The sequence below is a fragment of the Gopherus flavomarginatus genome, chromosome 11, assembly GCF_025201925.1.
Source record: "Gopherus flavomarginatus isolate rGopFla2 chromosome 11, rGopFla2.mat.asm, whole genome shotgun sequence".
Lineage (NCBI taxonomy): Eukaryota > Metazoa > Chordata > Testudines > Testudinidae > Gopherus > Gopherus flavomarginatus.
Genome location: NC_066627.1, coordinates 37,201,063 through 37,253,229, shown reverse-complemented (window position 1 = coordinate 37,253,229; position 52,167 = coordinate 37,201,063). Strand labels below are relative to the sequence as shown.

At 40.4% G+C, this 52,167-nt stretch overlaps 2 protein-coding genes across 4 annotated transcripts; one reads left to right on the top strand and one right to left on the bottom strand.

Moving 5' to 3' along the window:
- Positions 1-21,405: 21,405 nt before the first annotated feature.
- On the bottom strand, positions 21,406-25,399 carry MOCS3 (molybdenum cofactor synthesis 3). Its single transcript, XM_050918141.1, has one exon. It carries the CDS (start codon positions 25,346-25,348, stop codon positions 23,972-23,974), a length of 1,377 nt encoding a protein of 458 aa, XP_050774098.1. The 5' UTR covers positions 25,349-25,399; the 3' UTR covers positions 21,406-23,971.
- Positions 25,400-25,464: 65 nt separating this feature from the next.
- DPM1 (dolichyl-phosphate mannosyltransferase subunit 1, catalytic) lies at positions 25,465-42,747 on the top strand. 3 transcript variants are annotated; one of them, XM_050918152.1, is made up of 9 exons: positions 25,466-25,703; positions 26,755-26,854; positions 29,160-29,193; positions 31,496-31,572; positions 31,684-31,709; positions 33,314-33,409; positions 35,783-35,851; positions 36,116-36,230; positions 41,106-42,110. In XM_050918152.1, the coding sequence occupies exons 1-9, from the start codon at positions 25,585-25,587 to the stop codon at positions 41,121-41,123; spliced, it is 654 nt and encodes a 217-aa protein (XP_050774109.1). In that variant the 5' UTR covers positions 25,466-25,584; the 3' UTR covers positions 41,124-42,110. The 3 variants fall into 3 exon arrangements, with proteins under 3 accessions (XP_050774108.1, XP_050774109.1, XP_050774107.1); XM_050918150.1 differs by lacking the exon at positions 41,106-42,110 and adding an exon at positions 42,119-42,747 and having other exon boundaries at positions 25,467-25,703; XM_050918151.1 differs by lacking the exons at positions 35,783-35,851; positions 41,106-42,110 and adding an exon at positions 42,119-42,747 and having other exon boundaries at positions 25,465-25,703.
- Positions 42,748-52,167: the final 9,420 nt, after the last annotated feature.

Genomic DNA, 52,167 nt, shown 5'->3' with positions numbered 1-52,167 from the left:
AATGTGTGTTACATGTATACAAGCTACCACAACTGCATTGTTACCCTGTGGTCCTGCTGATAGGCTTTGTACACCCATACGACTCTCTGAAACTAGTTCTGGCACTAATCGTAGCATCTTAAGGCCAAATTTTCAGCTTCTCCTTACCGAAGCTTCCTTTTCTGTTAATAATTTTGTTCCTACTTTTATTTTTTGAATCCAAAAAACAGTTGGAAAATTTGGTCATTAGCATGCATCAAATCCAAAGCTCAAGTGGCTAACCTGGAATACACAGTATTATTCCATACTATCATCTGGGGATCTGAGTTAAAAGCCAAGGTTGCTTGCTTCCCAGGCTACGGAGTTATCAATTTTTGAAACTTCTGTAAAGTAAAGTACAGCATGTCAGCAAATATTTCCATATTTAGATGTATATCCCCTTCTGCTCCACAGATCAGTATATGTTTCTGCTATAAGCACTTCAGTAAGTATATGGACATGCATGTATTTCCTGTACATTTAATTATATTGGGATGGTAGCTGGATATTGTGTTTTGACATTAAGGTATACAGTTGCGAAGCTATGAATCTAAGTAGTACATACATATTTTCATTAGCAAAATACTTAATAAAAGAGTGTGATGTATTTCATCCTACAGCTTTTACATTGAAATCTATCAGGTCATCCAAGGGAAAGACGATTCATTGCAAGAGTCACCGATTGCCATAGACTTTGGAGTGTAAAAGCAGCATTAACCCAAAGCAAAACAGGCCAAATGCTGTGCTAATATAAAGGTATCTTAAGAAATTGGGCAGGTACACTTTAGAGGAGCATTGGAGTGAGGAAGCTTAAGGCAGTGAGGCATTGTGTGGCAAAGTAAATGGGTCATAAATTATTTTACTTATGGGGTGCAGTGGAAATAGGGAGAATAAACTCAAAAATGGATGTGACATGGTATAAGCATAGAAAGAGCATGGTATAAGCATGGAAAGAGCACCTAAAAAAAAATAGAAGTATAAATTAAGGTTAGTACTTTGCCCCACCACAGGGCCTTGTCTGTACACAAAAGTTGCACTGTTATCCCTTTTCTGCGAGTGGGAACTACTGTGAGTCCATACACATATTTTCTCCCATTACTGGTTCCCTGGCCTTCCATTTATAGACGTCACTCTAGTTTAAAACCAAGGCAACTCATAAACACTCAAGGCCATGCTGCTCACACAGGCTTAGTGGATGCCACTGATATTCAAGGCCAATGGGCAATTTTCCACTGTATGCTGAAACTCTAGTAAGTGTTTGTAAACTTTGTAAAGGTTTGTACTGCTCATTTTAGAAAGCTCCAGCCTCAAAAGATCCATGATAAACCACAGGAGCAGCTGTGTTCAGTTCTGCCTAAAGCTAGAGGATCTGTGATTTCTAAGATATACACTGCAAGAGTGCTTCAGTATGAGAGATATATATAGATAATGATTTTTACCAGTGGAGAGTTAAGAATGAGTCTAATTCAGGATTCAGATTTATGCATCCTACATTGCCATCTACAGACCATTCATGGTATTTCACTCCAGAGGTTTGTAACCTAGTGATAAGCAGGGATCCTAGTTTACAGTGATTAATCAGAGGATTTAAACAAACAAACAAACAAAAAACTACATGTTTTTCCGCTATTAAAATGAAACACTGAACTTTAGTTTCCCTGGCTATATAAGTATCAGTTGAATACAATGTTTTATTGATATATTTAAAGTTTTTAAGCAAGTTTGAAGCCTACCATCAATAAGAAATTTGTCCTTGCCAAACTCAGTGACACGGTCTTTTGAGATGATCTTTAAAGTTTTCTGCATCTTTTCATAACTTTAATTACTTACATATGGTGGCTGAAGTGAAATTTTAGATGCATTTAGCCACAAACCCCTATATACCGTTAAGTAATCTCTGTATGCCAGAAGAGTTTATTGGAGTATGTTTAGCTATGTAAATTTAAAGCGCATTCAGAAAACAACCCAAGAGGGATAGGTTGCACTCACTGAATAAGTGATAGTGGTACTTTCCATAAAATTTAGTTACTTATTAGTATGTGTTTTCATTTTTTCACAAAATGTAAAAACTAAAAGATGCTCTGTAAAAACACAGAGCTCACTGGAGTGGCAGACTTGGGGATTTCTGAGCAAGGAAACTGCCTGATGCTGTTTGTTTCTATTGTGTTCAGAGAACAAGGACTTTATATACACTTTTGTAAATAAAACAAGATTGCACTGAGGATATATCTGACTCTTATCATTTCTCATCCAAATGGAAACATCCCTGCCAGGTTCTGAATTCTGGTGAACTGCTTTGACCAAAGGGGCAACACCTGTTTAGCTGCTTCCCATCACTCCTGAGCATACAAAAGAAAATAATAATAATAAATAAATAAATAAATAAAATCTGTTTCCACAACACTGTAAATTAATAAATGTTTTAATCTAAGTAGTTAGGCTCAGATCCTAAAAACACTTATTACACATGTGCTTAAGTTTAACCATGTAAGTAGTTCCATGGCACAAAAGTTAATCACGTGCACAAGTGCTTTGTAGCATCAGGATCTCACTGCTGTAAATGAACTGAGAAACTGAAAAATTCCACCATACCAACAAAACTATATCCTGTGCACTAATTGCTTATTCTTTTGGGAAGTATGTTTGGAAATGAAGTCACCATAAACTGAAATATAGACATAAAAGATTCTAAACTGAGCTAACTGGAAAAGACCACAAATGCAGCCTCTATGGCTAGACACCTCAAAAATCTATTGCAAAACTGATTACTAATATCACCAAAAGCCAGGGTAGAGCATTGAAATAAGTGAAGAAGGAAGCAAAAATGGCACTGTCATAAGTATAGGATCCCAAAAGCCAATTTAAATGGTAAGTGGTACACATATATTGGCAGAGAACTGTCACACAGCTACAGAACAGTCTGAGCCAGACCCAAAATAAACTAAAACACTGTAAGAGGAAAAATGAAAACAGGTCTTTTCACCCTGATTAGACAAGCTTTGTATAAAGCAGACTTAGGTCAAGCACTTTGTTCATCCTGAAGGTGCACCTGTGAAGTGGCAGATTTCAAAGCGGGAGGTGGGAGGGGTCCTGCTGATGCCTCCTGAGCTGAGAGCCCTTTCAGCAACAGCATTCCATAAATCTCAAAGTGCAGCCGGGGAAAAGGCCTGGGCTTTGAGGAAGGAATTCACAAATTTGTAACCCAGCTTTTTGTGTATGAGGCCCCTTCTCTTTGTGAGGAACACATGAATCTCAATCACTTGTGGAGCTGATCCAATGACAGGCTTCAACAATCTCTTTACCTTTCCAAACAGACAAAGTATCCAAAACTTCCCTATCATAAACCTCAGTAAATTACCTTCTTGCAAGCAAGGCACCCCCTACTGGGCTAATCCATAAATCAGCAGTTTAGAGGAAACCTTTACTGTGTTCTCTTTAGGGTGACCAGATGTCCTAATCTTATAGGGACAGTCCCGATATTTGGGGCTTTGTCTTATATAGGCGCCTATTACCCCTCTACCCCCTGTCCTGATTTTTCACACTTGCTGTCTGGTCACCCTAGTTCTCTTCAGTGAAAAGCAAAGCACTGAGGCTTGGCTGCTTTGTCAGGGAAGAAGATTGGAAAACAAACGTACAAGAAGTCATGCTGAAAATAACATTCTGGCCTCAATTTTCTGAAAAGTTTAGCACACAAGAGCACACACGAAATACGCACCCAATTGATTGAGTCGATTGTGGTAATCGCATAAGCAAATTTGTTGTGTAATTGTGAAAACTTGGGCCAACGGGGCACATTTTCAATGGATCCCCACCCAAACACCCACAATATTTGTGGATATGTCTAGCTGCACACAAAAATCCTACATTTGCATGCCCTAGTGCTTTAGGTAGTGTGTGCCATGCACACACAGTGATATCTCCATTCTGCAGGAGTATTTTTGTATGCCTATTGAAAATGTGACCCTCTGAATCGTTAGGAAGAGTACAGAAGTTCATAGTTTAGAGAGGCATCCTGGATGAGATTTTCAAAAGGGCTGGGCTCAGTGTGCCCTTAGCTTTGTTCCCTTTGTCAATAGGCAAACCCACCTTGACCTCAGTGGGAGCAGAGTTAGGGACAATAAGGAGCAATGTGTAAAATCTCACCCTCTTTTTTTATTTGTGCCTAAGATTTGCAAGGCTTTGGGAAATTGTTCAAGTTTATTTATGATTTAAGTTACCTCATTGTTTTGGTGTTGTACAAGCATGGATTAAAAACAGTCTCTGCACCCCAAAGAGCTTATAATAACAAGACACAACAGATAAATGGGACAAACAAACAGGTGGGACTGGGGTAAAAAGAAAAAGGTAACAATTAATACGAGCATTTTTCCTGTAGACTGGCTGTACACACAGTGCAGCTTTGCCACCTGCCTAATCGATAGGTACTGCCCTGTAAGCTTCTGATGTAACCATCGCATCAGAAATGAGATCTGAAGGAGGAGAAGGGAGCAGATTAATGAATTTTGGGGGTGGAGTGGAAGTTTGTGGGTGATGTGAGCAGCACTTGCACACATAGGCGGCGAGTTATATGGGCCAGTGGGGCCCGAGCTCCACCAATATTTAGGAATGTGGGCCCGGCTCCATCAATGTTTGGGCTTACCGCACTTTGGGGGTACCCGTGCTTCAGGGGGAGGCAGAATCCAGGGTGGCCTGGGGGTTAGCGAGCGACCCGGCCCCAGCCCGCCCCACTCTGCCCCACCGGCTCCCAGCATCACTCAGGGAAGACTGTGGAAGCTGGAAAGAGGCGGGGCAGTGCCTTGGGGTGGAATGGGGGCATGGAGGGGACAGAGCAGGGGCGGGCTGGGTTGCTCTCTGCTTTCAGTGCCAGGCCCTCCACTAGCCTCCTTGGCCACCCTGGACCCCACGTCCTCAAAGCACAGGGCCTGGGGCGGTTGCCCTGGTCTGTCATATGGACAGGATGGCTCTGGGTCCAGGGGGGCCTGGCGCTCACAGCAGCGAGCAATCCGGCCCCAGCCCACCCCTGCTCTGCCCCATCCCTGGCCCCTTTCCACCTCTTCCCCCAAGCCTTCACCCCACCTCTTTCTGGTTTCTACCCCCTCCCCAAGGGATATGGGGACCCGGCAGGGTGGAGCAGGGCAGGCTGGGGCCTGGTCACTCACTGCTGCTAACGCCAGGCCCCCCACTAACCTCCCAGGCCGCCCTGGACCCCACATTCCCCTGAAGCACAGGGCCTAGGGCAGTTGCCCCGATCTGTCCTATGGATGGGATGGCTCTGCTTGGATCTGTTCTGGGCACCACCAAAAATTATACAAACCTGGTGCCCATGCTTGCACAAGGCCATTACAACACCAGTACAGATACAGAAGGCATGTTGTCAGCCTCTTCCTATTACTGACGCCTTCCGAGGGGAAAAAAGGAAAATAAAAAACTGTCTCAGAAACAAAAATTCCTGGACCTGTAGAACAACACATCCAGTGAAACAGCAATAGCTTCTCCAGAACAGCTATGTCTAAATACAAAGGTATGAGATACTTGTGAACAAAAAGCATCTTCCTCTGATGCTGTATCAAGTCCACCACTCCTGTAGAACTGCCCTGTATCAATGAAACCATTACTATGGTCAGAGTGAATCTTGTGATTCTAGAACTAGGAGGCACAACTTTTGGGTTCTATTCCCACTATCAACCCTCCTGTGTTGTGAGACACAGGACAAGTCACAAGATAACCTCTCCCCTTTGCTCAAGTTCAGCCATCTATAAAATGGGTACATGACGGGGACTGGTCCACTCATCATGTCTAGTGACTCATCTGGGGAATAAGCTCTGCTGCCTGGTCTGACACCGCTTCCTGTGACTACTCAGGTTTCAGAGTAGCAGCCGTGTTAGTCTGTATCCGCAAAAAGAACAGGAGTACTTGTGGCACCTTAGAGACTAACAATTTCAGCATAAGCTTTTGTGGGCTTATGCATCCGAAGAAGTGAGCTGTAGCCCACGAAAGCTTATGCTGAAATAAATTTGTTAGTCTCTAAGGTGCCACAAGTACTCCTGTTCTTTTTGTGACTACTCAGTCTGTAATTCTCCTCAGTTACTCCATGGCCTCTGATGTACCGGAGGCAGCAGCACTGTCCTTTTCATAGCTTAGCTCTCTGGCTAAGTCATATTAAAATTCTCCCCCCTTCCAGGGTATCACAAGCTGTTTGAGGCAAACTGTTGCAGGCAGTCCACTTCCTACTTCTTGGTCTGTGCCACTCCCCCAGTGACCAGTAGGGAGGTTCCAGTCCAAGAACCCCTCAACCCAGAAGCACGGGGCTTTTACTCTCCCTGTCCCTTCCCTGGCAGCTTCCTGCTCTCCCCCCTTGTATCAGGGAGCATAACTGCAGGTTTTCCTCCCTCATTGCAGTCTACCAACTTCCTCTCTTTATAAACCCTGCCCAGCTCCTCCCCCAGCTGGACTTCATCTGCAATTCAGCCCTAGCACTCCCTAGGTGCAGCCTAAGGTTAATTAACCTAATTTACCCATTCAGGTCTTGTGTGAGGTGGACACCCCCTTGCAGATAATATTTTACTTCCCAGGGATGTTGTGATGCTGCTTCAGTCAATGTTTACATTCAGAGATCCTGGAGTGAAAAGTGCAAAGTGTTATTCCCACCTGTTGCAAAAGATTCCCACGAATAGCGTAAATGCAAAACTAATTTCTTCAACTTATTGTTGCCTTGATAAATTCACACTCAAACACAATACACTTATAAAAATATATACTCCCTTCCCCCTACCCCCCGAAACTAATCAAACTATTTTCCCTACAGGCTAGGAAGGAAGGAAGGGAGAGTTGTTACTGACGATCTATAACTGCATGGGAGGTGCTCAGATATTGCGGTGATAGAGGCCATGTAGGTACTTTTAGAGATAGATCCCTTCCTTCCTTATTTCACCGCGTCCCTGAGGTGTGCATCTGCCACAGATTTTGCTGACAAAATCATTCATAATGGATCACCGAAGGAAGAAACTGACAATTGAACATTCTTGCAGCTCTCCCTGCCCCTGGCATGAAGCCCTTCTGTGCAAATCACTGTTGTTTTATTCACAAGGTGTTCCTGCCGTTGCTAGGGGACTGACTCTCTGCTTGGGAAGAAAGATTATTTCCAAATTTAAAATGGCTCATCTCCCATCTTTAACTAGGAAATTAATTCTCCTACACAAAGGGGAATTCACCTGCCCAGGAATACTGAACAGAAGACCAGCTCTTATGATAAAAGTCTTTGCCCCCACCAGCTAAGGAATGGTTAGTTCTCTGTAAGGCAGATAAGGGTTTTAACTTTTTAAAGGACAATAAGGGATTTCATTTTTTTCTCATACAAACACAAACATACTTAAGGTAACATATGATGGCATCACGGGTAGTTTTTCAGGTGTAAGATGAATGTACAGGAAGCACTCCCAAAAGATGTACGCTGTGTATTATAGGTCTCAAATATATTTTTGGAACCATCCGATCTAGACTACAATTCTGTTACTGAGCCTGTGGGTGACCAAAGATGTAATAATAATCAGGCCCAATTCAAGCACATATGCGGGCCTCTCTGCCCTGTCTCTCCCATCACTGACTCTTAGAACTGAGCTCCTCACCTTCTCTTTTCCTTCCTTCCTAGCCTGTAGGGAAAATAGTTTGATTAGTTTCGGGGGGTGTGGGGAAGGGAGTATATATTTTTATAAGTATATTGTGTTTGAGTGTGAATTTATCAAGGCAACAATAAGTTGAAGAAATTAGTTTTGCATTTTGTTCTGAAGGGATAAATCAAAGGACGTACTTGTCTCTTGCAGGATTGAGAGACATAGACGAGGTCCAATTGGCAAATTCTGTCCCCTGAACTCATGATGAGCCTCCCCTATACTACTTAACAGTTTCATTGTTCCAGAGGGAGGCAGCCACCATGGGAGTCATGGTTATGCAGGGAGAAACGATCTCTCCAGTACTACAGCGGATCCCACAAAAGGCTCTGCATCACACATGTTGGTTTGGAGACTTTGAGCAGGACTCCTTACTTAGGGTGAGTGTACGGGATCTGAGACTGGGAAGGCCAAAACCAAACTCATAAATTTAAAAAATAAACAAATGCAAGCCCCTTTAAGAAGGCCTCCAAACCAACCCCAGCTGCAGAGTTCCCTGCACCATTATTGCTTTAGGAGACAGGCAGACTTTCTCCCTTTCCCATAGGCAGCAGGTCAGTGAAGAAGCAGCTTAATGAAGTTCATAAAGCTCTGAACTCACAGCCTTGAACCAGAGCAATCAAACGTAGGGCTTGTCTACACGGTGCACTATTCTGTGCATTTGTGCATTCACTGGCCTGCATAGACCCTGCTGGCGCACACTAAAAGTTACCTAATGCACATTAATGAAGTAGTCTCATGCAGCATGCTACATAACTAGTATGTTACATTACAGTACTACCTTAAAACACACTAGGGAATTTTTAGTGTGCACCAGCATGTCCACATGTATCTGTTACTACACACACACTAGTGTGCACTAAAATATACTCCCCTGTACTGCAGACTACACACTATGTAGACAAGCCCTTAAAGTCAGAAAACAAAAGTCTATAGGTCCTAGGCCAGTGTCCCAGTGCTTGAACGGGCCTGCAACCTGTAGCCATCAACATGACTTCTGGTCCACCCCACACCCATTGCACACATACATGGTTTCCTTGCTCAACTTCCTTTTCCTGTTTATATAGCCCTGGCCCAAGGACAGGGCAGGGTGTTCTGGATTGTGCCCAGACTGTCTTGCCTGTAATCTCTAGATTGATTCTTAAAGGGGCGGAACACCCCACCACAGGAAGGCAGTTTAGCGATCAGAACACTAGGGTGAATACCAAATGTTACAGATGAGAATGGAAGAGCTACTGCAGAGAAAACTCCTAGGACAACCTGCACTACTGAAAGCAAGCACCACAGATGGAATAAATTTTGTTTAGAAAGAAAATAATTTCCTTCTATGCTTTAGGGAAAACATATGTGCTTTCTCTCTTTGCTGACAGAGATAAAGAATTAAAGGGGTAGATCTAGTGTATTAATTGAACATATGCACATACAAGAGGAAAGTGCAACTGAATGGATAATTTGCACATGTTGTTACAGCGTCACAGTTGCTTTTACTGCAATTATTCACTCAGCTTTAAGGCTGACCATATCCATAACAGCCAAGAGGTACAATACCAGGGGTCATTTATACAAATTCATTTTCTGACCACAAACCTATTTAAGAATATGGGAACTCCAGAGATAATTCTGCAAAGTCTCATAGGTAGATTAGACAGACTGTGCATCCTAACTAATTTAAGCAATTATGATGCACCAACCATCGCAGTATCTTGAATCCACAGGCTGCCCAAGGAACCTACCTCATGAATTAAAGGTGAGATTTTCAAAAGCATTCCGTGCTGGCCAGGGCCGGCTCTAGCCATTTCGCCGCCCCAAGCACGGCGACACACTGCGGGGGGCGCTCTGCCACTTGCCGGTCCCGTGGCTCCAGTGGACCTCCCGCAGACATCCCTGCGGATGGTCTGCTGGTCCCACAGCTCCGGTGGACCTCCTGCAGGAGTGCCTGCGGATGCCCCACCGGAGCCATGGGACCAGTGGACCCTCCGCAGGCACGCCTGCGGGAGGTCCACCGGAGCCGCCTGCCGCCCTCCCAGCGACCGGCAGAGCGCCCCCCAAGGCATGCCGCCCCAAGCACACTCTTTGCGCGCTGGGGCCTGGAGCTGGCCCTGATGCTGGTCTAACTGCTCCCATTGAATTCTGTCCCTACTGAAGTCCAAGTTTTACTACTGACTCCAAAGACAGCAGAGTAAGACCTATGATGAGAGCTTATAAAATCCCATCTTAAAAGTATAACAGCTCTTCTTTTACACATCCCATGATGTTGGAATTTTATTAAACTCCTTCACCAAGAGAAAGTAGGTACTTTCAAGTGTCGCTTTCCTCTCCAGCACTTAAGAGTCTGTATTTTGCGAGAGGGAAGGGGGAAAGATATTCCATGACTTGGATTAATCTGTAAGATTGTGAAATGAAAGCATTAGGATGGAAGTCACAATTCATGATGTGGCTGACAAAATCCAGGAAGAATGACTTCGCTAGTTTGGACACCTACAGAGGAGGAATGAAGAGGACCTGGTGAAGGTAGGATGGCAGGAGAGGGTAGTAGGAAAGAGACCCCAAAGAAAGCATTGGAAGAGATGGATGTATTGCATCAAAAAATAAGGTAAGCAGATAGACCTTAGTACCGCCTCGGACACACAAAGATGGTGGATGCTTGCAGGATAACCCAACCCCAGATGATGCAGGATGGGGAAGGAGAAGGAGGAGTAGGAGAAGAAAGGAGTGTGCAGTAGTCTCACTTTGAGAGATATGACTGAGATATTTAAAATTGGACTGGACAGAGGATAGAGGACTGGAGAATTCTTTGCGTGGAACAATTTTGAGCCCCAGGGCAAGGCTTGGATGATCTGATAGGTCCTTTCCATCTCTTGCTTTTGTGATTCTATAGCAGGGGCAGACAACCTATGGCACAGGTGCCGAAGGTGACACGCAAGCTGATTTTCAGTGGCACTCACACTGCCTGGGTCCTGGCCACTGGTCTGAGGGGCTCAGCATTTTAATTTAATTTTAAATGAAGCTTCTTAAACATTTTAAAAACCTTATTTACTTTACATACAACAATAGTTTAGTTATATATTATAGACTTAGAGAAAGAGACCTACTAAAAACGTTAAAATGTATTACCGGCACACAAAACCTTAAATTAGAGTGAATAAATTAAGACTCGGCACACCACTTCTGAAAGGTTGCTGACCCCTGTTCTATACATTTAGCTATGGCTTGTATCTAGACTTAATTAGGTACTCTTATTTTAAGCAAGCTTCTTAAGACATAAAAAATAGCCTCACTGTTGGCTTGAAACCATATATTGAAATACACAGCATTTAGAGAAATATGAATACTTATAATCTAAAACACTGAAAAGGGAATAGGCTAAATTTACACCATTTTCCCTTTCTTATTAGATTCATAGGACAGATATAGATTTTGACACTGAGCCATTTTTCTGTTCTTCACTGCAGTCTTTGGCATGAGAATGAAATATTAGACTTGCAAATGCCTTACAATAAAAATAGACAGAACCAAGAGGTTAGAGCAGCACCATGACATGGATAGATTTCAATGGATTTTAACAATCAGCTAAACCAAATCAAATGAAAAACACTGTAAAGAAAATTAATCCACCATATCAGTGTTTCCCAAATTTGGGACGCCACTTGTTTAGGGAAAGCCCTTGGCAAATCGGGCCGGTTTGTTTACCTGCTGCGTCCACAGGTCCGGCTGATTGCAGCTCCCACTGGCTGTGGTTCACCACTCCAGGCCAACAGGAGCTGCGACCGGCAGGACCTGAGGACACAGCAGGTTAACAAGCCTGCCAGGGGCTTTCCCTAAACAAGCGGCTTCCCAAGTTTGGGAAACATTGCACCAGATGATAAAGGATCTTGAAAATGATGCAAACATACTCCATTCTTCTTCCTGATTTCAAGACTTGAATGTTATGCACTCTCTTCTGTTGCTGTATAGACAAGAAGAGCACACAAACGTGTGACAAGACTTACTGACTGTATAATAAAAGGATATAATACAGCTGCACTGGAAGTCACCAACTACTTATCTCTGTTTCCAACACAGTCACTGCAATATCCCATCATCTGACCCCACCATGAAGAATGTGAGTTATATTACCTGTTCAAGTTCTAAGAGCTGTTCCAGAATAACACTTATAATCAGGCTTCTCTGGGGTCCCATCACCACAGTATCTGATGAATTTATTGTTACAACATAATAGATAGAGGAGATAAGTGAAATGCCCCAGGTCACACGGGAAGCCTGTGACACAGCTCAAGAGAACCCAGATCTCTTTTGTCTCAGTCTATTTCCTTAACCACAAAACCATCCTTTCTTTGTGCGGCTCTGCTTTACTTGTAGCAGGAAGCTATGGAAATCCCTTCCCACACTTTAGAAAAGATGGACAAGTTGGAGAGAGCCCAGAGGTGAGCAACACAAATGATAAAAGGTTTAGGAAACTTGATCTATGGGAAAAGGTTAACAAATCTGGGCATGTTTAGACTTGAGAAAAGAAGACTGAAGGGAGACCAGATAACAGTCTTCAAATATTTTAAGGGCTGTTATAAAGAGGACAGTGATCAATTGTTCTCCATGGCCACAGATGGTAGGACAAGAAGTAAGAACTTAAGCTGCATCAAGGGAGATTTAGGTTACATAGCAGGAAAAGTTCCCAACTATAAGGGTAGATAAACTCTGCAACAGGCTTCCAAGGGAGGTTATGGAATCCCCATAGTTGGAGGTTTTTAAGAACAGGTTCGACAAACACCTGTCAGGGATGGTCTAGATTTATTGGCCAGGTCTCAGTGCAGGGGGCTGGACTTGATGACTTCCTGAGGTCACTTCTTGCCCATTTCTATGATACTATGATATTTATTTCCCACCACAAAGTTCTCAAAGCTACAGGCTGAGGTAAACTGTGGCCTGATATATTTAACTAATGCTAATGAAAAATGCAGAAGGTTTATGCCACAAACCACAGAGCGTATATATAACTTTTCTGTGGTTTGCATTAGCACCCGATAAATATGTCCCAAATTCTACCACCCTTACTCACATTGGGCAGTACTTTGCTCTGATGGTCATCCCAGGACTGCTCAACTAGACAGCTCATCCACACCTGGTGGGAAAATGGAGGAGGAAACTTATGCTGACACATCATCCCACTGAAAGGGAAGGAAAGAAGCTAAGAGGGATAAGCCTGGCCAGCACAAGAAAGGCCCAAAATCCGGTCTTGCTATTTATCTCTGCCCACAGCTTCAGTGCTTTGGCGTGGCTTCCCTTCCTCTAAAGGCCTCATTAACCATGGGAGTTTGGCCACGTTCGTGTATCTGCTGAGCAGAGCTGGCTCCAGGAGTTTTGCCGTCCCAAGCAGCTAAAAAAAAAGCCGCTATCGCAATCTGCGGCAATTCAGTGGAAGGACCTTCGCTCCGAGCGGGAGTGAAGGACTCTCCGCTGAATTGCGCCGAATCCCTGAAAGTGCCACCCCGCTCAGGAGTTGCCGCCCCAAGCACCTGCTTGATAAGCTGGTGCCTGGAGCCAGCCCTGCTGCTGAGTTTGTCATAGTTACTGCATCCAAAATATATCTAACAAGCCTTATTCAGGCAAAACTCCCATTGTGTCAGGGAGGAGTTATGATTGCAGAATTATGCCCTGCAAACTCGATTTTACTTGGAAGCCCACACAGCCATGGAACAGAGAGGATGAATCTGCATTCTCCATTTTTGCTTTTCACAAAGCCATCACTCTGTATCTGACCTATCAGTCCTTATCCTTAAAGGAAATCTGCACAACACTTTCAAAAGATGAATCTGGGAGCTTAAATTCATAATTTTGCTAGACACTAAAAATCATGGACTGAGTAGAGACACTGGATTTATGGCTTATTACAACAATCTATAACCCACTAACAACACCTCCAGCTGCCTTCCTCCCTCTTCTTTCCCCCCAACCACCATGACTGGAGGGATGTGAATGAGCCACTTCATCTTGAATGAGCCCTTGAAATATGTGTTAACTACTTATGCTAAACAACCTGTTCCACCTTGTATTTAGCTGTTCTGAGTATGTTTACCAGATGTGAAGAGCTCTTTGTAAGCTTGAAAACTTGTCTCTCTCAACAACAGAAGTCGGTCCCATAAAAAATATATTACCGCAATGACCTTGCCTCTCTAATATTCTGGAACTAGCAAGGCTACTACAACGCTGCATATAATACAATCTTGGCAGGTAAATTTTCCGTCCTGCAATTTACTGACTAGGATTTGTGAATGAAAGAATGATGGTACTGCATTATCCCCGTTAGTCTCTTCTCATTCAGAGGGAGCATTTCTCAGATGATCTTAGATAAATGTGACCTGCTTAGGTTAAACCATTTGCCTTCTCCCACAGCAAACAGCTGCCACATTTCATTAGCATTAAGTGATCACAGAGGAGCAAAAGACAGATGCTTTCAGTTTCACAGGGTGTAATCTTTGATTTAGATATTCCCATTAATATGTTTTGATGCAAAATTTAAAAATAATATAAGCCCAAGTTACGGTCCTTGATTCGGTTACAGGTAATTTATTTAATTTGGTCAAAGAACCTTGAGTGCCACAATGAGTGATGAAATTCAGAATTTTATTATATTATAAAACTAAAGCAAGCATGCATAAAAGAATCACAGCATAAAAATGTAATGCTACATTTATACTCATATTTCTATGAAATAACACCAAGGGGTGATCAGTTCCTAGATGAAAAAATGGGTGTAGGGTCCTTCCTTTAAGCCGTGCATGATGGTGTATGAAGCACCGCATAATTTGGGAGCAATCCTATTTATAGTAAATTATAATAAGCGAATTAACAATAAATTTCCCTTTTTATCATATTTATTTTTCCATTACCATATTTACTCTTCCATACCCCAAAATCCAAATATCTTCTACTTCTTTATTGGCTATTAATATCAAACATCATTCTAATTATTATTTGCATCAATGCAAATTCTTCAGTTACCAATATTTAAAAACATCCAAAAATTCCCCTACATTGGCTACAAACATTTAAAACAAAAGCATGTTTACTACATGACCCCAGGTTATGCCTTGAGTCACTTCTATTAATAATTCTTATTCACTTATGCTAACAGCTTAACTTTAGCTAATATGCAGCCTAAATTTTAGGCCTAAAGGCTTGCTCCCTACTTGCATTTCAACACACTTAAATTAGCATATGCAAACATTACCCCATAGTCTACAATGGGAAGGAATGCCTGGCCTGACTGTATACCTATTGGAGCATCAGGCAACTGGTAACCTCATTATACGTCTGAGCCAATGCCCCTTCAAATCAATGAGAATCTTTCCATTGACTTAAATAGGCAGTGCCTTCAAGCCAAGGACTCCCAAAAATCTTATTGACTTCAACTGTCTTGCAGAACCATAAGACTATTATCAGGACCCATGTTAGCTATAAATGCTGTTAAAGTTGAATTAGAATAGTCATAGCTTTGTAATTACTATGCTTTTATAAATGAATAGCCATCTGTTATAAATATGAATTTTGATTGAATCTTCTAAAGATTTATTGACACCTCGCATAACACTCTGAAACACTTTTCATTTAGAACTAACTCCTTTTTGATATCACATAGTACTGCATTCTTACTTACTAAGGACATTTGTATGAAACAGAATTTTTACTGTGTCTACACTACAAGTGTTACAGTGGCACAGCTGATGCATAGCAGCTACCCCACTGTAGAATAGACACTTGCTACAGCAACATAAGGGTTCTTTCCTACTTTTTTACTACTTCTGTAGTAAATCCACCCCATCAAAAGGAACGGAGGAATAATTCTTCCGATGACCTAGCAGTGTCTATTCCAGGGCACAGATTGTCTTAACTATGTCTCTCGGGGATGTGAATTTTTCACACCCTCTAAAACAATATAGTTAGATAGACCTAAGTTGTAGACCAGGCCTACTATAGAGTTCATGGGCTCCTGTTGCTTGTTCTCCTCTCCCCCACACAGACACAGATACAATTCCACCCAGGCATAAGCTGAGACATATTAAATTTCATAGGGATCTGTTTCATATGGATGAGGCATTCTGAAAATCAGGAAGATAGTTTGAATCTTAACTATGGAATGACAGCAGCAAAGAGTTCTGTGGCACCTTATAGACTAACAAATGTATTGGAGCATGAGCTTTTGTGGGCGAATACCCACTTCGTCGGATGACATGCGTCACCCACGAAAGCTCATGCTCCAATACGCTTGTTAGTCTACAAGGTGCCACAGGACTCTTTGCTGCTTTTACAGATCCAGACTAACACGGCTACCCCTCTGATACTTGACACTATGGAATGATAATCACTGTTCCATAATATTTTACACAGACCTACTGGTACAGTACCACATCTCCTCACAGTTGTTCGAAGTCCACAGAAACAGTATACAGCCTGTGAGACAGCCAATTGTATCATTTTTTCAAGTGGAGAAACTAGATCAAGCATATGTCAAGTAACTTACTCATGCCAAGTTCCCCTCTTTCACCTCTAGAGCAGACTGCACAGGTTATCTGAACCCAGCTGGTAACTTTGTGAAAGCATTGTTGCATCCCTGCTACTCTACATGCTCTCAGATTTCTCAATTCTGTTTAAAAGCTATTGAAACAGTTAGTCTCACAGACATTTATCAACCAGGTGTCAGCAATGAAGTTCTAGCTGAGTCTGTAATGACTCAATTTTTTGTAAAATACAGAGTGATACATGAGCCTATCATCTTTAGTCATAGAATGATTCAGTTTCAGGAACAAAAAGCCGAGTCAACTGCGACAAGATTTAAGCATATGTGCAGTTTAAGTAGCTTCATGATAGTCTATTGCTGGAAGTAGCATATATAGGTGACATCTGGAATCCAATTACAACTGTTTTGGTGTAACTGCAGTGGAGTTACTTCTGATTTATACCCAGGTAAGTGAGTCAGGCTCTCTACCTCTAGTGTAATGTGAACGTTTAATCATAGCATTAATAGTGTATCCAAAGCTTGGAAAGGTAGCCATCCATTAATCTAACTGTCTGAAAAGATGTAAAGATTTTTAAAATATTGTCAAAGGATTGTCATTTAATTTGTATTTATTAATAATGATAATAATGTGCTAAACTAATGACCAACTCTCCTCTTAATGACATTTTGGAAACTTGAATATGAAATCAAGAATACTGTTCTTTCCCTGTTGCTTCATTGCATATGCAGAGTGGCTTGTTACTCTAGTGTTTCCATGGAGTGCTGGAGTGAGCACACTGCTTTATTGCAGTTTCTTGAGAGTTCTGGGCTGATGTATTGTTATCAAGTTACTCATAAATTCTAGACTGAGCACCCTTGTTTGCTTCTGTAGAGTTTTTCTTCAGTACCTGTCTGAACACAGAGATTATTATTTTGGGGTTGCATGTGAATGTTGGGGGATCACAAACTACCATGTTACTGTGGGATTGCTCATGAATTTTGGGCTGTAATACTGATTTGTAGGGTTGCTTACATACATTGGGCTGTTGCTATTTTTGTTGTTTTGCTTTTTTTGTTGTTGTTGAATAGGGCGGGTTCAGTGACATCCATTTTTTAGTTTTTTTTTAAATTTAAAAACAAATAAGGCATGAGGGCTACAATAAATATTTCAGTTCCAGGTTTACAAAAAAGAGGAACACAAAAAGGAAATCTTTTTTGCATTTCCAAATGGATAGAAAACTGTCTTAACCAGGGCTGAAAATCCTGAATTCTCAGTAGCTCATTAAATAAATATTTCCTTATGTTTTACATTTCTGAATAGCGGATTATCACTTGAGTAGGAAAACTGTAATTTTAAAGAAACTGTTCCCTTAATGCTTTAAAAAACCACAATACCAATTCTGGATTATTTTTAACACACAAATTAGTGCTGATCTTACACAATTAAAGCTGAAAATCTTTCCATGTGTTAAAAATCTGCCGGTAGTTTTGCTCTGCAGAATTAAGGCCTAAAATTTCTAAAGGTAAAATTGTGCCAGTAATTCCAATAAACTCTCCTTTATAGGGTTTTCTAACTTGACTACAAAATTTCCTGAGAGATGAAGTTTAGCGCACACAGTCTCAGGTTAGGTATCTAAAACAAATGTAGTGCTTTTTTAAATTGGTGGTTTTCATTATATTTTCTTGGACTGTTGCATCTAATGTCAAATTGCAGCATTGCATTTTAAGTTCTCTCAACACAGTTTTGAAAAAAATGTGACCAGACCTATTTTTTACAAGGAACTAAATTAATCTCATCTCTTGTTGAGCTCTGCTAAATTGCAATCTCTATAAGAGAATGGTTTATTAACCTATAGTGCCATCTAGCAAAAACAAACATCCATTTTTGCCGATGTGCTTTTAAAGGGGGCAGCCTACAATGTTATACTAAATAAAAAGAGAGAATGAAAATATTGCAAGCATGTATTTTAAGCAACCAGTACAAGATTTATTTTTAAAAGCAACCTTGATCAGATATTACATTGATAAGTGGAATAATAAAGCTCTCAGAGAGATTCTGAAATTCTACCATTCATATTTTGAAAGCGCTAGGCCAAATTCTCCATTGACTTGTATGTAGCATAACATCATTAAATTCAATGGAATTGTATTGTATGGCTATAAACCAGGGCAGAATTTATCCCATTATTGTAATTTTATTATATAAACCCCCAAACCAAGGGAATTCGTAATTGATTAAATGTACAATATCAAGGCACAATAGTATTAGCACCTTACCTGAAGACAATAGGAAGATTCCTTTGACTTGGCATGGCACTAAGATACCTAATAAACTTCTTTTGTCTTTGCGAGATAGGAATTTTGCTTCTAGGCCCATGTGTGACTGGGGAAGCTCAGTGTTCCATGGATTTTCCTGTGGTGAGTATTCAGATATAATAGTTGAGAGGATGCAACAGTCTTATAATGGATGCTGTTATAATTACCCTTTTCTACATGCAATCGCCTGGATAATTCACATAAATTCTGTTCCTTTACGGAGAATTTGCAAGAGCACCTTAAGTAACTGCAGTTGAAAAATCTGCCCTTTGCAGTATATTTTCTTCTATTTTGTTGCTAGTTACAGTCCCATAAGCCCTTGTCTAGTTTACTTGGCAATATTGCTGGAAAATATTGTAAAGTTCAAACAGACACATGAAACTTGAGAAAGTGCCATTCACTTTTTGGAGCCTGAAAATGTATTTGTGTTATCCTAAGTATTCACTTAGGCCTTAATTCAGAAAACCAGTTAAGTATGGCTGTAATTTTAAGCATATGAGTTGTCTCATTGAATTCAGCTGGGACTATTCATGTGCTTGAAGGTGCACAAATTTAGGTGTTTTGTTAAATCAGATCTTGGTTGGCAGTCTAGAAAATATCAGCATTCTAATAGTTAATAAATACATTCAAAAAAGCTCAGACTCTGCCTGGTATAAAATTTGGATTGTACACTCATCAGAGCAGAGAGTGTATCTTTTTAGTGTGTCTAAAAAGTGGCTAAGTTTTCAGATAATCTTTAGCAGTTGTTTCTTTAATCACTGCTGTCTGACTGAAGCTGAAGTTGCACCTCACACTTAAGAGGATGAAATATCATCCAAGAGCAGAATAGTGAATTTAGATGATCCCATGAAAAACTGGAGGTCAGTGGGCTGACATGATAGATTGGCCTTTCAGAAGATATGTAGTATGTTCTCCTCCCCCCACCCCATTAATAAGGGAAAAAGCTATATATATATATATAGTGGAATAAAGGGTTCTTTTGCGTCAAGATTCTTCAGTTAGAGCTGCACAAAATCAAGAGGAATTCAGGGGCTGCTAAATGAGTCTTTGGGAGCAAAGATTCCCACTTTTCATGATGTATCTTACAATATTTCCTACATGGCTGATTTGATGCATTAAGTTTTTGGATAGTTCCAATATTTTTTGATTGGCTCTTACTCATCTGAAGCCTTGCTTTTTCACATGGAGGCCTCCAGGCCTTGGCACACAAGTATAATATTGTTTGCTATAAAACAGAACAAATGTTTACATTTTGGTTTCCTATTTGCTGATTTGATGCAAAGACTCTGTTTACAGAGATCTCCTGTATCAAATTGGGTAGGCTTTATTTGGTTGATTTTGTCTTGTATTTCTTTCAGTTTATGTATAATTTCTGCTAGCAATGGCAGATTGAGTTGAAAATTTAATAAAATGCTTTACAATGGTGATTCCTATTCCCATGCACTGCATTAATATACCACCAGATTTAGGATCAGAGAGGAATTTTCCACCAAAGAATAGCAGTGAGAACCCTGTGAGTAGTGGATTTTCATTGCCTTTGGATTACTGAAGAGAAATTATTTGCTCACATCAAGCAGGCATTCCAGTCACGCAATCAATTGCTTGATATGCAGAAGGACCTTGGGTACTGAGGAAGCTCTATCCTTCTCATCTTCTACATTTGTGTCTGGATGATGTTTTCCTTCTTGCTATTACAGTGACTAATGATTTTGGGTTTCTCTGTTTTCAGATTCCCAACAATTGACACCTCACAGAGGCCTGATTTTCAGGAATCCATCCAGACTCTGAAAAATTAACCCCATTAATATATCTCAAGATGGGAACCCAAAAATCACTAATCCCTGTTGAAAATCTTGGCCTTAGAAGTTTTCATTGTACTTTAAATTGAAAGAGGTTTGGCCCTGTATTTATATATTCATTAAACCATTTCCTTCACAACAGAGTATATAGATTTGTAGTACTAGGACCTAGGGCATCTTATAATAAAGTAGATAGGGTGTGGGTATACTACAATTTATGCTATTAAATTATGCCTTTTCAACTATAATATTGGTAGTACTCCTTTTCTTTCCTTTTGTGCAGTGCTAAGATTAGTCACAACAGGTGGGTTTTTTTTCTCCCCAGAATGTAAAGGAAATCCATACCCTAATTAAAATCTTTAAAAGATAATCTATATGTGCAAGTGAAGAGGGTTCATACTGCTTCACTATTAGAGTTGGTTATTTTTCTCCGTCAGACAGGAATAGCTATTCACACACAAATATCTGTTCATGCCAATTAAAGTTCTTCAGCACTCCAGGGAACATACAACCTACTGTTACATCTGACAGATTATTGAGATTTTCAATGTTAATGAATATGAGGCCCTATGACTAGCAAAGGGAGTTTCATGTCCTATCTTCTTTATACTCTGCACTATGAATTTGTGAAAGCGCTGCCCAGCCTTCGCTAGGGTCCTTTCCTTACATCTTCTACCAAGCTCTTTGTTAAAAGCAGCAAAGAATCCTGTGGCACCTTATAGACTAACAGACGTTTTGGAGCATGAGCTTTCGTGGGTGAATATCCACTGCGTCAGATGCACGTAGTGGAAATTTCCAGGGGCAGGTATATATATGCAGGCAAGCTAGAGATAATGAGGTTAGTTCTATCAGGGAGGATGAGGCCCTGTTCTAGCAGTTGAGGTGTGAAAACCAAGTGCACCCTTTTTGAACTAGAGCTTTTGGTCTTCTTAATGCTTACCCTTCATAATACCCTATTCTTCTTTCCAGCCCAGAGAAGCAAGATCAGTGCTGCCCAAAAGAGTTTCAGGGTATACCCTCAGCTGCAAATTCATATAGAGGCAACAATACCCATCATCAAATGTATGAATGAAATCTGAAAAAAGAACTCCACATAAACTAAACTGACCAAAACTCCCAATATGTAGCACTTTATATAGTGCTTAATATTTTTAGATCAGTGTACAAACCACTTTATATTTTTACATAGCCTTTACACAAATTTTCAAACTACACACACTTACCACAATTGCCACCCAAGTCAAATAAGCATGCATATATGTGACTGATTCTGGTCAACTGTGTGTAATTTCTTTAAAAAAATATTTAATTCTATTATTCAATTTAATTGGAAATTTGTTTGTGTTTTAAAAAGCGACAAAGAGTCCTGTGGCACCTTATAGTCTAAGAGACGTATTGGAGTATAAGCTTTCGTGGGTGAATACCCACTTCGCCAGACGCACGTAGTGGAAATTTCCAGAGGCACATATAAATATGCAGGCAAGAATCAGCCTACAGATAACAAGGTTAGTTCAATCAGGGAGGATGAGGCCCTCTTCTGGCAGCTGAGGTGTGAATATCAAGGGAGGAGAAACGGCTTTTGCAGTTGGCTAGCCATTCACAGTCTTTGTTTAATCCTGAGCTGATGGTGTCAAATTTGCAAATTAACTGAAGTTTAGCAGTTTCTCTTTGAAGTCTGGTCCCAAAGTTTTTTTGCTGCAGGATGGCTACCTTTAAATTTGCTATTGTGTGTCCAGGGAGATTGATTTGTTCTCCTACAGGTTTTTGTATATTGCCATTCCTAATATCTGACTTGTGTCTGTTTATCCTTTTACATAGTGATTGTCCAGTTTGGCCAATGTACATAGCAGAGGGGCATTGCTGGCACATGATGGTGTATATAACATTAGTGGATGTGCAGGTGAATGAACCGGTGATGATGTGGCTGAGCTGGTTAGGTCCTGTGATGGTGTTGCTGGTGTAAATATGTGGGCAGAGTTGGCATTGATGTTTGTTGTTTTTTAAAGCTGCTTCTAGAGCAGTCTACAAATGTTCTAGTATAGTGGTACTATAGAGATGTCATGAGACCTGGAGTTTAGCTTTATACTTGGCTGCTTTCCAGGAACAGTCTCTGAACAAGGAAGTGATCCTCTGTGGTTTTGTTACAGCGAGTGTGGTAGCTCTACTGTCCTTGCCCTGGTGCAGTGATAATTTGTCTTTCATAATACTCAACACTTTCATCACACTTATCATTTTCAGACAGCACTAGAAAGAGCAGCAGCTGTGAAGCAATATTATAGTTGTGAAAAGTAAAAATAAAATAAAAAATTAAGTGACTTGTCTAAAGCAGTCTTCATAGAAATGTAGCATTAGAAGGGACGTCAAGATGTCATCTAGTACATCCTCTCTACACTGAGGCAGGATTAAGTATACTTAGACCATTCCTGACAGGTGTTTTGGCTAACCTTGTTCTTAAAAATCTCCAAGGACAGGGATTCCACAGTTTCCCTAGGTAACCTGTTCCAGTGCTTAACTAGCCTTATACAAAGCTTTTCTCAATATCCAACATAAATCTCCCTTGTTGCAAACTAAGCCTATTATTTTTTATCTTATCCTATCTTATTCCTATTCAACTGATCACCATCCTCTTCACAACAATCTTTTACACATGTTTGAAGACTTATGTTCCCCCTCAGCCTTTTCTAGGCTAACCATGCCCAGTTCTTTCAACCTTTCTTCATATGTAATGGTTTCTAAACATCTTATTGTTGTCCTTCTCCTCTGGACTCTCTCCAATGTGTCCATTGTTCTTAAAAGTTTGGCACTCAAAACCGGACACTATACTCTAGCTGAGACCTCACCACTAAAGAGCACAGCAGAACAGGTACCTCTCATGTTTTACATAGGACATTCCTTTTGATACATCCCAGAATAGCGATTGTGTTTTTTGAAACAGCATCACACTGTTAACTCATTCAACTTGTTATCCACTATAAACGCAGATCCTTTTCTGCTGCATTGCTGCCTAGCCAGTTATTTCCCCTTTTGTATGATTTGATTTTTCCTTAAGTGTAGTACTTTCAACTTGTCTTTATTGAATTTCATCTTGTTGTTTCAGACCAATTCTCCAATTTATCAAGATCATTTTGAATTCTAGTTCTGTTCTCTGAAGTGTTTGCAACCCATTCCAGCTTCGTGACATCTCACTGGTCTATCACTGATTCATCACCCTGGATGTTATCAATGGCAGAAGTGCTAGTGCAATTTTTACCACTGCGCCCTTAAAGCTTTCTCCATTGTTAGTATCAAGGGAGCTGAAATGGTGCTAGACCAGTAATAGGTGAATTGGTAAAGATTTTCAAAGTGCAACAAGTGCGTCACTTTCAGAACCAAAATTGCTACCCATTAGTTCCCACATCAATGTTCAATTCACCAGACCAAACTTCCACATTTCAAAAACAAAAAACCCCAAGTATATTATTTCTTTTATACAAACGTTTAGAATGTTAACAAAGAGAAATTAATTTCAAACATATACAGAATTTTTAGAAGATAACATGGAAAGCACTTAACACATAACTTTGTGGTATCTTCTCCCCATTTTGCACATGCACTATAGTAGTTACTAAACTGAGCAGGTATAAAACTAGACCATTGAGCGGTAGAAATTTATGATAATTTCTATTCTGATATGTAGAATGTTAGTACTGGGGAAACGATGGATCAATTTTGCTAGCCCAAGCCATAAGCCCCCCTCTGATATCCTTAGCCAATATCAAACCAAGTTCTTTGTCAGACAACTCCTGTAAAACTCGCACAGCCTTCTGGGAGTCATTTCCTAGTTTGCAAATAACATATACAGGGAAAGTCATTTTGCCATTAGTTCTTTGCTTTTCTTCACATATTCTTTTTTCTAAAAATTTCAAACATTCTTCATTTTTTCCTTCTAGTTTACTTAAAGGAATATGTACAGAGTGTACAAGATAACAAATGTCCACTTCTACCTGTGGACGAACATCTACCAGTATATGAGGAACTTGCTCATCCAGTAGCTTTTTGTACTCCTCTACAGATATCCTTTGTTCACTTGGCAGTAGGCATAAAGTTCTACACTTGTCTGTTGCTGATGAACCACAGAATGCTTCATAATCCTGTAGGCTGGTCAGAGTTGGCTTGTCACCACAAATGGCACAGTCTGGTTTCCTGGGTCTTAACTTGATGTTGCGAAATCTGCCTTCAAGGGCATCGAACATTAGCATGAACTGGTTGAAGGCAGAACCTATCCCTGAAGCTATCTTCAGCACCTCCAAGGCCTGGATGCACCCCATGATGCCTGGCACAACACCCAGGACTCCCCCATCTGCACAGTTGGTCACTGTCTCCGGTAGAGGAGGCTTTGGGAAGAGACAGCGGTAGCAGGGTCCCCCTCGGTAGTTGTACACGACCAGCTGCCCCTCCAGGCGGAGAGCACTGGCTGATACAAGCGGCTTCCCAGCGAGGACACACGCATCACTGACCAGGTACCTGGTGGGGACGTTGTCTGAGCAGTCGGCCACCACGTCGTACTGCCGGACCAGCTCCAGGGCAGTGCCTGGGCTCAGGGCCAGGTGGTAGGGCACATACTGCACCGTGGAGTTCAGCTGCCGCAGGGCGGCAGCTGCAGACAGGGCCTTAGGCAGCCCTTCCCTAGCTTCCCCGTGCAGGACCTGCCGGTGCAGGTTGCTCATCTCCACCACATCGTGATCTACCAGCCCCAAGCGGCCGATGCCGGCGGCCGCCAAATACTGGGCCAGGGGGCAGCCCAGCCCGCCGCAGCCCACCACCAGCACGGCGCAGCGGGACAGGCGCAGCTGCCCTCGCACTCCCAGCTCGGGGAGCACTAGCTGCCGGCTGTAGCGCAGGATCTCCGCCGGGCGGAGGGAGGCCCTCGCCTCCAAGAGGGGCAGCGCCGGCCCCGCCGCCGGCTCCTCAGCAGCCTCTCTCGCCAGGACGGCGGCCAGCTGCCCCTGCAGGGCGCCCAGCTCCTGTTCCCTGCGGCCGATCTCGGCCCGGAGCCTGGCCGCCTCGCTCAGAGCCATGACAGGAGCAAAGGGCCAAGCCACGCGCGCCTAGCCCGGCCCGCAAAGCGCCGCGAGCTGAGTGACACTTCCGCTTCCGGTCCAACACCCTAACAAGTCCGGTGACAGCGCGGCTGCCCAGCCCGACCCATTCCGCACACGTCGGTGCCCGCGCGCCGGGGTAGCTGCGCAGGGGCTGCCGCATTCCCCGAGTGTAGTAACCGCTCCCCTAGTTCCGGGTGGTTTGTGGCCCCGCCATGGCCGCGGCCAGCGGGAACCGAGCTCGGGATAAGTACTCGGTGCTGCTGCCCACCTACAACGAGCGCGAGAACCTGCCGCTCATCGTCTGGCTGCTGGTGCGGAGCTTCCAAGAGAGGTACCCCGGGCCCGGCTTCCCCCGCCCGCCCAGGCCTGCCGGCGCTCCCTCCCCAGAACGGTGCTGCGTGGGTCCCTGCCCCCGGGAACCCGCTGCCTCTGTGCCGGATCCCGCCGGGGGCTGAACGTACGCTGGCAGCGTGCGGCCGCTCGCAGCCGGGACGGGACGGGCCAGCCCAGCCGAGCTTGGTCGCGGGTCGGCCGCTGTTACAGTTAGTCAAGCTCCGGCCGTCTGGACCGCTGCTGCGGTGTGAGCGGAACCTCCCTGCGGCCACGGGCGCTCCGCGTTAGTAACCTCTCCAGCGTCGCTTTTCCCGGGGCCCTAGGGGAGGTCAGGTTTTAACGCGGCTGTTTGTTGTGGTAGTGCCTAACACAGGCCCCCATTGTGTTGGGGTCACACCTGTAGAACAAAACTGCGGTGCATGCCCCAAGAAGCTCACAATTAAGTCTGGGGTTGCTTTTTGGAGCTCTTTGGCTTTTTGCATCGTTACACACACACACACAGATTTTTGAAAATCTGAGCATAAATACTCATATAACTAGTTGGTCCCTGTCCATAAGAATTTATAAAGTACTAGCAATAGCCTAGAGGGATAATAAAGTCATTCATGGTGTGAAAATGTCTAAAATCTTTCTGTTAGCAGTGGAAAATGCTGTAGCTAATTGTGCCTTTCTTCTAACAGTGAAGAGTTCCTTCAAAATTACTATAAACAGAGTACAAATGTAGCATTTATAATCACCCCTGCACCACTATGAGGAAAAATTACTAGATTAAGGGACCAATGATCATTTTAATACCCAGAGCCTCACTGGCTTGTAGTAAGACGATGAACAGGTTGGTACTGTTTCAATTTGCTGTGAAGCAACTGCATCTTAAGATGCAAGTGAAACAGGAGTACATTAAAACATGTCTATAAAAGCTGCAACTTTTTGTATTTCTAGCTGCTACTGGACCACTCTGCATTTTGTTCTCCTGTTTCAAGCCTTTTGAAACAACATTGCTGCTGAAATTGGCTTCCCACATGTTCATTTAAAAATAATTGTCATTTCAGTGGAAGCAACTTTGAAATTATAGTCATAGATGATGGAAGCCCAGATGGGACACGGGAAGTTGCTGAACAGTTGGAAAAGATATATGGTTCAGATAAAATTGTGAGTCGTATTTTTTTTCTTTGCTTTTATTTTTTGTTGAATTGGGAAGTATTTAAAGTGGTTAGAATGGGGGATTAGAGTTGGGGCTTCTGAGTGCAAGACCTGGCCTTTTTTATATCCCTGAGCAATCTGTTTAACTGTTGTGACCCAGTTTACCGTACAATAAAATCATAGAATCATAGAAGTGTAGGAATAGAAGAGATATTAAGGGGCCATGATGGTAAATGGTGATGATAGTAATAATAGCAGCCTCACAGGAAATATTGTGAAGCCCCATGAATTTGTTTACAAAGTGTTTTCAGTACTTTGTGCACATACTTCATTCTGGTCAAAGAAATTATGATGATTGTACTTGGCCTTATTTAAAAGAAGAGATGAGAAATAGATAAAGCTGAATTTCACTTTCTTTGGCTACAGGTGTGAGTAACTGCGTAGATGTATGTTAGTCTACTCTTGATAATTTACTTCTTATTAATTAGTATATTTACTTAGAAGAACCTTCTAACAGGATTGTTAAGGGTTTCTGTTCTCTGTATTACTACAGAACAATAGTGTGGAAGTATATATGGTGAGGTAAATATCACTTTAATTCATTCAGAGTTTGAGTATTAAAAGATGCTTAATTTCAGTGATAAAAGCACATAAGCATACTATGGTCTGAGAACTAGAAGTTCAGCTTCATTGTTCTGAGCAACAAAAAATGTAGTATGTTTTATCTCCCTCTTTCCCCCACCTCCTGGGTCCACTAATTGGCAGTTGTAAATTTCATTTTCTGGGACTGAAGTTTAAGATTGTGTTAGTGAATTGAAATAATCTTTTTAAAGATTGTGTAAGGAGACGTGTGTATATGGAGTTTGGAGTTGTTTGTTGAATTTTCTATTGCTACTTTGTATAAAACAGTTATACCAAATGCAGGTCATTATTTGTCTCTAAGGCCCCCGATCCTGCAGTTGGCTCCATGTGAGCTGACCCTTGATAGAGTGTGGAGCCCCATATAATTCAGTGGAACTCCATGCAGACATAGGCATCTGCTTGCCCTGATCTAACACAAGGAAAATGAGAGAGTATCAGTAAAAATCAGTTATGATTTCTTTGTAGTCCAGTTTTCTTTGCTTCCTGAAATTAATTGTGGGTAGTGAGCAAAATCAGTTCTGATTAATGCATAAAGGTCTATTTAAATATTTTGATGGTGCTTCCTGTTTGCTAGGTAGTAACTGTATCCTGGTCTCAGGAAACTCCATTAGTGAAGGTCAAGAAGTTTGGATGCTGATGAATCTACTTTTGATTTACTAAAATTGGCTGAGAAACAGAGGAATGGAGATTCCTACACAGAATCATACAAAGATTTTGGGGAAAAAGAAAAGAGAATGAAATAACCACTCTATAGAAGCTCTAATGATGACTGACTTTTTACAGGAGGTTTATCCTTGTCCTCCTTTGGTTTTCACACTAATGTTCATGATCTTAGACACTTATAATGTATCAGAAGAAGCCAACATTTTCAAATCAAGGAGTCTAAAGTTAGGCTCCAAAGTCCATATTTGGTTCACCCTTTGCAATGAGCACCCACCAACTCTTATTAATGTCAGTGGGAATTTCGAGGTGCTCAGCACTCTTGAAAATCAGACAAGAATCTAAATATAGAGTTGTGTCTAACGTTAGACTTTTTTTAAAAACAAAACAAAACACTTTGACCTAGAAACCTAGACTTGTGAAGTGCTGAACTCCCTCTGACTTCTATGGGAGCTGAGAACGGTCAGCACAGAATCAAGGAGGTGGTAGGTCATCCAAATAAAATCTTACTGATGATTTTCAGTAAGATGAGTGACTATTAAGCTGAATTACACTTATGTGTAAAAAGTGTATATTCAGTACCGATTATCTTAAGTCACTCAGATATTACCTCTTAATATGTCACCTCACAAAATTGGTGGGGGAAATTGTGCATTCAGCTTTGTAAGAGAGTATTTCAAACAGTGGGTATTGGGGGAGGAGAGTCTTAAGAAAACAGCCGGAATGACTTCCTTACATAGCAGTTCTTCAGTCAAATTTAAAATAGATTGGTTTTAATCTAGTTTATATATCCAGTTAATATAAATGTTTCCATTGAACCAGTCTTTCCTTAGATGAATTTGATTCTCTGTACTATCTGGATATTTAAAGGAAAAGTATCTCTTTCAATATTGGTTCAACATCTTGAGCTATGTAATGATGGCATGTCACTGAAAGTGAGAGAAACTGTAGTCTCAGCTGATTTAACTTTATTAATTTATGGCCTAATCCCCTCCCCCCAAATATCTTGCAGCTTCTAAGGCCCAGAGCAAAAAAGCTGGGATTGGGTGAGTACTCATTAAGCTTCTGGTTTAGAGTAAAACTTCCTGCTATCTGTTTTGTTTTGGTTTTAGTTTTAACATTCCATAGGAAGAGTCATAGTGGAACCCTCAGACAAAAATAAACATTTTCATCTAGTAATTATAAGCAAACAAATGTGCAGTGATTTAAAAAACCACACACGTTATATTATAGTGAACTTACAACAAGTTCCCCACAACCTCAAACCTGCCAATTGTGGTCTTGGCCAGTCTACATAGTAGCAGGAAAACAGTTACTATGCTCATCCTTCTTCTCCTGCTCCACCTGCTTACTACGCAGTTGGGTCCTAAATTTAGACAAATTGCCACTTGTACAGGGCAGACTGCTGTGCTCACATGGTACCCCATTGACTCAGTGAAGTCACTAGGGCTCTGCGCAAGTGTAACGGTCTATCCATGTGCAGCAAATTGCAGAACTGGGACCTTGATTTGTTAAGGTCTTCAGAGCAGGGACTCTTCCCTACTATGTGTTTGTACAGTGCTTATTGTGGCTTGGATCAATTTAACAGGACATGTTGGTACTACTGTAATTCAAATCATACATTTCCCTTAAGGATCAAGTCATGCAAGTTGTTGAGCACCATCCTCCCCTATTAAGTTCATTGTGAATGTGAAGTCTTTTAGGCACATTACAAGAGTTGCTTATCACATACCAGAATATAGTCCTAATTTTGGGGCCAATCCTGAACCACTGTAATCAGTTCTAAGATTGCTGTGAATTTAAATGATCAAGATTGGGCCTTATGTAGCTCCACCGTTGACTCATTACTACTACTCAAGGAATATACAGACCATGTCTGTTTTTCATTGTTACTTTAAAGGCAAAAATTAAGCATCTGATAATTTTCTTACTCAAGTGTAAACATTTATCACAAAACATACTGGGGGAAGATTAGTCTGTTCGAACTCATGCCAGATTTCTTCACCTCCAATAATTGAAATGGAAAAAGCAATGGAACACAACTTAATGAAAATCAGTATTTGTCTCTTCCTGAACCTCGACACTCCCACTCCCACAAGCTGGTGAAGTATTTCAGGTGCCCTGTTTATTGAATATTGTGCAGTTAATCTACTTGTCCCACAGGAAAAGTTTAACCTGGTATGTGCCAATACCCAAAAGGGGAACAAAATTCCAAGTCTTGATACTGAATTGTCTGTATTTAAAGTCACCTTTTATATTCTCATATAGATATGAGGCCCTAAGAAACCTAGGTATCTTTTTATATTCTACCTAATTTTTATCCTGACCTTGGTTATGATCCTCTGTTCTGTGTTTCAAAGAACAAAGTCCTGTATCTATTTATATTTATTAAAATTGGCTTGGTTCAGAGTTTTTAATGCACCCTGTCTTTCCTGTAATAAGTTTATTTACTAATTATATACACTGCATGGATCAGTAACATTCCTGGCTTGTAATTTTGCAAACATTGTGAGAAAGAGACAAGCGATGAGCTGTTCATTAACTAGAAGTAGAATTCCCTGTGTAAATGCTTGATATGAGCACCAAGGTCCACATCTGGATGCATGCTTTTTAAAAACTGACATTTACATTTTGGAAAATTTCTAGGAGGACAGCAAAGTTAATCTGAGGTAATGAAGAGCATGTTCCAGATTTTGATTTCAGTTATGCCATTGTAGCATTACTGGAAAAAATGAGGACTTAAAACAGCATCACTGAAATCGGAAAGTGGCCTTCTTGAGGAAAAACGTGGATACCTTAACTTGTTCTGTCTCTTATTGATATAGATGAACTGATTCATATAGTGTGGTTAAAACAAAAAAAATTAAATTGAGGAAGGAAAGATTTTTAGCTTAGGCATCAGATGGAGCATTTTCATAAATGTTGACTGACTGAACAAAGTAGAAGTTAATAAAAAGTATCTCTAAGATCAGTGGTAAAACTTTCAAAAGCAACTGAGTGAGTTAGGTGCATAAGTCTATTTTTGAGTATTTTGGGCACTGTGGAAAATCTTTTCTGTATTGACTATCCATTTACCAAGTGATGTTTTTCTGGTGATTTCTACTGCAGTGAAGTTTGTCCTGCAAAGTTTTACACTTTTGGAATCTAGTACTGATATTATTGGAGAAACATCAATCTTCAAACATTAAGAAGATTTTTCTATCCTATTTAAAAAAACAAACTCAGGAGCATTTACTTAATCGGCTTTTGTAATATAATTTTGAGACTTCATAGAAAGATTGAATCTGCTTAGAGACCTGTGTGCATGTGAAGATAGTGATGAAATTATTTCTATGATGTCTTCACCAGGCACTGCTTATATTCATGGAATGCAGCATGCCACAGGGAATTTCATTATTATTATGGATGCGGACCTCTCGCACCATGTAAGTTTATATCTTGTGTGGTCTTTTTTTTTTCTTGGTAAGTGTTTTTAATTAATTGTTACTGACTTGTTTTTCTTTTTCTTCTTTTCCCACCCATCTGCCTGTTTTCAGCCAAAATTTATTCCAGAGTTCATCAAGTGAGTACCATTTTTAATATTCGGAGTATAACTTTTAAGCTGTTGAAGTTGTAGGTTAACATTTGAATACCTTCTATTACTATGTGACTACCTCATTGAATCAAAAAAGCAGCAACTGCAACAAGAAACATAGTCAGGGCAAGGATTTGGGTGGCTCTAATAAGACCCAAATATTTCTGAAGTACCAGTACACAGACATTAATCTTTAACTCCAGCAAAACTCCCATAGACTTCAATGGAAGTTTTATTTGCTTAAGGACTACAAGAACATGTCTTTAAAGGAAGAAAGAATGAATGACTAAGCACTTATGTTTCTCCTTTAACTGGTTCTACTTTGAAAAGTAACTTAGTAAAAATGGTATCTTTTTACCCTACTGTTCTGCTGCATGTGTGCAGTTAGCATTAGAGATGCTGAGTTGAATGACTGACTAAATTAAGTTTTTTTTACTGCTTTGTATTCCTGTTGTCCCTGCAGGAGCCAGGATAGTGAAGAGAGAAAGTTGTATTCTAATCCTGCTAGTGCATCATCAGTAGATGTGTTTAATAAGTTACACCTTTGCAAACTAGTTAAAGGCAATGGGGTTGCACAGATTAATTGAGGTGGGATTTGGTTTCCAAGTGATGATGCACAAGAAGGAGAGATCCTACATTGATTTTTGCAGGGCTTCCAGTTCGAAAAACATGTTTTTTTTACTTGCAAACTGAGGATATTTGATATGGAGTCACTGATAAACAATAATCATGAAACTCTGCAATGCAGTTATTAATTACCAGAGTAGAACCAGACTTTAAATTTTGTGAGATAGCTAGATAGAACAGTTATGGCTATTATTTATCATTTTGAGAATAGAGGTATATGTATAGTTAAAAGATCAGTCAAAACAATTAAAGACTAAAATTAGATTTTATTTTACAATAACAGTCCCTGAACAAAAGTTTTGTTTTCACTGACTCATTCTGGATCTCTGTTAAAAGTTGCAGTACCCAGTTACAAAATAGAGTTAACTCTTACTAATTATGGAACATTTTTTTCTTAACGTTTAAAGTTGTATAAAAAATAATCAAGAGCAAGTACCTTCAAAGTTACGGGTGTCACTGTTTATAGTTTTCCTCTTTCTGGGATGTAATGCAAGACGATCTCAAACAATGGATTCTGTATAATATTCTGCAGAGCTAGGTATGGTGGGGGGTGCAGGATTGTATCAGACTTATCTTTTAATTTCCTTGTTACTGTCAGTTTGTGTTTTTATTTAAATATTTTAATATGTATTTTTTTAAAAAAATCTCCATTTTACATTGGAGTCTAATTTCTTTTGCCTTTTTTAAATAAGTAGGTCTAGATAAATTATTCATGAAGCAGTCTTTGAAGTTCTGTGAGATAGATGGTAAAAAGCATCACAAGATTCTCTGAAATAATCCTGCTTTATAAGAATGTAAAGAGAGTAGTTTAAAAAGGTATATAAATGTATAGTGCTTATAACCAACATAATTATTGCCTTCATGGCAACTTCTGTCCCACCTTGTTTGAAGGACTATAAAATATAAATTTGCTTTAAACTGATACAATGACTTTTCATGTTTGAAATAAATTGTATTTCCTGAAGAAAGCAAAAAGAAGGTAACTTTGACATTGTGTCTGGAACTCGGTATAAAGGTAATGGAGGTGTGTACGGCTGGGATTTGAAAAGAAAAATAATCAGGTTAGTATTCTTACTTATATATTTGCAGATAAGAAAATTGCTGCAGATAAGAAAATTGCTGCTCAAACTTTTGTCAATAATTTCAAAGAAAAGCACTCTCAACCGATAAATCATCATGTCTTTCATCTCTGGGACTCCCCCTTCCTGGGAGTCTAAATTGCAGATCTGTGTGAACAGGACTAGATCTCAAATGACAAGGAAAGAATGTTCAGTGGTTAAGGCATTATAGCCTAGGACTTGGGAAACCCGGCCTTAATTCCCTTCTCCACCAGAGACTTGCCCAGGTTCACACACAGAAAGTTACTTAGCTTCTCTGTTCCCCATTTGTAAAATTAGGATAGCACTTCCCTACCTCCCAAAGATGTTGAGAATAAAGGCTGTGAGGCACTAAGATAAAACAGTGATGTGGGGACATATAAGTACTTTAAACAGAACAGTACTTCTCATCACAAAATAATATTTAATAATAGAATATAAACTTGTATGCCTGGTAATTTTCTGGCTAAGAAAACATCAAGAAAAAACTTAACCATGTGATCTCTATGGGACAATTGGACTACTTAGGTCAGAGTTGGAACACTACTGTGGGTAAATCTGCAATGTATCAATTTGGGACAATTTTTGGCCTTGCCACAAATAGAGCACTAGCTTCTATTTGCTATTTCCCTTCCTTGCCACAGATGAAAGAATTGGCAGCAGTGTTCTAAGTTCATAGGTGTGTACCTTTACATTTAAAGACTGTGCTGGCCTTTCCCATGGACAATAAACCACTCAATCTCCTTATGGTTATAATATTGTCTTTCATTTATTAAGCGTTATCTTACATAAGTTTTCATGTTAAAATTAATTACCAGCCTATATAAACCATTCCTTAGATCTTGCCAGAAAGGCCAATACAGTTCTAACTATGGACAGTTGGAAATCTTTTTTTTTCTAAAGAGAAGATAAAATAAAAATGCTGAAAGTCACATATATACATGGAGATCAGCTTCTGAATTCTGTGGTGGACTTGTAGTCACTGAGGGCTGTATCAACAGGAGTAGATTTTTTTTTTCTCCATATAAAATCTTGCTCTTCTCAAATTTGTCTAAGGTCTGTTCACTCAAAACAAGTCTGAATTGGTTGGTCCTCAAAAGAATTGGAAGCAGATGTCCTGGTAATCATTTTGAAAAGGAGTTGGCACCACACTTATTATGTTTAGAGTTTTTTTATTTTAATGCTATTTTATTTTTATGAGAGACGAAGGAGGGGAGGTAATATCTCTTATTGTACCAACTTCTGTTGCTGAGAGCAATGTTTTTGAGCTTACACAGAGCTCCTTGTAAGCTTCAGGTGATGTGGGTGCTTTTTCCTCTTGGGTTTAAGTCAGACCCCATAGGAACTGGTGAAGATAGAACAATCATTCTTAGACAGGAAACTGTGGTAGAGTTCAGGGTGATATAATATTGTAGCAATGTTAAATCTGAAGAGAAGAGCTGCATTCTTTGAGAGGGACCACTCGCTTGCTAGCTAATTGGATAAGGTAAAAACTAAATGGGAACCCCAAAGCAAGAGTTGGATACCTTAGAATAAATGGAAATTTTTTTTTGTACACTTCAAACAATTCACATCAGTCTATTCACTTACTAAGTTTCTGATAATCAAAAAAAAAAAAAATCAGAAATGGCAGGATGAGTTACCCTCCTCTTCCTGCCAACCAAACCAGGTTGACTACAGCAAAAGCCTGGAGGAAGTGGAATGTACTGATTCTGTTCGTATATTGGCTATATAGAATTACTGTCTAGAGTCCAAAGTGTGCTTGAAGCCACAGAGTTATACATGAAATCATGCCCCCTTACAGTTGTGAGACCTTAGGAATGACTTGCCCACAGTCACACTGGAAACCTTCTTGAGGCAGGATCTGAACACAGATCTTCTACATCTAAGTTCAATGTCCTGTCTGTTAGGCCGTCATTCTCCTCCCATTACAGGTGAACATGATCCAAGCAGAACACAAATCTGTCTAAAATTATATTGCAAAATATTTTATATTGCAATTTGCTGTGCAATGCAGTATAATGTGTGGTTGTATATGATAATTCTGCTATAAACATGTAAAAAGATAGTAAATCTGGCTTTTTAAAACAGCGTTTTGTTTCTTAAAGAATATTCAGTTATCTGTATATTCACTTCCAGTTGAAAAGCAAAATGTGTATTTACTGATCTAATCAAGTCTAGTGCAGTGAAAACCTATTTAGTTATATAACTTTCCATATAAAGAAATAAAAGCTTGCCTTTTTTATGTTAAAATGGTAAATTCTTTTGTGGAAACCCTGCTTGTGCTTTCTAAACTTTGTTTTGAGTGGTTATTGACATGCTTATCCTCTTTGACAGTCGTGGTGCCAACTTTGTAACTCAGGTTTTGTTGAGGCCAGGTGCATCAGATTTAACAGGAAGTTTCAGGTACATGCCTCTCTTTTATTTTATTTTATTTTTTTTAATAATTATGAAGTTGTATTAAAATTTTCTCAATTGTTAGCTAAGAATATGTATTGGGAACTATGATATCTATTAGAGTAAAGAAAGATGGATAGGAGTCATAAAACTTTCTAGTGACTATTTTTAATGTTAATGTGCGTAGGCTGTAAGTACAATGCCTGTACATGTTATCTTTGTATCTGAAATCCAAAGTTTTGCCACAGGTTTCAATTTCATTTTAATTTACAGGTTATACAGAAAGGAGGTCTTGCAGAAACTAATGGAAAAATGTGTTTCTAAAGGATACGTCTTCCAGATGGAAATGATTGTTCGAGCTAGACAGTTAGGATACACTATTGGAGAGGTACAGTGAAAGCATAGAAAATCACATTTCAATTTTATACTGTAAATGTGGGTAAGGGCTATTAGAAGCAAAGAAACTACCGAGCAAGAACTCATAGGAAGTGTCATTGCAGCTATAGACTTGGATTCCCAAATAAGCCTAAGGGGGTTATGCACACAACTCTACTTCTCCAACATAATTAAATCTCACACTTGCACTCATAGCTGATATTTTTTGCTACCTTTGACTCACTCTTCAGACCTTCACCTCCTGCCTCCACTTGTCTCTCTGTGCAGGATCTTGCATAATTCTTCTAAGAGAAAATTGACAAAATATGATATTACCTTCTCTGTCCCCTTGGTTTGCTTTTCCTTCACTTTCTGTAGCTCTCTCTCTCTCCTCCTTCTCTCCTGATGGATGCAGAAGTTTCTCATCTGCTCTCTTCCGTTCTCCTCTCCACTTGTCCCAGGGTCCCCAGCCCATCCCTTGATCTCCCTTGCACCAACTCCTAGCTTCCATTGTCCACTTGCTAAATTTTCAAACCTCTTTGTAGTTTCTCACGATTGGGAGACATCTGCAAAGTTACCTCATTATCCTCCTTTAAAATCTCCTTAAAACTCTCCTTTGCCGGGATGCCTAAAAAATACTTGACAGCAGTTAGGCTACTGATATAACTGCTGATTATGATGACCAACAATGTCTTTTTGTTTGCTTGTACTTCCCCATTCTGTCTGTCTGCCTCCTGTCTTGTACTTAGATTGGGGCAGTGATAGTCTTGTGTTCTGAGTTTGTATAGTGCCTAGCACAGTTGGGCCCTGGTCCGTGGTTGAGGCTCCTAGGTGCTACAGTAATGCAAAAATTAATGATGATAAATCCTCAAGCTGTATGCACTCGTGACACATTTAAAAATGTATAAATGTAGTTTAAATCATATATATTAGAACCTTACAAATATTTGTTGTTTCTGACAGATTCTTCCTGGAAATGCTTATCTAGATACAGATCTTTAAGGCCCTGATTTTCAGAAAAATTAGGCACATAGATGTGCATGCAGATTAGGTAATTGCAGATGCTAGGATCTAAATTAGGCACATGTATGTGTATGCTCACACCATTGCAGAATCTGCACACGAAGATTAGGATTTCAGTTCTGTGCATATTTTAAAATTCAATAGTAGTCAAAGTTGAAAGTCAAATATGAAACTTGGCCATGAAAAGAAAAAAATAGTTGATATCTACCAACTCAAAAGAGAACAGTTATGTGGTGTGAAGCAAAGTTGGCATATGCCATAACTGGATGGCCTCCTATGCTTCTCTGTTTTATTTTGCTTCTCTTTTGTACCAGATGTGAAATTCATTTCAATGCACAGGATGCACATTTTGGTGGTATATGGGTTACGGCTTTTGCACTATGTAAATCATTACCATTTAAAAATATCATAGAATCATAGAATATCAGGGTTGGAAGGGACCTCAGGAGGTCATCTAGTCCAACCCCCTGCTCAAAGCAGGACCAATTCCCAACTAAATCATCCCAGCCAGGGCTCTGTCAAGTTTGACCTTAAAAACCTCTAAGGAAGGAGATTGCACCACCTCCCTAGGTAACCCATTCCAGTGCTTCACCACTCTCTGAGTGAAAAAGTTTTTCCTAATATCCAACCTAAACCTCCCCCACTGCAACTTGAGAGCATTATGCCTTGTTCTGTCATCAGGTACCACTGAGAACAGTCTAGATCCATCCTCTTTGGAACCCCCTTTTAGGTAGTTGAAAGCAGCTATCAGATTCCCCCCTCATTCTTCTCTTCTGCAGACTAAACAGTCCCAGTTTCCTCTTTCATAGCGTTTAAGGCCAGAAAGGACAATTGGATCATCTAGTCTGACTTCCTGTATACCAAAGGCCATTACATTTTACCCAGTTACCCCTATATTGAACCCAATAACTTGCACTTGTCTAAAGCACAACTTGTTTGGCTAAAGCATATTTTCTAGAAAGACATCCAGTTTTGATTTAAAGTGGAGAATATAACATTTCCCTTGGTAGTTTGTTCCAGTGGTTAATCACCCTCACTATTAAAAATTTGTGCCTAATTTCTAATTTAAATTGGTCTGGCCTCAACGTGCAGCCATTGGTTCTTTCATGTTATGCCTTTCCTCACTACATTAAAGACCCCTTTGGTGCCCAGTATTTCTTCCCATAATGGCACTTATACGCTCTTGAACAAGAAGGTGTAGTCCAGCAACAGTTTAGGAGGTAAATTCTAATTCTGTAGAGGAAATTGTGCCCTGAGATACCGCGTTGTGCCCTGAGATACCGTGAAGTTGGATGGCTTGTGAATACAAAATGTTCTCTTTCACTGTTCATGGAATGCCATGCCACTTTAAGCATCTTGCACTGACTTCCTCTCCAGCATGGAGTTACTGATTTATTTTTTTTCCCTAGCCCAGCTAAATATAACTGTTGAGGTGCTTATCAATCTTGTCAGAGGGATCCTAGTGAGAAAGCTGGGGGAGTTTGTTGGATGTCTTAGTTTATGTTCTTCTTTGGCTAGCTGTTGTTGTTGTGAGAAGTAGAACTGTATCTGCCAGATGATTGCTTTGGCCTCTCTTGGCATAGGCAGCTGTGCCTGGAGATGAGACATACTCAGTTCTGGCACAATAACAAGGGTGTGGTGTGTATTTGTATTACACATGCCAGCTGATTTCTGATTGAAACTGCCAGTTGAGTGCAAATCCAATTTTTTTATTTTATATGCTTCTGCAGAGTTAATGTTGTTGAACTTGGGCCCTGGAGTATTCTTATTTAACACATGCTTTTGTATTAGAATTTTAAGAGTTCTTATAGAATTGTAGGACAGGAAGGAACCTCAGTAGGTCATCTAGTCCAGTCGCCTGAACTGAGGCAGGACTAAGTATTATCTAGACCATCCCTGACTGGTGTTTGTTTAACTTGTTCTCCAATGATGGAGATTCCACAACCTCCCTAGATAATTTGTTTCAGTGCTTAACTATCCTGACAGTTAGAAAGTTTTTTTTCCTAATGTCTAACCTTAGTCTTCCTTGTTGCAATTTAAGACCATTGCCTCTTGTCCTGTCCTCAGTGGATAAGGAGAACGATTTATCACCATAATCTTTACAAGACTTTTACATATCTTGAAGACTGTCCCCTCTCAGTCTTCTCTTTTACAGACTAAACAACCCCTATTTTTTTCAATCTTTCCTCATAGGTCATGTTTTCTAGACCTTTAATCATTTTTGTTGCTTTCCTCTGGACTTTCTGCTATTTTATCCACATCTTTCCTCAAGTGTGGTTCCCAGAACTGGACACAGGACTCCAGCTGAAGACTTATCAGTGCTTAGTAGAGTAGAAGAATTATTTATTGTGTCTTGTTTACAACATGCCTGCTAGTACATCCTAGAATGACGTTTGCTTTTTTTGAAACAGTATTTATTACATTTTAACTCTCTCATTTAGTTTGTGATCTGCTATACCCCCCAGATTCTTTTTTGCCATACTTCTTCCTAGGCAGTCATTTCCCATTGAGTATTCCTTCCTAAGTATAGTACTTTGCATATATGCTTACTGAATTTCATCCTGTTTATTTCGGACCATTTCTCCAATTTGTCAAGATTATTTTGAATAGTAAACATATTCTCTAAAGCACTTGTAGCCCTTTCCAGCTTGGTATCGTCTACAAACTTTTTACGTGTACTCTCTATACCATTATCCAAATTATTTATAAAGATATTGAATAGAACCATGCCCAGGACAGATCCCTGTGAGACCTTACTCAATATGCGCTTCCAACTTGACTGTGGATCATTGATCATACTCTCACTGTTTTCCAACCAGTTGTGCACCCACTTTGATAGCTTCCTCTGCACTATATTTCCATAGTGTGCTTATGAGAATGTCATGTGAAACAGTATCAAAAGCCTTACTAAAGTAACGATGTATCACATATGCTGCTTCTCCCCATCCACAAGAGTTGTTACCCTGTCAAAGAAGGATGTTGGGTTGGTTTGATCTTGTTATCTTCTAGGTGTTTACAGACTGATTATTTGTTCCATTATCTTTATGAATACCACAGTTAAGCTGGCTTGTCTGTAATTCCCTGGGTTAGGTACTATATTTGCCCTTTTCCAGTCCTCTGGGATCTTGCTTAATATATGGAGATATGCCTATCTCATAGAACTGGAAGGGACCTTGAAAGGTCATCGAGTCCAGTCCCCTGCCTTCACTAGCAGAACCAAGTACTGTCCCTGACAGTTGTTTGTTCCCCCCCCCCGATCCCTAAATGGCCCCCTCAGGGATTGAGCTCACAACACTGGGTTTAGCAGGCCAGTGCTCAAACCACTGAGCTATCCCTCCCCTCAATCTCTTGCATCCTCCACATGTTCTCAAAGAAAATTGCTAATGGCTCAGACTCTCTTTTCAGCTAGTTCCTTTAGTATTCTAGCATGTATTCCATTAGACCTTGCTGACTTGAAGACATCTAACTTGTGCAAATAATTCTTAACTTGTCCTTTCTCTACTTTAGCTTCAGATCCTATCCCAGTTACATAGATGTTCAGTATATTAGTCATCTCATTGCTGCTATCCCTTTTTGGAGAAAACTGAAACAAAAAAGTATTTAACACTTCTGCCGTTGCTTCATTTTTTCTATTGTTGTTTTTCCCTCCTCATTGAATAATGGGCCTACTTAGTCCTTGGTCTTCCTCTTGTTCTAGTGTATTTGTATCATTCTGGCAAAATAATGGACAGACAGAAGTACCTAGGTGAAGCAATATGTTTATAACCTTCATGAACAGCAAGTGAATTTGGACAATAAGTTTGTATAACTGACGGAACTAAAAATTCTGTATTTTAAGCAACTTTTTTTCTAATAACATAAACAGCTTGTTGAAGATCCATAGACCCAAGTGGATGTTGCATACCAAATGTGCATTGAATACAAATACTGTGTCTGTTACGTCAGTGAAGTTGAGCAGAAGGCCACTTCATGATCCCCCTCTTGCCAGTGGTGAGGAATTGATGTTGGAACATGAAGCAAGAACTTGTTTAACTCTGCCACTTCCAATTATTGCAGTCTCTGCCTAAACCACCCCAATGGACTTTTTGCCTCACTGACCCAGTAGAAATTTAGAGCAGGAGGTTGGCTGGGACTTCACAGCATGTTGTGACCCTTGGGTGTCCATTTCATTGATCCTTTCTTTGAGAACAATTTGTTCAGAAAACTCAGTGGCTAACGATAGAGTAATATTTTTAGACCTGTCTCTAGGTGTGATCAACCATACACTCTAGTATCTCAATCTTGAGGCACAGTTAAGACTGATGGGTAGAACAGTGATGATAAAGAAAGCAGCATGATCCCAGATATTTGCCCCATTTCCCTTACAAGCACATTCTCACAGCTAAAGGGGAAAAGAATGGAAGACAAAATAAGCAGTACAGTGAGACCAGACACAACTATACCTAGCACAGCATTCAGGGACATCAGAAGATGGCATTCAGCCACAAATCAGTTGCTAGGAGAGGCTCCAACAACAAAAGTTAGGAACCACCAATGCAGATTCTATCCATCTTTGGAGACTACAGGTGTTGTTGCTAAGTCTCTGCCTACCTGAGGAACCCGTCTTCTATTCTTGTCTCCATGTGGAAAAGCACAGTAGTTTTGCTAATACAACCAGCACACTACATATTTAAATCTGTAATAGTTTCACTTTTTAAATGTTGATATGCTGTGTTCTGAACATACTAATTGTGCTAAATGTAATATAAAATGCATAATAGATTTAAAACTGTGTTTTCTTTATATTAATGAAGTTAAATTCCTAAAATAATTAGAATAAATTGTTCTTTTTTTTGTTTCATTTGTTTGTTTTTTTTGTTGTTTGGTTTTTTTTAACAGGTTCCAATATCATTTGTGGACCGTGTCTATGGAGAATCTAAACTGGGAGGCAATGAAATAGTGTCTTTCTTAAAAGGACTGTTAACTTTGTTTGCAACTACATGATAAGAGCTTACCCTAAGTTAATTCTTATTTAAAATGCAACATTCTCATGAGTTAAATGTAATTTTTAAAATACATACAATTGTACAAGCTTGCTGCTTTGCCTAGTTACCAGGAGACACATCACCTATTTGTGATTAAGTGAACCAACAATAATAAAGCAAATAAACTGTATCACAGAATATTATTTTCAAATTAGATGAACTAGTGTATTTATGAACAATGTCTAACAACGAAAACTCACGCAGTACAGTTTTTTTGTACGAATAATGAGGTGTTAATAAATTAGACCACACTTCAGTTCTGGGCTATAGATTTCTGTTGAAAAGTGTCGTGAGACCTTGTGTGTGTGAATTATAAAGTGTGCAAATTAGCAAGATCCTACTGTATACAGAAAGATGTAGTTTTTCTAAATTATATTCTAACAAAATATTTTGTCTTTATTCCAGACTAATACTGAAAATTTCAGTCAGACATACTGTGTTAAGAATAATACACAAATAAATCCAAATAATCTTTTGCATAAAGCTTGGTTGCATGCTTACATTAGAAGTTAATAATCTTATTCATGTTGAAGTTAAATATGGCTTTTTAAAAAAAGGAGAGTAATGACAGAAAACACAGGATTTGTCTTATCTTTGCCTTGGGGTTTGTAGATAATTGGAGTTTTATATATACTTGTACCAATAGCTGTCCCTCTTTTTCCCAACAAAAGTCTACATAGAATGTCAGAAAGACCATTTTCACAAAACTTACAGTGGAGCTGGAGAAAAGTAAGACTGTGTGTAAAATGACAGTGTTGGGTTGCTTAGGAATTTCCTAATACAAATGCTTACAGGGACTTGTTTTTTGTAAACCTGCTATTAGATAGAAATAAAAGCCTCTTTAAAACAGAAATACAAAGATATACAAATGTGGACTACTCTAGTTTTTTGTGACTGATTATAGATCATTTTTTCTTTAACTATCTTATACTCTTTAAACTTTTATTTTTAAAAAAGAGACCCATCCCACCCAAACCCATAGTGACATAGGCCACAATTCACTTCTCTCTGAAATCTGTAGAGACCCCTCGTGTTGACTTCATGTGGGAAGGCTCTAACCAATAGTTTTCAATGGAGAAGTTGTATTTGTTCTAGAAGCTGTCGAATGAAGTATAGACAGCATAGTTCTGTATTTTTTCGATGTTTCACTGATGACTTATAGGTGGTGAAAACTTCATAATCCTATTTTGTTGTGTGCAATCAAACATCCATGGGGAGGAGGAAAGCAGAGGATGCTGTTGTTCTAAGAATTTTAAATATAATTAAGACAAGTATGTCTCAGCCTCTGAAAAGAATTGGCTGTAAAGTACAAATACCAAATTACATGTAAAATAGAGTACTATCTAGTTGTGAATTGTAATAGAGTGTATAACTGGTACTGATTTAAAAATACATTCATTAGAAAAATTAGGGCAGCAGGGAGACAAAGCAGCCAAAGAATGAAATAACACTTCATTAAATATAATTATTTTTATTTAATTGTTTGCATTCTTTTATCTTGGCAGATATAAACATCTGATCTATGGTTCTAGTTAACAAAATGAAACACCAGAAGGAATATTAGATTAGTTCACACTTGAGATATTTACAATATAAACAATTTCTAAGCAGCATTTTATCACTGGGACATCTACCATCTATTGGTGTCATAGCCTCCTTAAAGTTGTATGTATTCCAATATTTTACTTAGTTTAAAAGTTTTGTAAGTGTTCAGAGGAAATAATATTAATCAGTTATTTTTTAAAAAACATTTGTGGTCACAATTTTTTTAATTTAGTTGCAGTTGGATTTGACTTAGCCATCTACCTTGTAATATCTTGTCTGTACGTCACATTTCTAACGAATTATGTCCATATTTATATATTTTCATTTGGTGCACTCTAAGGCCCTGATCCTGCAATGTACGCAAAGGTGGGCAAGCCCAATGAAGTCTGAAATTAATAGGGGCCACCTATGGACATTTCACTTGCAGGATCGGGGCCTAAAACATAAAATGTTTGTCACTACTTTTATGTTAAATTATAGGTCTTTTTACTCCAAAAATATTGTTTCCATGTCACTGTAAAGCTTTAAAATGAGCTAAAACATATAATAGGCGTGCAGTGAGATCACTATTGTCAGTTATTTGTGATCCAACTGCAAAACAATGTGGCCTAGATTTTCAAATGTGTGTAATTGGATTAAAAAATGTGTGCACCTGACTTGTGCACACAGTTACTACAGTTTGCTTATGAAAGGTAGGTGTCTAACTGGTCATGTCTTTGTCCAGTTTAATTGATTATCAATGCAAGTGTGGTGATCGTATATTCAAATTAGGCACACAGGTGCCTGCACGTTTTTGTTTGCAGAGAGATCTCAAAAAGTGGAACAAAATCTCTAATACTGCTTCATAAGCAACATTTATCTATATAGAGAACTTTTCTTACTTATTAATTGTAAATTTAACTTTTCTTAGTCTTTACAAAGAGTGGTATTGAATAGCATGAACAAAGAAAACCTCAGAGGAAAAACTAAAATGCCCTTGGTATCAGTATGTGGGTGGGCAGATAGTGACCTTTTTGAAATGACAATAGAACTTCACCAGTGTGAAATTCACACCTTGGTGAAGGGCTGTTCACCAGGGTCCTGCACCCCTGGAGTCCCATGGTATCCCTCAGTGAGGTTGTGTAGGCCCTCTGCACCATCCGTATGCTAGAGAGTGGGTTCTCTATGAACAGGCCCCTGTAAAATGGAGTGTTGGGAGGGGTAGTGGTTCCCATTTAAGTTGGGGGCTGAAATAGTGGTTGCAGCTATGCACCCTGTCCACAAATTGGGAAGTGAATTCCTTCCACTCCTGCCCACGATGGAGTACCCTGTATGAAGCCTGTTTACTCATTCTTTGTGTATTGAGTGAATGTCACCCACTGTTAACTAGCAAACCCAACGGAGATTAGTGAGATTTGCGAACACACAACTTTTTATTCCCCCACCCCCTTTAGATTGCATGACTGTATGCTGACAAGACAATGTTAGTTCTTCAAAGTAGTATAAATAGTGTATTAGCGTCGTTATTTTCATGGTAGAATTAGACAAAGTAATAAAATCCTTTCAGTGCCCTGCTACTAAATTTTTGAGAAGTGAGGAGAAAACACCAGTTTGTTTGAGAGAGCCCCCTTCTGCTACCTCTTAGAGGCAACATGCAAAGGAATGAAAAAAAAAATTCATGTCTTATAACAAAGGCCTGAACACTATTAAAAATAAATATTTTGCACTGCTTTTACATTAGCAATATTGATTTTTGTCTAGTATAAAAGTCACTCTGATAACTCAACAACTTGTCAACTGACAAGCAAGAGAGTAAAAGTGGAGCAATTGAGGGGAAAAAGTCACTATTCAGAACATTGGGGTAGTGGTTGTGTGGGTTGACACATTTATATAAAACTTCTGTGAATAACAGTTGGAAAGAGAAAATTTTTGTTAATGTTTTGACCCCACTGCTCTTCTAAAAGCTCAGCTCAGAGTTGTTGTAGCTATCCAGTATGTTCTCCAGGAAAAAAACAAAAATGACCATTGTTGATATTTCTAAGATTTAAAAAAAACAAGTGCGGGAGGGGGGAGAATTAGGCAGCAGCAGCTCATTTTGTTTAAAAAAAAAAAGAAAAAGAAAAATCAAGTCCCTTTTAACCTGGTCTTAAAAGCCTGCACTTCTGAAGAAGCAGCTCATGTTTGTTCTTAGACTCTCTCTCTGGAAGTGCGTACACATGGTAGGGTTGCTAGGTGTCCAGTGTTTGACTGGAACACCTACTTGAAAAGGGACCATGGCGGTGGAGCCGACCAGGCTGTTAAAAGTCCGCTGTGCCACTGACTGGGGGCTCAGGGCTAAAGGAGTCTCCCTGCCTGCCCTAGCTCTGTGTGGCTCCCGGAAGCGGCCGCCGGCCCCCTGCAGCCCCTAGATGCGTGGGCAGCCAGGGAGGCTCCATGTGCTGTCCTGCTGACCCTGAGGGATGGCTCTGCAACTCTCATTGGCTGGGAACCATGACCTATGAGAACTGCGGGGGCAGTGTCTCCCTCGCTGCCCATGCATCTAGGGATTCTCAAACTTTTGTATTGATGACTCCTTTCACACTGCAAGCCTCTGAGTGTGACCTCCCCCCCTTATAAATTTAAAAACACATTTTAAAATATTTAACACTATTATAAATGCTAGAGGTGAGGCAGGGTTTGTGGGTGGAGGCTGACAGCTCATGACCTCCCCCTCCCCCATGTAATAACCTCATGACCCTCTGAGGGGTCACAACCCCCAGTTTGAGAACCCCTGATCTAGGGGCTACAGGGACCTGGTGGCCACTTCCCAGCACTGTGGTAAGCACCCCGATCCCTCTCCTTCACCCAAACCCCCTGCCCCAGCCCAGAGTCCCCACCCACACCCAGACTCCCTCACAGAGCCCACACCACCCCAGCCCCCTGCTGAGACATGGAGCCTTCTCCTGCACCCCCAGCCAGAGTCCTCAACCCCCCCCCCCCACATCCCTCTGCCCCAGCCCAGAACCCTCTCCTGCACCCTGAATCCCTCATTTCTGGCCCCACCCAGAGCCTGCACCTCCAGCCTGGAGCCCATACCTTCCCCACATCCCAACTTCCTGTCCCAGCCTGGAGCCCTCTCCCACATCCCAAACCTCTCATCCTTGGCCCCACCTCAGAACATGCTCCCCCGCCGGAGCCCTCACCCCCCTCCCACACCTCAACCCCCTGCCCCAGCCTGGTGAAAGTGAGTGAGGGTGGGGGAGAGTGAGCAATGGAGGAAGGAGGGATGGAGCAAGTGAGGGCAGGGTCTCGGAGAATGGATGGGGCCTCTGAAGCGGTGGGGGAGCGGTGTTTGGTTTTGTGCAATTAGAAAGTTGATGACCGTAACAGAATTGTCTACTGTGAATGCATGCCCAAATCCATGTCCTAGAACTGGCCTAAGCATTGTTGGGAGAACAACTGCTCACCTTCTCTCTTCCTCTGGGACCATGGAGCATTTTTTCTCCAATCAGGCTTCTCCAGGTTAGTGGCTAGAGTAGCCTCCCCAATTTTAGTATACCCTCTGTTCTTGGGACTGGAAGAGTTTCGCAGCAATGGATCCTCTGCTCCTGACCCTCCTTAGGTCCCAAACACTGTATTGTGCAGCATAGGAAGCCCCCATGACTGCAAGCTCTACAACCAACCCCAAATTCACCATTTTGTGCAGTGAAATGACACTGGTTGCACTGCTGGGGGATAGGAATAGAAGTGCAACTGATGTGCATGCTAAAGTCAATATGTCAATGATAAATAGTGCAATGTTATGATCAGCTGGTCAGAACTTTAATGGACATGTTTTTTTAAAAGAAAGCTAATATTTGTCATCTTTAGTGCCATTTATAGTCTTTTTTTAAGGGCCACTAACAATGTTAAAAATGTATGCTGTTTTTGAGGTAGATGGGCCAAAATTATAAAGATATAATTTCTTCTATAATGGGGAAAATGCCTCCCCTCTTCCCCTCCCCCCCGACCTTTACATAAATCATACACTTGAAGGGTTTGTCTTTTAACTTTTTAAAAATAAATAATTATCTTTTGGTTAGAAACCAATCATTGAAGATTTCAGACAAAAAGGAGATACTTTTTAGAAAACTGCATACATGTGAGGGGCTTATAATGTGAATTGTTTTACAGTCTTATGAGTGTTCACTCCTGCAAAGACTATGATTTTCAGCAGGGTTTATGTTGAAAATCCTGAGGGGGAAGATGGGTAAAATTTATTAAAACCGACTGCAAGTGTTGATCTCAATATCTGTTTTATCGTCATTTCATACATTTTAGCTATTCTGGTGTTATTACATTGCCTACATTTATATACCACAACATCATAAACATTATGCACTGCCCTGCTCTCAGGAACCCATGTGCCCTGTGAGACCAGCAGGCCATGCTAAGTCCTGGTGTGAAGTCAGGGATGTTACAGTAGGAATGAATTTGGCTCAGCATGCTTAATGGTAAGAAGGAAAGGAAGTGCCTTGTACTTTGTATCAAAGACGCTCCCCACCCCCAAACAGCTGATTGGCTAGCTCCGGTAGCAGGCAGGAGGCGGTCAGTCCTCAGGGACTGGGAGCTGACAGATATAATGCAGGGCCTCTAGATCGGGCAACTGCAGAATGGAGACTTGTTGACTATGGGTAGGGGAAATAAATGGATTCTCCTTAGGGCTTTCACAGAAGGCTCAGTCCTGAAAATCCACAGAACCACTTGAGCATGTGCTTTACTTCGAGCATGTGAGTAGTTCTAATGAAGTTACAGAAATACTTGTGCCTGAAGTTAATGCATGTGCTTAAGTATGTTGCTGGATTGGGGCTTGGTGCTTAGCACCTTGCTACATTGAGCCTAGTACGACCCAGGCATTGGAGTATTTAGCTCAAATAAGTAAAGTTACATATTTGTGGTAGAATATTTAAGGGTTTGGGGGCTGTCCACTTGCTAAAATTCAAATACCCTAAATTTTGGTGTGAAAATTAGAGCTGCTGTTTGAGCAGTTCTTCCACTAGGCCTCATTCTTCTCCCTCTGTCCTAAAACAAATCACTTCACTCCATTACACAACTCCATGATTTGTTTTTTAATCAATGTAACTAAGCTGGTGCTGCTTCAAATTTCTAATTCCTTATGTACTGGAAAGTTGTTTGTACATGATTAAAAAAAATAATAGCTTACCAATTATGTTTACATCTATAAATAAAGCATATTTAATTATATAAAATCATGGTACCAAAATTATGGCATAACTATCCAGAACAATTTTTTTCTTGGAATATTTCTCACCTATAATAGCATTTGAAAGGAACATAGAAGCAGGTGAAAGTTTGGACCTAACAACATTACTTGTATTCATTTTGTAGATGTGGAAAATCCTGTGGATTATAAGGTCCTGGGTTTTTTTAATAGGTTGGGCACACAATTACACTCACAAATTGGCTAAGGTCGTTTGCACATACAGCTACCTGATTTGCATGCCTGAATGCCTGGGAAATTAGACATAATTTTATGTCTCAAAATCAGACCCTAAATCTACATTATTTTTAATAAAGTACTATACAAATCTTACTACTACTGGGTTCTGCAAAAATAAAATGGTCTTTACTCCCTCTGCTGTCCCTGCAAGTCCTTAAACTGTGCTGACATTGCTGATGCCATTTTAACTTTAAAGTTGTTGGGGTTTTTTTTTTTTTTAAGTCTTATTACCTTTACTCCTATTCAAAACACAAAAGGTAACAATCTGTTTAACAAAAAATAAAATTTCTTATTTCAGTTCTTCAAATTCCTATGAGAATTAGAATTATTTAATGCCTTAACTGCAGCAAAAAGGTTTCATAAGAGCTTCCCTGTTAGTGGACAGTGTACACAGCCCTGATTAATTCCCTTTCTATTTTGGTTTCCTTTGCATAAGTCTCAAATGCCAAATGTTGATCTTTGTGCATTATACTCTTGTACCTACAATATAACCCCATATGAGTAAAAATAGGTGTTTCACAATAGCTTTAATCCAGTGGTTCTTAACCTTCACTGCAGCCTGCACCCCTTTGGTTCTCAGAAATATGTTCTCACACCCCTTATCAAAAATCATTGAAGTAGGTCAGTTCTTTAAATCTAGATATACCATAACTATAGAATGAAAGAGAGAGAATTATTTATTTTAATTTCACAGTTAAAATTTAACACAGTAATAGTTAAAAATGTATAATGTTAATAAATATATAGGTTTGTTGAAACAAAGGAGTTGTACTTACGTGTCTGTGTTTAATTTGTGTTTGCTATGTTTTACCTTCTAAAAAAATCTGGCATGTCTCGCACCCACAGAAAGGACATCTTGCATCCCCGGGGGGTGCGTGCACCCCAGGTTAAGAACCACTGCTTTAATCTGTGTCTAAAACACACAAACTTCAGGCCATATCTAGTTGCCAACATACAGACATTGACTCATCCACTGAAGTATCTAGAAAATTCAATGCAAGATTGTACAAATTTTTAAATAACAATACAAAATTAGTCATGCCTGATCAATAATAGAGTGAAATACTGGTCTGACTTAACTCAATGGCAAAACTTCACCTCCATTTTGTGAATAGCACCTAGTTCTCCTTCTGACTCCAGCTTGAAAAATTGAAGCATGTTGTTTTGGTTAATTTCAATGTTTCCAAAAACCTTTTGTGCTTTTTCTTTCCCTGATCAAAGCAATTTGCAAGAAAGGATCCAGATGATCGGTGAAAGAGAAAATCCATTTATGAAAAAAAGATCAATTATGAAATCACTGAAGTTAGGATTTAAATTATACTTTTTAAATTCAAGTTTCTCACTAAGTAAATTCAGTGTTTATGAAAGGTGCTGGACTGACAACAGGGGAAACTTCAGCAGCATACACAGAAGTGATTTATCTCAGTTAATGGCTGTACAAGCTTCCTCACTAATATGCCTTATCTCTAGGAGAACACTTAGATTTCTATGCCCATTTAATCCGTGGTCCCTGTTTTAAGACTACTAGTTGTGATGTCCACTAGGAAGTGGATGAAGACTGAGGCCACCAAACTGCGCTTAGGGGATTTTACTACTATCTTCAGATGAAGTGATCTAGAAACGACTCATTATTCCATTACCAGTCCCATGATTCATCCAGTCAAAAGGTAAAATTATCAAAAGCACCTAAGTGATTTATGTCCCATTTCCAAAAGTGATATAGGCACTTAAGAGCCCAAGTCTTCGTGAAAGTCAAATTTTACGCAAGATTCTATGGTGTCAAGCTTGTTTGACCTGGCACATGACATAATAGTTCCTCATCTAGGAATAATTATTGTACATTGGTTTAAAGGCCATAAAAATACTGAAGTCTGCCATTTTGGACTTTCAGGTATATCTTTTATGAGGACTGAGACCTGACTTCTCTTTTTGTTGGTCTACATGAGGCTACACCTTAAAACCACTCAGAGATGAAAACTGGTGCAGAATGCTGAGCTCACTTACTGACTGGAGCAACATATTGGAAGTATATGACATTTGTGGTCACTGGTCTGCACTGAATGTTCCTTGGTCTGTGGGTTGAGTTTAAGGTGTTGGTTATGACCTACAAAAGCCCTGAATGGCCTGGGACCAACCTACCTAAGGAATTACCTTTCCTCCTAGGCCAGGGGTAGGCAAACTTTTTGGCTTGAGGGCCCCATCGGGGTTCCGAAACTGTATAGAGGGCCGTTAGGGAAAGCTATGCCTCCCCAAACAGCCTGGCCCCTGCTGCCTACCACATCCCACCCCCTGACTGTCCCCCTCAGAACCTCGGACCCATCCAACCCTCCCTGCTCCTTGTCCCCTGACTTCCCCCTCCTCGGACCCCCTGCCCTTAACCGCCCCCCCCCAGGAACCCCACCCCCATCTAATCCCCTCCCCTGCTCCCTGTCCTCTGACTGCCCTAACCCCTATCCACACCCCCACCACCTGATAGGCCACCTGGGACTCCCATGCCTATCCAACTGCCCCCTGCTCCCTGTCCCCTGACTGCCCCCCGGGACGCTCTGCCCCTTATCCAACCCCCCCGCTCCCCATGACCTTACCATACCACTCAGATGACCAGGACTGGCAGCCACACCACCCGGCCGGAGCCAGCCACACCACTGCACTGCCCAGCAGGAGCTCATAGCCCTGCCACCCAGAGCGCTGGAGGCATAGTGAACTGAGGCTGTGGCGGGGGGGACAGCAGGGGAGGGGCCAGGGACAAGCATCCCCAGGCAAGATGGTCCCGCAGGCCGGATGTGGCCCATGGGCCGTAGTTTATCCATCTCTGTCCTAGACCATACTGCCACAACTGTGGTCAGCAGAGGCACTTGAGCTGGATCCACCTCATTATAAAAGAGGGAGGGCTGTTAGCA

Coding starts and splice junctions, on each gene's coding strand:
- MOCS3 (XM_050918141.1), bottom strand. CDS start 25,348: ATGGCTCTGAGCGAGGCGGCCAGGCTCCGGGCCGAGATCGGCCGCAGG.
- DPM1 (XM_050918150.1), top strand. CDS start 25,585: ATGGCCGCGGCCAGCGGGAACCGAGCTCGGGATAAGTACTCGGTGCTG. Junction 31,573..31,683: donor ATGCGGACCTCTCGCACCAT/GTAAGTTTATAT, acceptor GCCTGTTTTCAG/CCAAAATTTATTCCAGAGTT. Junction 33,410..35,782: donor TTGAAAAGAAAAATAATCAG/GTTAGTATTCTT, acceptor CCTCTTTGACAG/TCGTGGTGCCAACTTTGTAA.